Source organism: Muntiacus reevesi, chromosome 19 (genome assembly GCF_963930625.1).
Source record: "Muntiacus reevesi chromosome 19, mMunRee1.1, whole genome shotgun sequence".
Taxonomy (NCBI): Eukaryota; Metazoa; Chordata; class Mammalia; order Artiodactyla; family Cervidae; genus Muntiacus; species Muntiacus reevesi.
The window spans coordinates 57,737,022-57,809,110 of NC_089267.1; the positions used below are offsets into that span (position 1 = coordinate 57,737,022).

Below are 72,089 nucleotides of genomic sequence, written 5' to 3' on the forward strand. Positions count from 1 at the left end.
AACAATAAGATCCTTTCAATTCTTCAATGCTGTTGAAACAATAAAGTCTGAGCTGTTACTGTTTCTTTAACGTGTTTTAGATTCAACAGAAAACGAATCCACAGACTAATCATACACCCCATTGGCTTTCACCAATTCTCATTTTTACTGGCAGCTGCATTTCAAGGAAAAGCTAGTGAACTGCAGGCAATGGCTGATGGGGACTTCTATGCGTATCGGTATATCCAGACTACCGTGTAAGGCAGATAATCTACAGCATCTGTTTAGAATGGGAGCGACAGCAAAGAAGTCACAGCTGAGCCTGAAGAAACCCACCAAATGTGAGCACTTGGTTTATGAATCAGCTGCCTGCCTGCCCTCTGGTTTGAGAATTCAACGCCTCCAGCCATCCTGCGGTCCTCTCCAGACAGTGAATACAAATGCAATACAGTGTAGCAGTAATGGTGAGAGAAAGCAAGACAATTTATTGAGAGCCTCAGTTTCAGGCACCAGGCTGGGAGTTTTATGTTCATTATTTCTGCTAACTTCCATAATCCGAGATAGATGGTCAATTCTATGTCCCCACCTGAAGCTGAAAGAACCATGAAGAATACTGGGAAAAAGGTTTACTTAGAAGGCAGGCCAGATGACTATTTAAGACATATGTATTATTTAGCACTATTTTTCTATTATTTTCCATATTTTGTTGTGATAATACTGTTGCCTGCCCTATTGTTTTAAAGGAAATATTTAGATATGTAATATTTGCAGGCTTTTTAATTATATTTTGCCAAAGTTTAATCAAGGGGGAACAAAAGCCTTATTAACCTGTTTTCTCACTCCCCTTATTTGCACCATGTGCTTATTTATTATCTGTTAGAACATACTTCTCATATGGTTTGAAATGAAAGGATGATCCATCTCCTCATTACTGATGCTTTGCTTGGTGATGAAAAACAAAACAAAACATATGAACAAAGGAAAAATGCCTTCCTGTCATTTCTCAGCCTTCCTTGCTGCTGCTCAGCTGGGATGTTCAAAAGTGGGGTTTAATGAAAGAAGGTGAGAAGGTGAAAATAAAAAAAGCCCTAATGAGCATGTGTTTAGTTATATGGAAAAACCACTGAGAGGCGGCAGGAATTTCCTTTGTGCCTAACATAAGGCAGTGTCCCCCAAGGTCAGAGAAGCCCATCATCTTTCCTTCCTCATCCCATTCATTTCCTACCCTAGCAACCAGCTTCTCCACCTACAACAGACTTCATGAAGTTTAATTTCTGATGGTGGAGTGATATAGAATGCCATTCCCCATCACCAGCTTGTGGCTCTTCAGAAACATGCAGAAGTGGTGCGGGAGGGTATTTAGGTTGCTTGCATCACTGATCGAGCATCTCCTGAACAAGCATTTCAGATCTCAAGCTTGGGATGACAGAGCTTCAGCCCAGTCTGCAGGCTTGCTGTCAATCACCTTTTAGGTTGGGAATGAAGAATAAATTCCCATCTCACAAAGCAAAGCCGCTGAAAAACAAACTGCTTTAATGCTTCAAAGGAGACCCAATAATAACTGTCGAACTCTAAAGCAATGATCCAAATGAGAATGAATTGTGTCGTCATAACATCATTCTGAAAATGTCTTTAATCTGAGAGCGTTCCAGCCCTGTGGTGTGAGCAACACACTGAAAATACCAAAAAAAAAAAAAAAAAAAAAAAAGGCCAAACAAACAAACACGTGAAGCCCAAACTCAGAAAGAACTCCCAAAACTCTAAAAGAAAGCCATGTTTCTGCTTCCAGTCCCCAAGCTGGAAAACCATTACTCATCATTCCCAACAGATCACTCCTTTGGGGAGTGGGAGCGAGGTACCACCAACCAAAACAAGTATAAAAAGAAACTGTGGATTACGGCTCCTTTTGGATCTGCATCTATCTTAGGGAGGCAGAACACGCTTCTCTAATTTTCTGTGTCCAACATAACTATCAATACTTTGGCAGAAATAAATTGAGATCTATCTTTCTTTGAAGTTGAAATATGCAGTCTTCACTGTTCTCTCATCCTCTACATTTCACTGAGTGAATAACCTAAATTACACGGCACGGCAGTAAATTGGCTCATCATAGCCCTGTTCTAATTTTAAAAGGATAAAGAACTAAAAAGCCAGACAGCCTCATATGTAGCAACGCAAGAACGAGTGAAACCCGCTACGGGGCTCTCTGTGTCTTTCCCCAGAAGGGCATAGGTTCAAATTCAACCTAGGTTTGTGATGTCAGAGGATCATTCAATGTCTTAGGTTAAATGTATGTGTGCCTTCAACATAGTCTTCCTGAAAGAGATGCTGACAGCTTGTATTTGGCATTCTTGCTGACTCTCTTATGAGGACAGTGGCTGGCCAACCACATGTGAAAACCAAGTCATTTCCTCCCATATAAAGGTGATCCTGGCCAAATGCGAACTCTGAGGCACGAAGGAGCATCTTGATTTCACACTATCAGCCGTCTGCCCATCTTCCAGCTCCAAGGGAAAAGTATAGCCATTCTTTGACTGACAGTCTAACACCCTGATGAGCTGAAGACAGATTTTAAATTTTAAAGATAGACAAGCATGCCTACAAGAATGGCATTTTCTAAACAACATAATAACTCTCTCAGTTCCAACAAAGCATTCACTCGTGGTGATAAAATGCCAGGTCACAAGTCAAATTTTGACTCCATTATTGAGCATTATCCTTGAGCTCTAAATGGAAAGTGAGTACAATTCACCAGCTGTCAGGCTCCAGCCTTCTCTCCCCCACCTCCCGAGGCCTCATCTTGAACAACAACAGAATAACAGGCTAAACAGTCATAGCTGCTGGAGTCACTACTTGATCAGATTCTTAATGAGTGACTGTCTACAGGTCACTTTGGCCAGTCACTCAACAAATAGACTTCAGGTCGTTTTGGATCCTTGGTTGCTGCTTGGAATTTCAGAATTCAGTGAAGAGATCCACCATCAATCAAGAGAGATTTAGGATGACTTACAGAGAATTATAGTAATTAGATTGCTCTTCTTTAGGAGAAAGCAAAAGTTGGTGTGGCTAAGTTGAGATATAAGATCTCCATGGTATTCCTTCCCTAGGTTTTATAAGTGGTTTCCACCTTTAAATTTTTGAGTTTGACTACCAAGGGGCAGACTGGTAATTGGGAGAATGTCCTATAAGGGGTGCCCAGCAAGTGTCAGTGTCGTATTCCCAAGGGATGCTAAACACCTCAGCCACCCCAAGAGCTACATCATCGTGCTACAGAGAAGCGTGGCAGCTTCCATGTGAAACCCCGCTGCCTAAGAGCCCTCCAGAAGCCCAACTGCCGATCCTTCCCAGTCACCCGAAAGATGACCTCATCATCATCAGAAGAGCTGTCTAGATCCTACTAGCAGACATCTGAACCTACTCCACCAGGAAGAGGCAAACTATTTCTTATCAAGTAGCCAGATCACTTGGGACATTAAAGTCTGTAAGGTCAAAAGGGGGCGAAACTTGGCGAATATATCCTCCCGCCAAGGGTGTAAGGTAAAAGTGAAATAAACAATCATGACCCCTAAAAAGAAAAGAAAAGAAAAAAAGGAACAAATGCTGAAGTGCCTGCCTCCCCGCCCCCCTTTAAACCTCTAGGTAGAGCTGTCTTCGCGTTGCAAGTGGTTAAAGAGGGTTTTTTCAGACGGAAGCGGAGTCTGCCCCAGGCATCAGATTTAATCCCGCATCTGCCCACTCGCCATCGATTGACGGTTCCATCATATCTTTGTTTATAACTTATTCCGTCTACCTACCTAGCAGAAATTAATCATTTCCGCTGTGGACTCTATTGCAAATGGCCATTTCCCTGATAGGGAAATGGGAAATACTTTTTCTAGCCTGAAGCAATTTAGGGGATCTTCAAAGACTTCAGTGGAGCCCTGCGTATTTCTGTGATTTGGATGGAGATTTCCAAAAGGCACTCAACAGCCTCCCCTTACCCGGGACTCTGAACCCACCGTCCACGGGTTTCCTGCGCACCAATTCCCCTCCCTTCCTTGAGAGGCTCGCTTTTTCGGATTCTCATCACGTAGTCCAAATATGGGGCCCAGATCTGTTCCGATCGTTGTTGATCTGGGATTGGGCAAGGCGAGACCAGAGATGGGAACCAGAGGGCGTGCAAGACGAGGACTGAGCAGAAACTGCCGGATCCTAGCGGGGTGTCATAAAACGAACGCTGAGGCAGTCACGGAGAGGAGAGCTTGGGAACCGAACCAAGCGTTTTCCGCCGGGCTGCTGGGGCCGGAGGAGCTGGCTGCATCAGGTGGAAACCAGGCAGTCCTCCCCCGACCCAACTCCGGAGAGATAAAGATGTCTAAATAGCCGGGATCGCCGCCGCCACAGCCCTGCCCTGCCCCGGGGACAGGGGGAGGGCCTTTTCTGCTGAAGCCGCGGCTGGGGCTTGTTTCTGGTTCGCAATTCACCATGATAAATGTAAAGACCAATTAAGGTTTGATCCGTGCACACGGGAGGCAGACAGCGGCTGATAGTGGAACCAATTAACGAGCATGTCCCCTAATTCCTGCCGCGGCAGCCGGGTGCACCACGGATCCCCAGGCGCCTGCCGCGGCTGCCCGCGAGCGCCGGGCGCCCCCCGCCCGGCGTTGGAAGGGGGCGTCCTCTTCCTGCGAGAAGGTGCGAGGCGCGGGGTCCCCCAACCCCGGCTTGGGAGGGGGCGCTCCAGGCAGGAAGGCGCAGAGCCAGCCGCCTACGGAGCCCAGATGTTTGCAGCCGGGGCCGGGCGGGCGGGGCGGCCCGAGTGGTCCGCGCCGGGCGGGGAAGGCGGGGGCTGGAGGAGGCGCCCGGCGCGGAGCCAGGCGGCGCCCGAGGGCGGACAGGTGGCCGCGCGGCCTCTGCCAGGTAGCACGGGGACTCGGGGGCTGCGCGGCGCGGTCCCCGGGCTTCGCCTGACCCCGGGCCCGGCTAGAGGCCGCCTGCCGCGGAGGCGGCCCGGAACTGGGGGTGCCTGGGTGGGGCTCGAGGCCGCACCCCCGGGGCCGGGCTCGCCGCCGCCTCGTCCCCCTCTCCGCTCCCCCTTCCTTCCGGCTCAGCCCGCGGGCCCAGACGTGACCCCCGCGCGAGGTGTTGGCGCCGCGCGCTGGCCGGGCGCGCGTGACTCATGGCCCCGAGGTTGGGGACGGCGCGGGCGCGAGCCCTGTCTTGGCTCGGCCGGAGTGTGAGAGTGTCTGGAAGGAGAGCCAGGTCATGGCAGTGGGGCCCCCGGGGGCCGCGGCGGCCGCAGAGCAGGAGGAAGAGAAGTAGGTGACGTGCCCTCCGGCCGGGGCGGGCGCCCGCGGCGGGCCCCTCGCGCCAGCAAAGTTTGCAGCCGCGGGCGCCGCGCGCCGGTCCCGCCCCGCGCAGCTCCCCGGCGGGGTCCGTGCCGCCGCCGCCGCTGCCAGGGCAGGACAAAGGCTCATTAACACGTGATGGGGCCGCGCTTCATAAATGGGGCCGGAGCGAGCGGGAGCCAGAGCGCGGGCGCAGGAGAGTCGGGGACCGCGCGCGCCGGGCGAGGCGGCCCGGGCTGCGGGAGACGGGCGGCCCCACGCCGGGCCAGGCGGGGCGGGCGCGAGGACCCCGCGAGGGGCCCCGGCCGGGGCGAGGCTCGCGAGCGCAGGGGCGCCAGTCCCGATCGCCGTCGCGGGCGGGCGCTGGAGGCAGGGGACGCCGGCGCGCGGGCTGAGCGGACCGACCGACTTCCCGACCGACCGACGGAGGCACAGCCCGCCCCACCCCGCCCCTCCTCGCCCGCATCCCCGCGCCGGCGCCGCCTCCCTCTCGCGACTCCCTCGGCCACCGCTTCCTTCTCCACTTCTTCTCCGCCCCCGCCTCCCTCTCGGCTCCCGCGGCGCCAGTGCCTCCCCCTGGCCCGGGCGCGGCGCCTCGGCTCCCGGCGGAGCTCTCGGTCGAGGCAGGTGGGGGGACGCTCCGTTCCAGCCGAGCAGCAGCCCCTGCGCTGGGCGAGAGGTGCCGAGGGAGCTTCTCCCGCGAGGACCGGGGGATGCGAAGGGTAAGACCCGGTAGAGTCGCGTTTGTAGACTGCTCCCGCCTCCCGCCCCCTCGGGTGCTGGCCAGCGTGGTTCCCGAGTGCCCTTCGTGGAGTTCTGATTCCGCGTGAGCGCGTTGTGCGCTGGTGTTTACCCAGCCGTAGAGCCCCTGCCTAGCTGTGGTCTGTGCTACTTCTGAGGTTGCTACCGTTTACTAGTTACTGAATGTGTGAGCACCGGGCTGTCTGTATGCACGGATGTCTGTCTGTGGAAAATGTTGTAATAGTGCATGTTTGGAAAAACGGGCGCTTGAGCTGGTGCTTAATGCCTCTAAACCCTATCAGCAGCTGAGTCTTCCTGAAGAAATACATCGATCTCTGCACCAAACCTAGAAGCTGTCCAAAGTCAGATTATTAAATGTCATGTAAAGAAATGTATATCAAGTAATAAACTTTTGCATATAAAGATGTAGCTACAGGAACCACTTTTCTTTGAGGAAAAAGAAATTAGCCTTTAACTGATATCTAAATTTGAATGGTGATGGAAACCGTTGAATTTAGATGAAAAAAAGTTGATGTGGTCTGTTTAAAAGACATTTCTTGCCAAGCTCACAATCACAAATGATCAGCTCCCGTGAAAGAGAATGTTTGCTGTGACAGACATGAGAAACTGTTGTTTGGTCGTTTGAAAGTTTAAAAGCATCATGCCTATTTCTGATTTTAGTTTTCAGTTGAACAGATGAGAAAAAATTGAGTCACCTATTTGTCATCTTGTCTTTTTTATTTTCCTTCAGATAAGTGCTGTTCTTGCCTTTGTCGTTGCTTTCTTCATGTATTAGCATCCTCGGGCATTTAATCCAATAAGAGATTCAAACAGATCTACCTACTGGTTTTAAAGGTGTTGAAATATATCTCAGTGGGTTCCATAACTTCTTCTCATTTGTATTACCAAGTTGATATCTTTTGAACAATGGGGGAGATGCGATTTCTCTGGGGAAGCTCAGTGGACAGTGAGTATCAGTGGGTGACCACTGCCATCCGTGTGTTTTGCAGAATCCTGAGAAGCTCAGAGCAGCCAGCCTTTAAGGTTCCCATAGGACTTCATCTGATTTAAAGTGTTGCTTTTCTAATCCCACCCTGCTGACAGTTTGCAGGAAAAGATACACTGATTGATTTTTTCCTCTGTCCTTTTCCCCCCTGGTACTCCTTGCCCCTCCTCTGTTCTCTAACTCATTTAGGAGCGATGTTCTCAGAAAGGCTAGGTATAGTTTCTTAAGTGACACAGATTATTTTCTGATTATCTATACATGAATAGAATCCATGCATCTCCAGAATTTTAAACATTGCATACTGCAGGCAGTTACTGTAGGTGCAATAACAGTTACCACAGTTAGGCAAGACACTTGGATATGGTTTTTAAAAACTATTTTAGGTTATCAAGAGAACTTACTGTAAACAAACTCTTTATTCTAAAGATGTCTCCTACTCCAGACAAGGAGCAGTCTTGGCTCAGGTAGGTATCAAGTGTTTGACTGGGAAAGGTTTCCTTGTGTTCCTAAGCCTCTCTGGGGTAAAATAATGCCACAAGGGGGGTAATGCTTGGTTCTGACCTTTCAGAAAGAAAATTACTATGCTTTCATACTCATGGTTAAAAGGCACATTATATTCATGTCTCCCCTTTTAATAGCTAGCATCAGTATATATGCATATTAAAAAGAATGTTATGCCCCGTCCCTTGAAAGAAGCTGTAAGTAACATTATTCACTTTGGAGAGTGAAGATGCACCTTCTGGGGAAAACAGAGTCCCGGCTTCCCTTGGAGTGGTGCTCGGCTTTGTTGTCATCCGCTGTTTTCTGTCTTTTTCTGTTACCCTCTTCCCAGGGGACCACGTGCCTCCCTGTCTCGCCTGTGAGATTGTTCTTCTCTAATAAGCCTAGCTGCAGGATCACTGTGTTCTTTTTGGCATTTCAAAATGTTAAAATAGTGAAATTGTTAAATGTTACCAAGACGAAACTGCTGGGGATGAAATTCTCCAGAAGAACCACTATATCTGTGCTTGTCACAGCCTCTTCCAAAAGAAAACTCCTGCAGTCGGGTTACCTCTTTTCTCAGGAAAGCAGCAGTCCCAGCGGTTGGCTGATAGGTGTTTAGTATGCGGTGTCAGCTTATTAAATTACTAAGGCAAAGCCTGAAAAACTCTTTCAATTGTGTGACATACCTCTTGGCTTTAACTCGGAACTAATAATCACCACCAGAAAATTTAGACAGGCTCCGAGGTTGTCTTGCCTATTAGGTGGAATTAGAATTGGAATACTCGGCTTATCAGAATAAACTCTTATGAAATGGAACTTCTCATAGCAGTTTATAGTTCACCAGGCTTACCAAATGTTTCTTCCCAGAACACAGTTGGCCTAATAAGGAAAAGGATTATTTCCCATAATTAGCTCTCCAGGAATGCTGCAACAAAGAGGAATAAATCAAACTTGGAAATACCTAACATCATGTGATGAGTAAAACAAGATTTGGTTGTAGCATCTTGAGCTTAGTGAGGAGGACGGAGCCTGTCTGCTAGTTTACCCCTGTTATTCTCGGGGTAATGATGCTTGCTCAGCTGCGTGAGGCAGGCAGATGAGAGCTTTCATTCCTGCAAAAAGGGGTGCTGTGTCACCACTGGTGTAAACCCGTCCCTTTTATTTTTGTATTCATCGTCTTCTAATTGAACTAACAAATTAGGGCGAAGCCAGTCTTTGGGCTTAAATTATTTATAATTCTGCTTCTGACTCTGGAATCACCTGGACCCAACACTGTTTGAAAAGCTATGCCAAGGCCAGGTTTCTATATTGCATATCTGTATTTTGAGGGGCCGAAAACTCTGCTGAGTTTTTTTTTTTTTTTTTCCCATGGATGAAGGCTGGTGGAAAAGTTAATGAGGAAATCACAACCAGTGGATATATTTTGTATTGGTAAAATTTTAGCCTCCTGTTTTCCCTCTGAGCCTCCAGCTCTTTCCTAATCGTGTGCTCATGATGATGTTAACTTTACAATATAACCACATGCATCCTGTTTTTGAGGGATTGGAAGGTTCAGCACTTGGTAACTAAATTGCTCTTTAATGTTTTGATAACCATTTATCCACCTAATCTATATTCTTAGGTTAGATTGGGTTAACCTCATAATATATTGCAGATCAGCTTAGTTTTCTCCCATATATTTTCTGGACTAAAAGAAACAATAAATATCATCCAGAGTATATGTAGTGTCAAGTTATAGATTGCAGAATTTAAGATGACAGGATGTGTAAATACACCTTTATATGTGTGTATGAATAAACTTTTTTCCTGGATGTGTAATTACAACTAAATTAAAAATTGAGACATGTTGCCTTGATATATTTGAACATATGATTCAGATTTTAAATAAATTCTACAAATTTGGGGAAATGTCCAAATTCAAGGGAACTGTGAAGATGGACATGGACAACTCAAGGCCAAAGGAAGTACCCACCTTGAAGCAAAACAAGACTGTTCTTATTTTCCAGGAGAGTGGAAATCTGTTCCAGTCTCCTGTGTTCTAAGAATCTTGCAAAGATTCCAGGATGGGCAGAACCACATTCCATTACAGTTTTCTCATAAACACTGACTGTTGTGTTTAACACAGTGTTCACTGGTTGTTTATTAGTCTTGGAAAGAAGGTTGGGAGAAGATACACAAGGTTATTATGGGCTTCCCAGGGGGCACAGTGGTAAAGAACCTGCCTGCCAGTGCAGGAGACGTAGAGACAGAGGTTCCATCCCTGGGTTGGGGAGATGCCCTGGAGGAGGGCATGACAACCCACTGCAGTGTTCTTGCCTGGAGATCCCCAGGACAGAGCCTGTGATCCTCTGTCCACAGGATCGCAAAGAGCCGCACACAGCCGAGCATGCACATACGCACACAGAGTTATCACTGTGTCACGAGATTCATATTAATATGGTTATATTTGTTGGATAAAACACATCATAATGCTATTACAAGTAAGTAAAAACTATGGGAAATTTGTGAGGAGCAAAGGGGAAGGCTGTGTTAGTGGTTTTCCAGTGCTTCTCTTGGTACTCCTCAAATGATTTGAGGTTAGATGAACTTCTGTCTCAAACAGGCCTGCATGGATAATAGGTATGTCTATGACATATCCGTAATCAGAGGTCAAAGTCGTTGCCTCAAGTAATCAGTGTGATTACCTCCAGTTCTTACCATAAAATATTTACTAAAAAGCTTTCCCGGGTCATATTTCTTTACTGAACAGGGTGCCTCATGGAAAATAAAGTACATTTCATTGTAACAGTTTTTCTAGGGCAGTTGAGAAGACACATATATTCTTGATCTCATTTTCACGGTTGCTTTCCATGTATTTGAAGTACTTTTCATATACATGATTGGTGAATAACTTTGGAATCTCCTCTAATTTGAAAGTTTCACTGGGACAGGTTAGTTTCATAACTTAGGGAGCATGGAATTCTGAGGTTCAGAGTTGCATTCGTATGTTTTTGAGGAGAGACCTGTTTACTCCCCTAGTCTGAGCAAATGGGTCTGGCAGAGTCATTGCAGTTGTACTGAAATACTATGAGTTCTGTCTTAGCCCCAGCTGGGGAAATGTTCACACCTGCACTTTAGGAACGCTTTCAAAGTTCTGCTTTGCTAGTTTTCTTTTGTTAGTGAACTTGTGAGTTGAGACTGGTCAGATGGGAATTAGTGTTTTGTGGTTTTGGTTTTTTTTTTTGGCCAACTCATTTTTTTTTTTTTTACCCCCTAGTGCTATTATTGCATTATAGTCTGTCATTTCGAATAAGCCTCTCAAAGTAAACTTTGCATTTTTGAATGAAAGGATTTAAGTTTCTTTTTCTTCTAACACAGATGGAAAATCATTTTCCCCTAGGAGTATGATATTTTATTATCTAATGTCTTATTTTTCCACTCTGATTTGGATTTTTGATTGTTTAGAGTTTGGATTCATTGAAAAGAAATTGGATACCTTTGACGTGATTCCTTACCATCATTATCAACTCTGAATAGCATTAAAAATTTTTTTCACTTCAGGAGATAAAGTACAGCATAGTTTCCAAAATTCAACAGTGTAATATCTATTTTTTTATTCCCACTCGCAAATTCTATGCTATTGCTTTTTAAAGAAAAGCAGAAGCGTTTTTCAAAGACGTGCCAGGCAATCTGTTGTGGGAGTTGAATATACTGGCAAATGCTTTCACAAACTGTGTATGTCAGTAGTATATTTAAAGATAATTAAAATAAAATGTAATCGGGAAAGAATGTTTTTCAAAGTTTCTGTTGACATTTGAGGGTTCCCCTCTTTCCTGTATCATTTGTTTATCCATTCTTTAGGCCAGGTATTTACAGGAGATAATTGGAGTCAACATGAGTTCTGTAAATTGAGTTAAAAGGAGTCTGACCTTTAAATTGGTGATAAATTCCAGTATGCTTTAAAAAAATGAAAGCAAATTCCCACTTTCACATTAGACATTTGAATAGGAAATTTTATAACCTTGATTTCTGTTGGTCTTTCCTAGTGACTCAGATAGTAAAGAATCACCTGCAGTGCAGGAGACCCCCGGGTTCGATCCCTGGGCCAGAAAGATCCCCTGGAGGAGGGCATAGCAACCCACTCCAGCTCTTGCCTGGAGAATTCCTTGGACAGAGGAGCCTGGTGGGCTAGAGTCGGTGGGGTCGCAGAGAGTCGGACACGACTGAGCGACTGACGCTAACTCACTCTGTTGGTCAGGCGGCCTAAAGAGGTGTTTTCAATACAGCAAGTGAACCGGTATCATAGGTGGCATGCCTTTGTCACTCTTGTTTGCTTCTAACTCAGTTATATTTAAATCAACTTGATTTATTCCTTTGTAAGGGAAGTTTATTTTAATACCACTGTGATCTGTGTATTTTGGTTTATTCCAGCATTACTTCTTAAATGGACCATATTTTCAACTCATTTCAATGCATGGCTACCAGAATTTCCAAATGTTTTCTCTAGCTTTGTGCAAGTTGTGGGGAACAAGTGATATGCACATGAAGAAAAATGAAACAAGACTTGAAAAAGCTAAACAATTTAACTCATAACCAAAGTAAGGAAATGATTGCCCAAAGAATTCTGTATTTTTGCCTATGTGGGAATATGACTTTAGAAGATATACGACTACTTTTGAAAATTAGATCTAAGTTCATACACATCAGAAAAGGGGGAAATCTTTGAATGATTTTAGTCCTCGGCTAAGGAAACTAATTATGAGTAATCTATGATCCCTTTTTATTGATGAAATAATTATAGAGGAAACAGTCTGCCCAGAGTCATATATTTAAGTGCTTGGGGATATATTTCCATGTATTTATAACTTGTAGGTATTTTTGAAAGATCTCTGCCAGCTATAAGCAGTGCAAATTGCATAATTACCGGGGTAGTTCTGTAAGATAATTTGCAATAGATTTGCATTGGTTGGGCCTACTGCAAAATTTCCATTTTAGTTTGTCATTTTCTGGGTTCATCTCCTGTGATACATTATTTTATGGTTTGGGGGAAAAGAAGAGAAAACAGAAATATTTCCAGCTTAAAAAGAAAATAAGCTAGAGTGTTACTTTTATTTTTTCCTGTTCTTTTATGCTCAGTAATCGTGAGTTCCTTCACAATGGTGTTAAAAGACATGGTTAGCGGTCCTATCAAACTTTGTGTAGGCTTTGTAAATAGAATTAAGAGAAAATGGTATGCAGTTTTTAATTTATGTCTGCAGCTGGGTAAGTACATGTTATGTCTTGAAGCCACTTTTCTTTGCTGGACAAAAGATCTAGCAAATAAGTTTCTTGAAAAAGTGCAGAGAAGCTTGGAGACTGAAAATCCTTGAGAGGTTCTTACCTTACCCTCATTTTCAGGCTAGACTACATTGTTCTATTTCAATCAAATAGAAAAAGCTAGATTTTAAAGATCTTCTGTGGGAGATTATTTTATATTATTTTATGCTTCCTTTGCAATCCATTTCAATGATCTTAAAACCTATACTCGTAGAATATTCTTTCTTCCTGTCTAACCTCAATACTTCTTAAAGGTTAGTTTTATTTTCCTCCTTCATCTGGTCTTTTTCACAGGTCTCCATCTTCTTTAACAATGGTTCTAAAACCTCAGAGTGTCTTCGACTCTCCTGGAGGCCTTGAGAAGACACAGAAGTGCCCCAACTCAGAAACACAGAGTTCTTGATTCTGTAGGTCTGACGTTGGCCCTGAGACTACGCTTCTCCCTAGTTCCCAGGTGACGCTGATGCTGCTGGCTGAAGAGCATCCCTTCAGAGCCATTGACCTGTAAAATTGTTTCCCAGGTTGCTCAGTGGTAAAGAATCTGCCTGCCCATGTAAGAGATGAAGGACATCCTGGGTCGGGAAGATAAGTTGGATGAGGAAATGGTAGCCCACTCCACTATTCTCGCTTAGAAAAGTCCCATGGGCAGAGGAGCCTAGAGGGCTACAGTCCATAGGGGAGCAAAGAGTCGGACATGACTGAGTGAGCTCACATGTGCAACCTATAAAATGACTAATTAGGTGTGCACTTCCAAACCACGCGTGATTTATCGACTATTCTTCAGATGTATGCTGAGATGTCCAACCATCTTATTTCCTAGCTCTTTATCTTCATGTCGTTTTTCTCAATGCTTTTAGTTCCTCAACTCTGTTCAAAATCATATAGCTGTATCACACAAACCTTAATTCAAAATCAAACTCTGAAATAAGTATAATAGAACTACTTCATGGTTTCAATGGCATGAAAATTCTGACCTTGCATACAATTTGTTACATTTCCAAAACATATTTTTACATCATTATTGAAACCAAGTTCTTCTAGTTCTATTTGTACATTATAATTTGCATCTTGAAAGCATATTTTTTTCTGCTTATATCATGTATTGTTCATACACACTGAAACTTTTTTTATTAAAGTAGGTAATTTTCAACTAAAGTAGGTGATATGTAAGTACCTAGTTTTTAAAATCACATTTGAATGGAACCCTGAACTTAACAATAAAAATGTTTAAAATTATTCCAGCAAGAAAATGATAGGAAAGAAATTGAGTTGTTTAGAAAGCTACTGTATCCTTGATTTGTATGAGTATTTGAACAGATACTAACTTCTCGTGAAATATTCCATTTTAGCTTCTGTAAGAATAGAAAATAATTTTCCATTCTTTTTCATCACAGAGTTATGACCTGTGTTGGTGATTTCATAATTGAAAATTGGAAAGCCAAATGTTTCATAAAATAGAAATGAGTTGAGTTTGTTATTAGAATTGATTTTGGGCTCCCAAGATACTCCCTTCTTACTTTTAGCATCTCTTGGCATAAACATGTCATTTGTTTTCAGTATAACTACTTTCCTTTACTCATTCTTAATTACTTTCTTGAGGCAGAATTCCAAATACTCACGATTAATATTTATCAATATATTAAATTTTCTCAATGCCCTTTTGCTTCAGAAAAATAATCAAAAATTTTGTTTTTGTAGGCAATAGTAATAACCCATTTTAACCCTCTCTAACATGTTTTCTTATTTATGTTTAAATTAATTCAATTGTAAAACGCATAAAATGTTGTAGCAGGAGAAGTTGCTCAATCAAAGCAAGAACTATATCCACTGAACAGAGTAACAAATTGATTCCTGAGGGCTTATAAAAGCCACTCCATCTAGTGGTTGAATTTTTCACATAACTTCTCTTGACAAGTTGTTTTGAAAACACACTTGCACATGGAGAAACCACTTGGGAAAAATCAGTGCATAATAGTATGCATTTGAGGAAAGGAAAACGTCCATTATAATCATAGTTTTATGTTTTGTCTTTAAAGGTCTATCAACAGTGTATAATTAGAATTCATTCACAGTTGTGCATCTCACAAAAATCTCCTTATATATCGTTTTTATGTGGCCAAGCATTGAGGTTCATAATACACGAGACTGAACAAGGATCAGAATAAAAAGTAAATACCTGATCTTTGTCCAGAACTTCTGCTTGCCATCAATATAATTTCTGTTTGAAACTGAGATCAAAGATCCTGGGATAAACAGTTGTTGATGTCTTCCATGTAACTTTTACATCTGGGCAGTTCTTTTCAGATGGATGTTTGTATAACCAAGGCTCAGGTTTACTTCCCTGATGATCAACGGACTTTACGCCAAAGAAAACTAGCCACAGTTAAAAGTCATTCTGCTAGGATAGCCCTGCTCTATTGCCAACATTGATTTAGTAAGCAAGCATTCTAAATGCTTGTTTACTAAATGGCGGGCACGAGGCCAGGCAGAGGATATTCAAGACCATATACTCCAAGTCCCTACTTTGCTCTCAAGGTGTTCGTGATCTGAAGGGTTTCGACACAAGAAAGCCTGCTCTAGAATGACTCAGCACTGCCTCTCGTCTCTTCAGGGAGAAAACTTCAGAGCGCGTGTAGGAAGGGCATTTACCCCAGGCAGTACCGTTTGATGACGAAGTACCATCTGCCTGTTACACGTATTCATATCCTACTCACTACTGTCTTCTGTGGGAGGGGAAGGGCAGACGAATGGACTTTATCTGAAAGGTTTGTTGGAGGGAGAGTTGTTTCCCTTGTTTGCTTGACCCACATCCATTATCTAGGTGTGATGCATGGATATATAACACCTGCAGTGTTCAGCGGGATTTCCAGGCGGCACTAGTGGAAAGAACCCGCCGGCCAAGGCAGGAGACTTTAAGAGATACGGGTTCGATCCCTGGGTCGGGAAGATCCCCTGAAGGAGGGCATGGCAGCCCACTCCAGTGTTCTTGCCTGGAGAATCCCATGGACAGGGAAGGCTGGCGGGCTTCGATTCACAGGGTTGCAAAAAGTTAGACACAGCTGAAGTGACTGAGCATGCACACAGTGTCTAGCACAGAGCACATGCCCAACACAGACCTTACACAGAGCGTGTAAAGGGCCTGTGACTTTATATCCATCAGCACCTTGCATTTAACCCAGCTCTGCCTGTGACTGTTTTTTTGCCTGTGACTTATGAGTGCCAGGAGTCAGTCACAGGCTCTCCGTTTCTGGAGTCCTTCTGAGGATTTCTTCTGCCTGGATTCCAGGCGAGATCTTAAGAACTCACCAGAGAAAGGCAGTCTGTCTCTGGGCCTAAGAAAACCACTCTGCTCCCCGTGGAAAGTGGAATGATTTCCACTGAGTCCGAATGTCTCTGTTTGGGCAATGGCTGTTTCAAGCTTTTGTCAGCTGACAACCATCACGTCTCGTTCAGGCATGAAGCAAGTGCCCTCCCCATTCCTTGCAGGTGTTGTGGAAACTGTCATCACTGCCACGGTCCTGTAATTGACGACTGAAGGCAAAAAGGGTCTGTATAAGTTTTTCCTTAAATAATGGAAAAGACAAGTTAGATTTTATTTATTACTTGCTAATAGCCACTGCAAATGAAGTGCTAATCCAGGGCTGAGATTTATAGCTTATAGTTAATTGTTATGCTTTGTCCCTAAAACCTGTGGGATAAGGATGATTTGCAAGTGCTCTGGGCAACCTTTTTTTACTGTCAGCTGATCTTTCTTTCTGATTTTAGTTGTTCATTTTGTAAAATTATTAAGTACAGTATTTATCACCTCATTTCTCAAAGTTAGTTCTTTCCTTTGCCTTAGAAATGGAAAGAAGAATGTCTTTTAAAATGGTTTCTGGACCTCAAAGTTGAGAGCGTGTTGACTTAGGCAGTCCTGGGTTGAACTTCAAATTCCCCCCTTTCTGGTAGGAAACCCTGGGCAGCAGCATTTCACTTCTCTAAGCCACTGTTTTCTCATATGTAGAATGGGAATTGTAATAATACCTAGTTCATGTGGATATTAAACAGAAACAGTGCATAGCCTTAGCATGATGCCTGGCACATAATGTTTCTGCTTGAAAAATATTTGGGAATTGGAATTTTCACTGTCATGCATTTAATCACCCGAGTCACCCAGTCACTTTGAGATTTGAGCCTGGGGAAGCAAGACTTGATTTTTAGTTGGACTTTTTTGTCTGTTAATGGATTATCAAAGAGAAGATACTTTTTTTGTTATTGAAAGATGAGTGAATAAACCAAAAGGTGTGTTGCTCCATTGGATAACATGTTGCACATTTTAAGTTATTGCTGCCCTTGACAATGACCTGTAAAGATAACCTGCCCGCTGGGTTCTGCATATTGCTTTTGGCCTATGTTGATCAAATCTCATATGCCAGATAAAGACAGTCTTATGGAGTACTTTGTATATGGACCACGGCTTCTATTAAATCAAAGAGCTGCAAATTCTATTTTAAGGGATGGCCGCTTCATTATGCTCTTCACAGCTTTTATAGAAAAGGGGTCTCCCCCACCCCCAACCAGGCACCTCTCCCTCCACAAATGCAAAGGCGCTTGGTAGGAGGAGGCATCACAATACCAGAGTAAAAGCAAATGATCAATGGAATTGGTTATAGAAGTCAGCAAGTCTAAGGAATCAGTTCATTTGTATCATTAATTTGCTTTTGTGATAGGCTTTCCTTCTAGCATTGTCACCTCATAGTGCTTATTTTGATGTTGTTTAAAGGCATCATTTCTTGAGCCCTAAAATTCTTTATGTTTTAATAAGACATATAAATAAAGAAACATTTAATAAAGTTAAATAAGTAGGCATATATAAGGTTAAATTTGAACTGAAATGTAGCCTTATAAATATCCTAATGCTATTTAGTTCATATTAATAGATATTTTTTATGAAAAATCTAACTCATATTGTTAGTAAGAATGGACCAGAGAAAAGGGTGCATTTAATAACTTCTGCTGTGTATTACAAAATACAAGAAAATCTAAAGCTTTCAGAACCAACCGAGCATTACCAGCATAATGGAATTTTCTTTTATATTAATATATGAGAAAGAGAACATTAACACAAGGAAGAAGAATTGGGTATTTTTGCCTGAATCATCAGGATAACTAAGTCAGTGTTTGACTTTGCTGTGGAAGATGATGCAATAAGTAACCAAACTACTTTAACAATTCCAAAGCCCCACTGGTTGGGCAAGAGTGAGAAAAGACTCAATTGCCCATTCAGCTGTAACAGAAACATCCTTCATCTAGCTGTGATGTTGGCACGTGAGATCTGCCGTGTATGTGAAGGACATGCCTTAGACACAATGCAGTTAAAATTTTCCCTACTAACTTTAGAGAAATACATGAGCAAGTTATTTTCAAATTAAGATAAACCAGACTTTTTCCCAGAAATGAATGGAACATAACAAATATATCCACTGGCACCTTCCTTCTCTTGAACCATTCACAATGCTTTTTTATGAGGTTAGCCAAGCAGATGAAGAATTGGCCTAGAGCTCCTATGTTTGATATCCTGAATGCCTATCAGTCTAGACACGATGAACTTGGCATTGTTTCCTTAAAGCATTTACAAACTTAGAATCTAGAAAAGGAGCCTAGTGGGCGGATACAGTCTGTAACTACAATGGGAGCAGCAGTGTTTTGATACTTTTAGAGGATTTTCTGCCTTCCTGGATATGACATCATGCAGGAATCTAATACTGTATAGTACCTTCCCACCACCCCCCCCCCCCAAGATGCTACAAGGATTTTGACTCCAGAATCAACAGTGACAAATATCTAAATTACTTATGTATCATTCTAAAACAAAGAAGGTCCTCAGTGTGGCAATGAAGATTAAAATACTCTGTTATTAAATTATATTGATACAGAAAAGACTATTTGAAGTCTTGTTTTAAAGACTTACTTCATGCTCATCCTAAGCAGAACATGGATATTTTATACGCTTCATGGTTATAGAAACAAAAATATGGACTCTGAATAGACTTTAAAAAAAATTCCATGCTGCTAAACCCATGAAAATTTCTTGATGATACTATAGGCTGCTGGTTGATATATAAGTTTGGAGATGGTGGATGGAGAAGTGGGTGTGCATAGAGATGGAAAAAAGAACAGGTGATATTATTCTAAAAAATTGAAACTTTTTAAAAATAATAAGATTCAATGTATTAAAGTGTTTTTATTATTGTTATTATAAAGGACTTTCCAGATGGCTCAGTGGTAAAGAATCCACCTGCCAATGCAGGAGATGCTGGAGACACAAGTTCTATCCCTGGATCCAGAAGATCCCCTAGAGGAGGAAATGGCAGCCCACTCCAGTATTCTTGCCTGGAGAATCCCATGGACAGGGGAGCTGGTGGGCTACAGTCCGTAGGGTCACAAAGAGTTGGACAGGACTGAGCAACTGCACATGCATGCATAAAGGCATGACAGCCTAAATTAGAGTATGTTGCTTATTTTTTAAAAAAGCAAAATTCTAAGAAAATCACCTTAAATGTCATTCAGTCATTCTTTTAGTATAATAGTAATAAAAACCAACTGCTTATTTAATAGGTGCATCTACGCATCTTGCTGAAAATTTGCAATTATGATTTTCCCAGTAGCAAACAAAAGCAAAATTAATGGCAGCTGCATCCCCCACAAAGCCTAAGCTATATTACTAATGAACTCTCAAAGAACACTCTCATTGCAAAAAAATAATCAGGTGGAAATTACTGTAATAATCCAAATGTAGAAATAAAGGAAAAGAATTACCAAAAATGCAGAGAACAGTCTTCCTGCCACGATGCCATTAACTGTTAAAATAGCCTGAGCACAGTGGTATTTTGACATTACTAAGATTCTTGAACTGCACAAAATCCATGTATATTTTAAATTGCATTCTTTAATTATAAAGTTGGCTTACATTGGATGGAAATTACTCTATATTTCATAACCATGCCATGCCCTGCCTCTGATCTTAACAAGCTAGTTTGTTTTCATGAAAGTGCTTGGTCACATTAAAATGGGAAATTGTGATCACATATATGATGATCTTAATATAGAGTAAATCACAGGCGTGCATGTTTTGCATTATTGAAATAAGGTCCATGATTCTTTGTCTTTACTGAGAAAGAATTATAGCTCTTCCAAATGCTAACGTTTTCATCCTTGAGGACATGCCAGTAGGCAGGTTTACCTAGATGGGCTGGGATAGGAAAGACTGATTTAGTAGGAGGTAGTCCTAATTACTGCTGGCAAAATGCCTTAATTGGTGCTTGTAAGGGGCTGGAAGACTTGAATATACTATAAAATGCAAAATGGCTTTATCCTAGTTATTGTTCTTCCTTAAAAAAGAGTATAAAGTCCAAAGGCAGAAACTCTGGAGTCTGAGAAACATAGGTTCAGCTACAAATTCTTCACACCTGGGCAGTTTATTTAAAACATAAGGGCCTCCATTTCCTTATATGCAAAATAGGATTATAAATAAGCAACTGATAGAGTTGTTATGACAGTTTAGTGATAGAATATATGCAAAGTCTCTCAAATGCCTGGAGTATCCTAGACATTCAGTAACGCTTCTGCCTCTCTCACCCATGTGTGTATCTTTTATTTGCTTCATGCTTTAAATGTTGAGAGGAAAATAAAAATGGAATAAGCAGCCTATGAGCTAATTAAGCCAATGAATTATCTGGAAGTATAATTAATAATATATGGCAAAGAGTCATTATACTAAGTAATGATAACAATAATTAATATTTATTACAGGCTTAAATTTTGTGCCAGGCACTATGTTAAATACTTTACATGCATATTTTCTTTCATTTAATTTTTAGAAGAATTCTGTGGTTCTAACTCATATTGTTAGAGTTCCTCTTCCACTTCTTTCTTCCCATTTTACAGATGAGATAATGAGCCTTAGAAGGATTAATTACTTAACCAAATATAGCTCTGATACTAATCTTGGTTTACTAACTCCTAATTCAATGTTCTCTTCATTACTAGTGCTTTGGTTAGTTGGAATCAGTGGGGGAAAGCAGGCAGATGGTAGGTTAGGGAGATGATATAACATAACGATAAAAAGCAACTCCAGACCTGTGAAGTCCAATATGATAGCCACTAGCCACATGCAGCTATTGAGACTTGAAGTATGCTTAGTTCCGCGTGTGTCAGTCGCTCAGTCGTGTCCAGCTCTTTGTGACCCCATGGACTGTAGCCCACCAGGCTCCTCTGTCCATGGAATTCCTAAGACAAGAATACTGGAGTGGGCTGCCATTTCCTTCTCCAGAGGATCTTCCAGACCCAGAGATGGAACCCGCATCTCCTGCATTGCAGGCAGATTCTTTACTGTCTGAACCACCAGAGAAGTCCAAAGCTTCTTATTTAATGTGAGTTCCACATGTTGAAAGGGAAATACTTTGGAGCATCAGGTTAAATAAAATATAGCATTAGAATTAATTTCACATTTTACCTTTTTCTTTTTACTCTTGATCAGTTCATTTCAGTTCAGTTGCTCAGTCATGCCTGACTCTTTGCAACCCCATAGACTGCAGCATGCCAGGTGTTCCTGTCCATCACCAACTCCCGGGGCTTACCCAAACCCATGTCCATCAAGTCGGTGATGCCATCCAGCCATCTCATCCTCTGTCGTCCCCTTCTCCTCCTGCCCCCAATCCCTCCCAGCATCAGGGTCTTTTCCAGTGAGTCAGCTCTGCGCATGAGGTGGCCAAAGTACTGGAGTTTCAGCTTCAGCATCAGTCCTTCCAATGAACACCCAGGACTGATCTTCTTTAGGATGGACTGGTTGGATCTCCTTGCAGTCCAAGGGACTCTCAAGAGTCTTCTCCAACACCACAGTTCAAAAGCATCAAGTCTTTGGCGCTCAGCTTTCTTCACCGTTCAACTCTCACATCCATACATGACCACTGGAAAAACCACAGCCTTGACTAGACAGACCTTTGTTGGCAAAGTAATGTCTCTGCTTTTTAATATTCTGTCTAGGTTGATCATAACTTTCCTTCCAAGGAGTAAGCGTCTTTTAATTTCATGGCTACAATCACCATCTGCAGTGATTTTGGAGCCCAGAAAAATAAAGTCAGCCACTGTTTCCACTGTTTCCCCATCTATTTGCCATGAAGTGATGGGACCGGATGCCATGATCTTAGTTTGCTGAATGTTGAGCTTTAAGCCAACTTTTCACTCTCCTCGGGTGCTCAAGGCAGCTGCTAAATGAGGAGGGAGGTTTTGTGTACTGCTGTGGAATTGTCTTCACGTACACTTTTAAAATCAGCATGCAAAACACTGTATGTAGTGTTGGTTAAAAGGAAAATAAGGAGGGAATAAATGTATATGTATTTGCTTGACTATGCTTGGAATACCTCTGGAAGGAGTACCAAGAAATGTCTTGTCTCTAACGAAGAAAACTGGTTGATTGGAACATTGGAAAGTGAGAGGTTAGACTGATTCTTTGCTGTATATCCATCCCTTTGTACATTTTGAATTATATGAGTGGAATGTGTACATAAAAATAATCCGAATTTCAAAGAAATTAGTTTTTAATTAGGCAGTGTGAAGGGAGAATTAGTTACTTGAGAGAAGATGACTTATCGGATGGAGGTCTTGGACTGGCCCCAAGTAGCTGCTTAAAAATGCTGGGCTCAAGCTTTGGTATTCAGGCCAAGTGTCCGTTGAATTTATTACCTTTCTCTGTTCTAATTTTAAGAAAAGGCAAATATATATTTTTAAATCACGGCTTTCATGCATCAGTAAAATTCAACTGCCACCATATTAGTTTTGTGGGAGGATTTCTAAGGGAGCCCAGCTTCCCCCATCCCCCTCCTTCACCTGCCATCATGTTGTCAAGCTGGTGAGTCACATAAAAAAATAAAAAGACACCAGTCCTGTGTTTGGAAAGCACATTCTAGTTATGGAAATAAATATGTAAACTCATGAGAAAATGGTGTAGTACGGTCTATAATAGAAGGGGAAATTGGGAGAACTACTTTTGCCTGGAGGGAAGGGCAGGTCAAGGAGGTCTCAGAAAGATAAGCTAACAGAGACCTTGGAAATGAGTATTTCAGACAGAGGGAAGGGTAGGAGGAAAGGAGGAAGGTGTGCAGGGCGATTCAAGGGGCAGGGGCCATCTCCTAGGCCAGCGCGCTGTGTGTTTTAAGTACGGGGGGGAGTTGAGAAGCAAAACCTAGATCTGAGGATGTGCCAGGGCCATTAACGGCTCTCACAGATTATAGCATTCTTCTCTGTCCCTCCTGTTCTATGAACACTTTCATACCTGAGTGGAGTTGTTCAGCAAATGTAAATTTGCACAAAGAGCAAAGTTGACTCAAACGTTGGGGCCCAGTGGTGGGCGCATGGAGGGCGTTTTCTGGAGGAGCTGGGGCTGTGAGAAAGGGCATGATGGGCAGGTGGCTGACAGGGAGCCTGAGGACACTTGGGAGTGAGCAGCGGGGGCCGGGCTGAGACGGGAGCTTGAGAGACCTGAGCAGCGGAATCAAGGGGCGGCGGGCGGCCCCTGCGGCTGCTGGACTGCATCTTTATTTCTGCACCCTCTGTAGCCTCCGCAGCTAGCCTGCCTCCCGGGGCCCTTGATCGGGCTTTACCGGACTCGGTGCCCACGGGGCGCCCTGTGCGGTCCACGCCCTCGGGCTCCTGCCTCTGGGCACGCCGTTCCCAGTCCCTCTGCCGGTGCAGAGGGAGTACAGAGCCAGCCCAGAAAAGGAGCTCGCCGAAAGTTCTGCGTGATGCCGGATTAACCGCGGGGGATTCAGGGCCACTGGTCCAGTGATGTCTCCGTACTGCCAGCACAGGTCACACGGGTCATGCAAAGGGCCACAGGACCGGGAAGGGGTGGAGGGAGCCCCCCCCCCGACTTACCTGTTCACCGTCTGATGAAACACTGGTGACATTCTTGCCAACCACTGTCTAGCCAAAGCTTCCCGTGTATATTTAGGCTAGGTAATCATTACACGGGGCTTCCCTTGTGGCTCAGAGGGTAAAGAATCTGCCTGCAATGCGAGGGACCCGGGTTAGATCCCTGGATCAGGAAGATCCCCTGGAGAAGGAAATGGCAACCCACTCTAGTATTCTTGCCTGAGAAATCCCATGGACAGAGGAGCCTGGTGGGCTACAATTCATGGGGTCTCAAAGAGTCAGGTACAGTGGAACAACTAACAGTCATTACACAGGCAGCTTTCATGTAAAATATCCAAGTCACGGTAAGTCGCCTCAGTCGGATCTAACTCTTTGTAACCCTACGAACTGCAGCCCCTCAGGCTCCTCTGTCCACGGGATTCTCCAAGCGAGAATACTGGAAAGGGTTGCCGTGCCCTCCTCCAGGGGATCTTCCCAAGCCAGGGATCGAACCTTGAGTCTCTTATGTCTCCCGCGTTGGCAGGCGGGTTCTTTACCACTAGCGCTAACTGGGAAGCTGTAACATATCAACAACCTCATCTAAATAGAGCGTTTTTCTAGCACATATGGATTGGGTAGCAATTTAGGCAAGATACCTCGATTCAAGCTACATGCTTTATTCCCATCATGATTGGGAGAATCTGTCCCTCACCTTTTCCTCTTTTGAAATAGGCATATCCAATCAACCAACATATACAGGGTCCCCTTCTATATGGTAGGCATTACACTGCATGCTGTGGGTAAACACTAAGATAAAATTCCTTCCCTCAGTGAGCTTGCTGTCTATTGGAGGGGCAAAGCAGGTGCAAACACAGAGAAATGTTAGCCTATTAAGTAAATGCTGCGACAGAACTCTATTTGAATATTCTTGGAGCCCCAGAGAGGGTACTTCCTCTGATCATGGGAGCTATAGGAGGTGATGCATCAAATTGCAGGAAAGGACTTGACCAGATGGAGGAAGGGAAAGGATGTTCGCTCAGAGGAGTATGAAAAGCGGTGGAAACTAATGCACCGAGTTGAAAAGTGGTGGACTTGCTGTGTTCATGGAGCCGTACTGTCTGGTGCAAGTGGCAAGTCCAGGAGTGATGAGAGGACGGTTGAAGAGACAGGCAGGGGTTCGATGACCTTGGGAAAGAAGCCTTTTACTAGACTTTGTCCTGTGGGTAATCGGGATAGTGGTGGAGACCTTTCCTGCTCAGGGGGAAGAGAAGCTGCAGAACTCTGGGCGCAGGGAGTCAGAGTCAGATCTGAACGGCGCTCAGCTGGGCCTACCCAGAGGCAGAGAGGAGAGCCGTGTCGGATGGTCTGGAGATCATGAGCCTGAAAGGGAAACCTTGTGAATGAATTTGAACTTGGTCTTTAGGGCAGAGAGGTTGAAACAGGGGAGTAGCATAATTAACTACCTATTCTGTGAAGATCCCCACAGCAGCTATTTGGGAAGTGGTCCAAAGGGGATCGGCCCAGAGCAAGGCAGGAAAACCAGCCGTGAGGGTGGTGCTCAGGTTCTGGTGAGCTGTGAGGTGGCCTGGACGTAGAATTGGCAGGATGTGGGAGCTGGGCCACATGTCACACATTGTGCCTGTTCCCAGTTACTCAACAAACAGTGAGAAGCATCTCAGGACACTTACCGTGGTCATTAAATGGTTTTCTGTGCCTCCGTGTCCTGTCTACACCCACATTAATTCTACTTACCCTTGGCGTAGACACCCTCTTTTGGGGGAAGACGCCTTCAACCCCTGGATTGCCGCTCCCACAGCATCGTGTGTGGCCTTGACCGCCCCGGCATCATGCTTCCTCACGCTTGCAGGGCCAGCTGCCCGTCTCCTCTGCTGAACTCCGTGCAGTCAGGGGCTCTTCCTGGGCGCTGTTCTGTTCCCAGGGCCTCATACCGTCCCTGGCACACAGCGGGCGCTCCATGATTTGTTGGATGAATGAATAAACGAATTACTAGTTCAGATACAGGTGGGATCTCTGTATTTTACTAGAAGATTCAGAATTTTTTTCAATAGGGAACAATTTTATTATTTAGTTTTAAACACTTTTACATTTTATTGGCATGTAGTTGCTTTACAATGGTATGTTAGTTTCTACTGTGTAGCAAAGTGAATTACGCACGCACATATTATATATTTATTTATTTATATACATATTTTCTCGCCCCCCAACTTTTTGGATTTCCTTCAGCATTTTAATTGGATCCAAGCTAATGACTATCTTTCCCCCTCCTCAATATTGTATTATATATTTGGGAACAAAAAGAAGACAATTAGTAAGTAAAATATTGACTTTTGTGATTTTTAAAATGATTACAGGTATCACTTTGTGTTTCTAATGTTGGTTATTGGTTTCAGTCGCTCGGTTGTGTCTGACTCTTACAACCCCGTGGACTCTAGCCTGCCAGACTCCTCTGTCCATGGGGTTCTCCAGGCAGGAATCCTGGAGTGGGTTGCCGTTTCCTTCTCCAGGGGATCTCCCTGACCCAGGAATTGAACCCAGGTCTCCCGCATTGCAGGCAGATTCTTTACCCACTGGGCTACGAATAGTTCTTTATGTGGAGGCCACTAGCGTTGAACATCATGTTTGTCTCAGGGGGACGACGTCATTGTCTAACTCTCTCGCTGGTCTTGATGTGGCCCCTTTACGGTTTGTTATGAAGTGCCAGTCAGCTGGTTTTCGAGTCTTTTTCAGAGGGAACTGTTCCGTTTGTACCTGTAGACTCGGTGGCCCTGTGGTAGGAGCAGCGTTCAAGAGCTGTCTACACTGCCATCTTGGACGGCCCTCAGTGTTTTCTTTTGAACATTTTTGTTATTGTGTTGAAAGTCGCATAATGTAAGACATGCTCCTTTGCCCATACTTAACTGCAGTTCAGGGCACGGAGTACATTCGCATCGTTGTGCAGCTCTCACCGTCGTTCATCTCCCAGACTCTTCACCTTCCTAAACTGAAACCCTGTCCCCATTTAAAACCAGCTCCCCGTGCCGCTGCCCACCCACTGACCCCTGGCATCTGCCAGTGGACTTTCTGCCTCTCTGACTGACCCTTCTGGGCACCTCAGACAAGCAGATCAGACGGTGTTTGTCTGCACTGGCTGTCTATTGTGGGCTGCCCTCAGTATCTCAGATAATTTTTATAAGCTAAAGAGCTTAAAAGCCACACTTTAAACAAATGTTTATAAATGGTAAAACCAATTCTCTGACCACTTATTTTGAAACAGAACCAAACTGCCCGGCTGAGAACTGAAGAGCCCTGAAAACTGACCCTTCCTCTCGGCCATCCTTGTTTCCAGCGTCGCCCACGCTGGAAGCCTTGGACGGTCAGGCCTGTCTCCGTCCTCCAGGGTGCGCTGGGGTCCCCCCACCGCTGGTGGCGGCCGCCCTCCGGAGGCACAGTGAGCCTCAGCCAAGCTTGCCCTTCATCACGGTTTTCTTGGCTGGTGTAGACCTTCTCGGCGTGCCCCTCCCGCGCAGTTCAAATGTCCTCTGGGTGAGGAAACTTGCCCGATGGAGTCAGAGCCAGCGCGTGGTCCCCCTGTCACGGCCGCATGCTTCCTGTGTCCGCAGCCGTGTCTGCCCCTGCCTCTGCGCTCAGCGCTTGGGCCCCCCGCTCAGTGCCCGACCCCACACTTGCTCTTCAATTGTCTTATATGCTTGGCCTTACCTCTATGACGCGGCAGTCAGTCTCCAAGAGCAGGGCTCGTGTGACGTGAGGTCGCCCCCCACACCGGCATCACGACACTGTGTGTGAGAGAGAAAGGAGAGGCCAGGCGGCAGACCCGCCCTGACACAGCTGAAATGCGGCCGCAGCCCAGATACGCTGCCCTCGCTTGACAGCCGGGCCCTGGGGCCACGCGGGACCCACGCGGGACCCAAGTCTGGAGAGCTTCCAAAGTGAGGGAAGTGGGTGTGCTGGGTGTGCGCTCTACCTCATCAACTTTGGACAGCTCTTCTTGTTTTTCTTTTTAGATTTTAATTATGTGTTTATTTTTATTACTGTATGTTTTTCTGTGCATTAACCAAGTGCATGGCTTTGTTTTTATTTAATTTTTTTCACGGAGCAGTGAGCTTGTGGAAACTCAGCTCCCCAACCAGGGGTCGAACTGGCACCCTTGTCCGTGAAAGCGTGGGGTCCTAACTGCTGGGTCACCAGGGGATTCTCTGGGCAGCTTTTCTTTAACTAAGGACCTGACTCGCTTTGTTGACTGAATTGGATCAAGGATTTTACCCATGTTTGAGACAGGAATGAAATGCTATGAAGGTGCACAGCTGATGTTGACAATCGTTTGCAGGGATTTTTCGTTGGTGGTGGTTGCGCGGCCGCTCAGTCATGTCCGCCTCTGTGGCCCCATGGACCGCAGCGCACCAGGCTTCCCTGAGTTCACTGTCTCCCAGGGAGTGTGCTCAGACTAACGTCTGTTGAGTCAGCGATGACATCCAGCCATCTCATCCTCTGTCACCCCCTTCTGCCCCTGCCCTCAATCTTCCCCAGCATCAGTTGATGGTGTGTTTTAATTCTCCCAGTTCCGTGATTGGCTAAGGATTTTACCTGTGTTTAGAGACAGGAGTAAAATAACGTGAGGGTACATTGCTGGGAAGCTTGCAGTCGTTCGGGGGGATTGTTCTGTGGTTGGTCTGTTTTAATTCTCCCGGTTCTCTCACCGTTCAGCTTCTCTGTTTTCCCTCCCGTCAGGGTCCCCGGCTGCGGGGCTCTTTCTCAGTCGTCGTGCGTGTGGCCTGACTGAAGACGGCGGGGATGAAGTCCATCCTCGACGGCCTGGCAGATACCACCTTCCGAACCATCACCACAGACCTCCTGTACGTGGGTGCCAATGACATTCAGTACGAAGACATCAAGAGCGACATGGCATCCAAATTAGGGTACTTCCCGCAGAAGTTTCCTCTGACTTCCTTCAGGGGCAGTCCCTTCCAGGAAAAGATGACTGCCGGGGACAGCCCCCAGCTGGTCCCCGCAGACCAGGCCAACCTCACGGAATTTTACAACAAGTCCCTGTCCTCCTACAAGGAGAGTGAGGAGAACATCCAGTGCGGGGAGAACTTCATGGACATGGAGTGCTTCATGATCCTGAACCCCAGCCAGCAGCTGGCCATCGCTGTGCTGTCCCTCACGCTGGGCACCTTCACGGTCCTGGAGAACCTGCTGGTGCTCTGCGTCATCCTCCACTCGCGAAGCCTGCGCTGCCGGCCGTCCTACCACTTCATCGGCAGCCTGGCGGTGGCCGACCTCCTGGGCAGCGTCATCTTCGTCTACAGCTTCGTGGACTTCCACGTGTTCCACCGCAAAGACAGCCCCAATGTGTTTCTGTTCAAACTGGGGGGGGTCACGGCCTCGTTCACGGCCTCGGTCGGCAGCCTGTTCCTCACGGCCATCGACAGGTACATATCCATCCACAGGCCCCTGGCCTACAAGAGGATCGTCACGCGGCCCAAGGCCGTGGTGGCCTTTTGCCTGATGTGGACCATCGCGATTGTCATCGCTGTGCTGCCCCTGCTAGGCTGGAACTGCAAGAAGCTGCAGTCCGTGTGCTCAGACATTTTCCCGCTCATCGACGAGACCTACCTGATGTTCTGGATCGGGGTCACCAGCGTGCTGCTGCTGTTCATCGTGTACGCCTACATGTACATCCTCTGGAAGGCGCACAGCCACGCCGTCCGCATGATCCAGCGTGGTACCCAGAAGAGCATCATCATCCACACGTCGGAGGATGGGAAGGTGCAGGTGACTCGGCCCGACCAAGCCCGCATGGACATTCGGCTGGCCAAGACCCTGGTCCTCATCCTGGTGGTTTTGATCATCTGCTGGGGCCCTCTGCTCGCCATCATGGTGTACGATGTCTTTGGGAAGATGAACAAGCTCATTAAGACGGTGTTTGCGTTCTGCAGCATGCTCTGCCTGCTGAATTCCACAGTGAACCCCATCATCTACGCTCTGCGGAGCAAGGACCTGAGACACGCTTTCCGGAGCATGTTCCCCTCCTGCGAAGGCACCGCACAGCCTCTTGATAACAGCATGGGGGACTCAGAGTGCCTGCACAAACACGCCAACAATGCAGCCAGCGTCCACAGGGCCGCGGAGAGCTGCATCAAGAGCACGGTCAAGATCGCCAAGGTGACCATGTCTGTGTCCACAGACACGTCTGCCGAGGCTCTGTGAGCCAGACACTTCCCTGGCTGCACAGAAAAAAAAATTTTCCTCTTTCTCTCTTTTTTTTAAAGCTCAAAACCCAGAAGTGTCTGTCCTCTCATTGGTTATATATTTTTAAGTTGACCACACTCAGTGGAAAGGTGGTTGTCACCATGATCAGTTATCAGTTCTCTAACGTCTCTATAGTGTAGGTCCTCAGACTCAGTTCTCTGGAGGTTTACAGGGAAGAGAGCCTGTGGCTTCAGGGACTCAATGAAATAAGAGAGACACTTTCGGCTGCACAGTTGAAAGCCCAAGTACCCATAGAAAAAGGCCATTAAATGAGTGATGACTTTGTAATCACAACTTTCATTATAATGTGAAATGTACTTGTCCAGAAATACCAGAGATACTTCTGATATCTGAGAGATCTCCATTTTTACAAGTTTTAGGACTAAAGTAGAGCTCTTCTGTGACATGAAGTGTGTCCTGTGAGATGTGTATCAGTGTTTACTATCTGTTATTTATATTTGTCTAGTTCAGCAAAACTGCGAGGTGGGCTTCTATGAGACCAATGGAACCTAAGCAGTGGATATACACCAATGAGACCACTTTTTACAGCATTATTGCCCATGGTCTAACTTTAGAGACCTTAATATTTTTTCAAAAATGTCTATTAAAATTTGACATTGAAATAACCATAAAGTTTTATTTTTCTGTTAATCCAACAAGAAGACTTTCAAGACTGTCCAAAGTCTTGAGCAGAACTCATCGACACTTAAAATTTTCTTAGTCCTGCATTTTCCTACGAGGACTCGTATTATCTCCTGGACTCTTAACTGTTCTGCTGGGTGATGGATTACAGGCAGAACAAAAGAGAGATGACTTATTGACTTCTGGCTGCCATCACTGACTTTCTTTAGTCTTTAGCTCTTACTGGACCTCTTAAGACAGCATGTGTCGATCTAATGTAAGTTGTTAGCACTGTGCAATTGCTGTTTACTTGAAGAGTACTGCATCCTTATATTCCAGGTTTAAGTAGATTTCATGCCTGGGTGGCCAAACAACAGTCTTCATTTTTTCTTAATTGAAAAGAAGTATTGTCTGGATCAGTGAAATTCTACTGTATGTGTGAATATAAATGTGTGTGTGTGTGTGTGATTCTACCCTGTAACTGTTCTAGTAACGTCTTAAAGTGATAAACTGTGACCACGTGTATGCTGTTCCCCTTGCTGCGCTCTCACACATGAATTCAGTTTCTAAAATTGAGTTCTTCCGGAAATCTTGTTGATAAAAACACTGGCCATCAACCTTCAGAACCCTACCCCTTTGAAACTGGATCAAGTATTACTAAACTGACCCTTAGATATTTCATAAGACCAGTGTTTAGCAAGGAAGCATTGATCATGAACACTCAAGTCACCGTCTGTGTAGTGTTCACATCAGGAAATGAGTGTTTTTGTCTCTGATCACCTAATGTTGATCAAGTCCGTGGAGATATAAGTCATTATAAGGGAAGTGGTTCTAAAAGAAAGAAGAGAACCCAGTAGTGACACGGTTTAGTGGTGTGTGTAGGCAGCGAGATCCCAGTGTCTGGAATGAGCTCACCGGAATGAGCCTGCCAGGCCTGGCTCATGTGGTAAGGAGGCCCATCAGAGAGCGAGGGACACGGGGCAGGCAGTGAGGGGCTGACAGCCTTGCGCTGGACGCCTGGACGTCACGTGGCCGCCTCTGTGCTTCAGCAGATGCCCTTGGTGCGAACCCGGCACTGGCTTTGCCTGTATAGGTTTGGGCTGAGGAAGCGGCTCTCCTCCACTCCTGGTCAGCCAGGGGTGCTAAGGCACGAGGATGAACATGGCTTGCTTTCTTCTTACGCTCCAGTTTCGTCCTCAGTGGCGCCATGGGTGCTCCGAATTAGGCCCTTTCACAGTAAACATTCATAGTGCTTAAGAAGCCATTCAACTCTGACAGATTTTGCGTGCAGACTACCTTTTCCCTAAATGGATAAAACGTAGCTTTTGCACAGCCTGCATAGCCTGATGTAAAGTGGAGGGCTAGCCCATCTGGTGATTGCTCGCTATGTGGTACCCAAGCAGCCTAATGGGGCAGTGTTGTTTCTTGCAGTATGAGGCTGAATGTGGCCTGTGGACCGTAAAAACTGAGATGCTTTTAGTTGTCTGAATGTACAGCTTGCCTGCTGGTTCCTTCACTTTACCTCTCTGTCATATGCAGATGAGGGCTCAGGGTGCTAGAGGATTAATAAGATCTCTTTAGAAGGACGAAAGATTATTTATGAAAAAACTCACCAGGATTTCTAGTTTCCATTGAAGAATTTGCCACTCTTTAGTCCCAGATTACCCTGAAGATGAATCCACATATCTCTGAGCTCACCGGGCAATTCCAGTGCTTTTTTCACAGCTACGAAGACCTGGTGACGATGAAATTCTTGTTATTGGTAGAAAAATTTCAGGATTCATTTTTGAAACTGTATTTGTGTGTATGCAAAGTAGACTTTATAGTGTGTTGTGCTTACAAGATCTTAATCATATATAATCAATTAAGGGACAATGGGGCTGACAGCACTAAACTTGGTGCTTATTGATATTCTGAGAAATATCTGTGAAATATCATCCTGTATATGTTATGCCACCTTCATTTTAAAACATTTAAATGAGTTTGATTCACTCTTACACTTTTAATATCATTTCCTAACCCAAGTGACTCAGATGTTCTCCCCAAGGAATATACTCATTAGAATTATTATTCATTAGTATCATTCATTAATTAGTCCCTTAATGAGATCCATTGTTTTAAATATAATTTAGATTTCAGTATGTTTTATAAGGTCTAGCTTCACAGTTATCTTCCCTTCTCTGAGGCTGACATATGAGTCCTGACCATGCATTTCACCATCATATATGTCTTCGGAAAGGGCCAGATTGCCAACCTGCCTGGTTTCTTCAGAGTAATGATGAATCTTTCAATCCCGGACACACAGTTTCATTTAGAAAAAGAGGGCTGTCTGTAAGAACCCCTACTTTTCCATTACATAGGAAATAAGTGTAAAAGAAACATGGATCTGGACGAAGCTACACACATATGCCTACACTTAAGATGATCCCCAAGATTGCCTGTCACTTTGAGTCCAAGTGGCATTAAGCATAATGGAATCGTGGCTGCCTAAACCCACACTGCAGGAAACAGGCCCAACCTCCAGATGAGAATTAGACCCCATCTACGGCCATACCACCCTGAACGCGCCCGATCTCGTCTGATCTCGGAAGCTAAGAAGGGTCGGGCCTGGTTAGTACTTGGATGGGAGAATTAGACCCTTGATGAGTAGCATTCTAGTTACTGTCCTGTTGATTAATTTCTGCCATCTTATGTCTGTAAAAGAGACCACCAATATCATGCGCAAAATTAGATTTCTCACAATCTAACTGTATACTTGTATGATATTTTAAAAATCTCCTAAATGCTGGGCAATGGTTATTAACAATTGTCTTGCACTGGCCTTCTGATGAAACGGTAACAATGCCTACTGTAATATAGACAAAACATTTTGTCTACTGATTTGGGCTGAATGTATGTAAATAGGTTTTCAAAAAGTCAGATGTTTAAGCAGTGGCCTACAAATCAGTAATTTTCAGATAGGAGAGTTTCTTTACACTGTTGTGGCATCTTAAAAACTATCTTCACATCAACTTAGTGTACTAGGCCTGCTGGGGGTGATCGGTGTCCCCAAGGAAGGAAGACTTTCTTGTAATAATATGAATCAAGATACCAGATGATCTGGATTCTTATTTCCTGTGTTTCAAGTGGAAAACATAGCTCTTTATTGTCTGTAAATCAAACATGATTACTTTTCCTCTTAGAGAAATACTGTATTGTTAGATGTTTGTTGAGCTGGTAACATCCTTGCAACCGCTGCAATATCTTTGTTAGTAATAAAACTTTGTACACAGTATTAGTAAGATTGTTATTCAATGTAGCTTCAGTCATTAAATTACTATAGTGAAGTAGTACCTCTGTAATATTTACAATGTATGAAGCCCACACTATATTTTATTTCAGTGGTGTAATTAAATTGTTATTTATTCAAAGAGGAAACATCCCATCATGTCTGTTGTCCAAAGTTACCTGGAATCAAATAAAAATCCTAGATTATCACAAAGAATACACAGTGTCTTTGAATTCTGCCTTATTTCACTGTCTAATGTCAAAACACTTGAGGTTTAAGTTCTGAAAGATTGATTTGTTCCTCAAAAGCAACGAAGAATTTATTTGAGAAATGAGAACAGACTAGATTAATATATTCATTTTCAACAAAGAAAAAAATGCAAAAAGCATCATTTACATAATAAAGGAAAAACCTGCCATACCTTTTAAAATCATTATTTAATTAAAGAGTTTAATGATTTTGCACTAAGTTAAAGCAAATGTACTACTCATAATCTATAAATTAAATTTGAACTTCATATATTTAGTAAAATATATAAATCTAAAGAATTTATAACCTCATACATCCTGAACCATGTGAACAGATAATTACTTTTCAGCTTAACTTATTTATAAAAGCATATTTTTATTTGAACAGTAGGAGAAAATAGAAAATTTTATAATGAAGTAAAAAAGCATTACAATGAAGTTTATACATTATTACTGTCTGAAATAAAGTATGTTTGCAGTCAGTTTTGAAAGAAGTTTTTAAATTTTTCAAATGATAAATTGACAAATGTTTGAAAATAGATCATCTTTATTTTTTTAATAAATGTAATTAAAACTCTTCATTCTTCTCTTAGTAAACATTGTAGCTAACTGCATGAGCTAAATGCTTCTAGCAAAGAGCAAATGACATGTGTTCTTAATTCTTAAATTTTATATTGGGACTTGAAGGGAATAAGATATTAGGTTGGTGCAAAAGTAACTGTGGTTTTTACATTGTTGAAATTTGCCATTTGATATTGGAATACATTCTTAATAAATGTGGTTATGTTACACATCATTTTAATGTGTATTTCTTGATTTATTCTTTTTTTGCTAATGACTTATCACTTGCTGTTTATTTTATAATTACTTTAGACTATGAAAATGATATTAGACAAAAAGCAAATTTGAGTGATTTTCTTATTTGAGTTCAAAATGGGTTTAAAGCAGTGGAGACAACTTGCAGTACCAACAGTGTATCTGCCCAGGAACTGCTAAGGAACAGACAGTGCGGTGGTGGGCCAAGCAGTTTTGCAAGAAAGATGAGAGCCCGAAAGACGAGTGCAGTGGCTGGCCATCGGAGCTTGACAACAGCCGCTGAGAGCAATCATCGAAGATGATCCACTTAAAACCACACGAGAAGTTGCCGAAGAACTCAACATCAGCCACTGTATGGCCATTCAACATTTAAAGCACGTTGGAAAGTCAAAAAAGCATGATAAGTGAGAGTATCAAGAGCTGACCACAAATCAAAAAAAATTTTTGAAGTGTCATCTTCTCTTATTTCCATGCAACAACAATGAACTATTTCTCAATAGGATTGTGACGTGTGACGAAAAGTGGATTGTGTACCACAACCGGCAATGACCAGCTCAGTGGCTGAACTGAGAAGACGCTCCAAAGCACTTCCCAAAGCCAAACTTGCACCAAAAATAGGTCATGGTCGCTGTTTGGTAGTCTGCTATGGGGCTGATCCACTATAGCTTTCTGAATCCCAGTGAAACCATTATATCTGAGAAGTATATTCAGCAAAGTCAGTGAGATGCGCTGAAAACTGCAACGTCTGCAGCTGGCATTGGTCAGCATGGGCCCAATTCTTCTTCACAACACCAGACTGCATGTCACACAACCAGTGCTTCAAAAGTTGAACAAGTTGGGCTATGAAGTTTTGCCTCATCCATCTTATTCACCTGACCTCTCACCTACTGACCTCTCACATCTGGCTACCACTTCTTCAAGCATCTCGACAACTTTTTTGCAGGCAAAATGCTGCCACAACCAGAAGGAGGCAGAAAATGCTTTCCAAGAGTTTGTCAAATGCCAAAGCATGGATTTTATACTACAGAAATAAACAAACTTATTTCTCACTGGTGAAAATGTGTTGATTGTAATGGTTCCTATTTTGATTAATAAAGATGTGTTTGAGCCTAATTACAATGATTTAAAATTCACGGTCCAAAACCATAATTACATTTGCACCAACCTAATACTTATTTCAATATCTTCATATAGCATCTTGAAACTCAAAACTAACCCCAATCAGTAATATGTGTTGCCATCTGTATTGAGATACAAATTAAGAATGATGTAGAAACAGAAAAATTGAGATATGCAAGAAACTCCATAATACGCCCCTAGATGTTTCCAAGTAGAAAAATTTCACCATCTCCTCTAGAATATTCTATGTTAAGTGTGACTCCTTGATAGAAGGTGATAACATGTGAAGTTCTTGGTTCCCTCTTGGAATATGGAAAGTGAGCAATACACATTATCATTGTTCTTCAACTCTGTGTCCCTGGAATGCTGGTAAGGGAAATTTGGAGTGTACATATCTGATTAGCTTAGTAGCCATGAAATATACAGAATGGGTGTGTCTCTGAACCTTTCAGAAATACTTATTGGGCTACTTATGAGCTACTTCACAAGTTTCTGGGTAAGTCTGAGTAATGAATATACAGGATTATAAGGTATATAGTTCCCTATGATCCAATGGGAAAGAGAGTGACAGGAAGGAATGACGAAAGGGATGAGCAATTAAAATATACATTTGCAATCTTATATTAAAAGCCAAATGAAATTTTGGGACTCCCCAGTATTAACTGCATCACCTATTCATTGCTTTGAACATGGGTACTCAAATATTGGTCAAGCAATGGAATAATTTTTCTTTTAACTCTAAGTAATTACATTACTTGGAGCAGGAAATGCAGCGCTTCAGTTGCTTACTCATTTATTTATTTTAGTATTTTTACTCTATTTACTTTTTAAGAGATGTCTTCGTTTGGCCATACCATGGGGCATGTGGGATCCTGTTCCCTGATGAGGGATCAAACCTGCACCCCTGCAGTGAGAGCGCAGAGTCCCAGCCACTGGACACCAGGGAAGTCTTTATTTTAATAATGACAATAACAGAATTCTTAACTTCTTGGGGTAAGTCTGATCCATTTGGAAATCTGCAAGCATTTCCTATCCAGCACGCAACCTTTTTGGCTAAGATCAGAATCATGACGAATGTCAAAGGTATGCGGCTCTGACAGAGGCAGCTGTTGTGCTGTGAGGACGCGGGAGCAGAAATCATTACATCCAGGATGCAGCCCTGGATCAGGCACCATGATTGCTGTTTGGCCGTGGACGTGTTACAACCTCTGACTGGGTTTTCTTATTGGTAAAAATGCCAGCTCTGAAAATATCAGTAGCATCAGACGATGTAAGGTGTTTTGAAAAGCTTTGAAAACTACAAAGAACTATACCACCCCAAGTGTAAATTAACTCATGTTCAAATAATTCATTTTATTTTACTCATTTATTGTCCATACCAGTCCTTTAGCTAATAATCAAGAATAAAGAAGCTACATTTTGTTGTGCCTATGAGGGACAGGCATTGCATCAGCATTTTATATTGACATGATGATATACACTCAGCAACTCTATTATGTTTGCATCACTACCATCATATTACAGTTGTGAGAAGAAAGCTCAGTGAGGTAAAGAACACATAGAACTCAGGCCTTCTTGATTCTAAAGCCCATATTAATTTTATTAAACCACAATGTTTCCACTCATCATCCATTCTTCACTGAAAGCCACATATTCCACAAGTACTCATCGAAAGCTTCCTCTGTGCTAGGAAATGGAAAGATGAAAACTTAACTTTTCCTATCAGGATGCCTAGCATAAATAACGCCCAAAGTTCTTGTGTTTCACAGCACACTTTCACATATGTAGTTGTGGATCTTGCCTAGGGTTACATGGATAGTTAGTAGTGAGTTGAATCTCTGGCACTTCTGGTCCTTGGGCTCTGAACTCGGGATCTTTTCCTCCACCACATTGCAAGGTTATGTGGGGTGTGATCAGGTGCAGGGTTCTAACCAGATACCTGCATTTCCCTTCCTCTGTTCTCCAGACAGCAGCAGTTCAAATCTTTATCAAACCTAGTCTGGATGTCAAAATAAATTAAATTTGTGTTCTTTATCACTTGCCTAGTATGAATCATCACTCACCTTGGGTAGCTGAAACAGTGACTGAGAAGTTTGATTGATTTTATCCCTTGAGCTGGGTGCTACAAATGTGTTTCTGGTCCCTCTTATAGTAGCTTATTTTCCCTAAGCTCTTTGGCCACTTCCTACCACACAGTTTTCATTTTAATTCTTTTAACTTAAAAAGTGCTTTATTTTTAAGTTGTAAGAACAAGGCATCCAGGAAATAATACTGTACCAGTAAATGAAATGTAACTTGCTAAAATACAACTCAACAAATGTTTACTAAGAACTTATGCTGTCCTTGCAATGACAATAATCGTTAGCATTATCTCACCTGTTTGGAGATGCAGCATCTCATTTAAACCTTTTAACTAACCTGTGAAGTTCTACTGGGTTGGCCAAAAAATTCATTTGGGTTTTCCAAAACATCCTACATAAAAACCTGAATGAACTTTTTGGCCAACCCAAGATCATTATTCCCATCAGACAGATAGCAACCTGCCCAAGGGCACATAGCCAGTGAGTGGTAGAGATCAGACTGGCTCTTACCCCTACTGAGGGGCTGAGTTACTAAGTTGATTGCCTTAAGCCAGTCTCCATTTAGCAAACAGTTGCATACATTTCTTCCATTCAAGCAATGTTTATTGACTATCTACCATGACAAGTCCTCAAATTACTCAAGATCTAATGAAAGAAGGTGAACACTTAAACAGATGACCTCAGTGCAACGCAACCAAAGTTAAAAAGAACAAGGCTATGGAAAACCAGGAAAGGCACGGGAAACTGACTTAGGAAGAAGATGTGATACTGCTCTGAACACTGAAGACCAAGAGAGAGCTAGTCAGGAGAAAAGAAAAAGGGAAAAAAAGAGATAAAGGACGCTCTAGGGAGAGAAATAAGGGCGGGGTGGGAGGGACAGGAGAGAGATGTCAGGGAGACGGATGGTGTGTCCAGAGAATGACACACAGTCTGATGTGGCTGGGATGTGGGACCCAGAGGAGTATTGGGGGTGCGGACCAGGGACCAGATCACCAAAGGCCATGGGTGCTAAGGAGATTCGTTGTTCTTGGTGTACCTCACTATGATTTCCAGAGACCTGAGCAGACTCATAATCAGCTGAAAAAGATCAGAACTTAGGTAGCCTTTTCCCTAGTTCTTGGTTTGAAGAGTTTGTTTTTTTGTTTTTACAAAGCACTGTGTATTATTGTGAAAGCGTAACTTTCTGCTTGGCCCAGTAGGGCACCCAGAGATGAGGGTAGGGGCTCTCTACCCTGTTTCCTCATTAACGGGTAACATATTTTCCCTACTGATGACATTACTGTCACTGCTAGAAAGAACATTATTCACTAGGAACTGAGGGACATCAATTTGCTCCCCAAACAGAGCAGTCATCAGTCACAAAGTGTTCCTGGTCATTACTCACCTGGGCTGGCCTGTGATCTCTGGATGACAGGGACGATATTGAACACCATCCCTTGAGGCCACCAACCCTGTGCTCTCTTTGCAAATAAGATTATTACTGCCTGGTTTCCCCTAACAGATACAGGAATCCTTCAGGGAACAAGTAGGTAAGAACTAAAAGGGAGAATCTTTTAAAACTGTCCAAAGCAACCCAACACTACACCTGAGACAAATACAGTTACTTCATTCATACTGAATTACAGAGTATTTTTCAGTTAGGAGTCTGAGTTTTCAAAGGGAAGGAAAAAACTGAAAACATCTTTGAGCTATGCTGTGGGGAGGGGAATAAAGCTTTAAAATATTCTGGCATTAATCCTTTTCCAAATTAATTGCATATTTCGGTTTTTGTCAATATTTCATTTTATTTGTGTTCACAAAATCTACCCAGATATTTTGTGTTTTTTAAGGGAGAGAGGCACTTTGCCACATATTTTAAAATAGGTTTTATTTAGTTGCACTTATAAACCTAACAACAATTTTTCTGATTTCTGCTTTGTTCAAGTCTCGGATTATTCTAGAAAGGGACAGAGACCATTTATTTGTTCAACTCAGCCATTGATTGCATGTCCTATTAAATTCCTATCTTTCTAACACAGGTGGCTATGAATAATTTGTCTTACTTGGCCATCCAATACAAATATTTTCAAATATTAATTCCTTCCCACTGATTGAGGAATAAGAGATAGAGAATGTCCTCCATTTCTTAACAAAGGGGAAAGAAAGTCCTATGTATTTCAGCATTATTCACTGACATTAGATAAGTACAAACATCTCTTTTGAATGATCCAGAATAGGTCACACTTAAGAGAAAATGCCACTGTCTCCTAAGGACAGCCTCCAGGGAAAGATGAGCAAGGCGGAGCATGTGACTGTTACAGCAAAGATGAATCAACAAAAGTCTTGGCACAAGACGTCCCTTTCGAGGCCCCTCCAAGAAACTGGGCGCACGTCTGCTTTCCCGAGAGACCCAGTCCCAAGCCCTCATGCTCTCATAGCCACTGCCAAGTCCATGTGAAAAGTCGACAGCTGAGTTCACATCTGAGAGAAGGACGGCTGGACAGTGTTCCTTTAGCAACAATTCTGATAAGTCCCAAAGCGTGAGAGTTGTTTGTTCTAACCACATTATGTCCAAGTGGAGGGAAATAGGAAAAGAAATACTGATTCCGAGAAACTGATTATGAAAGGAAATTCTTTAACAAGGTGGCTTCGGGAGCTGTCTGCAGTAGAACAGGGAGCTTCTTGAGGTTCTGTGTGCATATTCACAGACCACCCTTGACCGTTTGAAGCTAGAAACATAATCCTATGGTTAAAATGCCATGTCTACCAATGAAATTGGCTTCCATGGCTCTCTTTATGGAGAGCTTGGACTTCTTAAGGTTGAAAGACAACCAAAAGTGCTTCCAGGGCTGCATCTCAGGATGCCTGAGCATGTAACCAACAGATGACCTCTCATCTTAATTGAGAGGAGGAGAATGAATGCCAGTGCCAGGAAACAGTCATGAACGATGGGACTTGGCAACAGAGCTTAATGTTATTACTCTCATTGCTATTGCTCTGACAATCAATGGAACAAACCAATCTAAAAAGCAAGCTCTTTGCTATGTGTCCGGGGCGAGAATATTCAGATGATAGGCAGTGGGCCAAGAGAAATGAAAACGCTGGGGAAAATCGGCTTTACTCTACTTGAAACCCTTACAAATTTTCTGGCTTGTTTTACGTGTCACTATGTGTTTGTATTGGAACTCGGAAGACATTTGCACCGAGGACAGCAAAGATAGCAATTATCTGGAAAACAGGAACTAAAAACACTAGCTTTTTTTTTTCCCCCTATAGCTAACAAAGTAAAAATGAGGTATAAAGAGCCAAAAAGAGTATGCAATTTATGAATAAAAATGAGCTTATATAACCCTTTGAGCCTAATGAAAACTCCATAGGCAAGTGATTAAAGTATTTGCAAAGATATTAGATTCAGAAACCTAAAAACAAATGGGTCTTTCCTACCCAAATATATGTAAACACAATAACCAATAGATTTAACATTACATCAAGCAGAAGCTGCTAAACGTGGCTGTACAAACTGATTCATTTGCTTTTCTCCCATAGGCAGAGAATGAGTGTTCAAAATTGTAGGAACCTAGTCAGGTGTGGCCCATTAAAAGCCTTTTGTCCAATTTACGATAAGCATTTCTCACCTTTGAATGTGAAAATGGCCAGACAACTTCTCACGTTGCCACAAGAAAATACGTTTGTTCATCTACCAGGTAGTCAATGAAAAGCATCTTGGCAGATTTAGCTATACAGGTGTTTTAAGACAGCTTGATAGATTCAAACTCAAATTCATAAAAAAGACAAATGGGGAGGGAATTATTTCCTCACAAAGATACTTTGCACCTGCAAAAGAGCTCCTAGCAGGGTGTGCCTTGGATTGTCAACTCCTCTACTGGATTTCAAATGTAACCAAATGTTCCTAAATCCCATTAAAAAAAAATTATTCCATTGAAGTGTAGTTTATTTACAATGTTGTATTAATTTCTACTCTATAGCAAAGTGATTCAGTTTTACATATATATATATATATATATGCATCCTTCTTCATATTCCTTTTCATTACGGCTTATCACAAGATATTGAATATAATCCCCCATGTCATACAGTAGGACCTTGATGTTTATCCATTCTATATATAATACTTTGCATCTGCTAATCCCAAACTCCCCAACCATCCCTCCCCCGGCAACCACAAATGTGTTCTCTATGTGTCTGAGTCTATTTCTGTCTTGTAGATAAAATCGTTTGTATCACATCTTAGATTCCACATATAAATGATATCATATGATAACTGTCTTTCTCTTTCTGACTTATTTCATGTAGTATGGTGATTTCCAGATCCATTCTCGCTGCTGTAAGTGGCATTTTTCACAGCTGAGTACTGTTCCACTGCATATATGTACCGCATCTGCTTTATTCATTCATCTGTTGATGGACATTCAGGTTCTTTCCATGTCTTGGCTATTGTGAATGGTGCTGCTATGAACGTAGGGGTGCATATATCTTTTTAAATTATAGGTTTGTCTGGATATATGCCCTGGGGCTGTTGGATCATATGGCAACTTTCTTTTTAGCTTTTTGAGAAACCTCCATACCGTTTTCCCTATTTACATTCCTACAGTGTAGGAGGGTTCCCTTTTCTCCAGACCCTCTCTAGCATTTGTTACCTGCAGATAACGTTTTAAATATTTACTTTTATTTGTTTATTTATTTGGCTGTGCTGGGTCTCAGTTGAAGCATTCAGAATCTCTAGTTGTGGCATGTGAACTCTTAGTTTGGGCATGTGGTTTCTGTTTCCCAGACCAGGGATCGAGCCTGGGCCCCTTACATTGGGAACATGGCATTCCAGCCCGTGGACCAGGAAAGTCTTTGTCCATTTTTTAATGATGCCATTCTGACCAGTGTGAGGTGGTACCTCATTGTAGCTTTGCATAAATCCAATTCTGAATAGCTTTTAAGAAATAGCTCTATTATTCAAAGGAAGATATTTATAGTTTAATTTTTTTTTTTACTCCTCCTACCCTCTAATCCTGTACAAGTGTTTCTTGCATTCTTCCGTATTCTGTAACGCAGAATTTTTTGAGTGAATAGATATAATGAACTGAGTACGTTCAGTTCCTTAGGGCATAGGACCCCTCTGCAAACTTGAAATTATGTTAGGGATATAGGCAAACCTCAGCTCTTCACAATAATAGTGAATGGAATAAAGTGAGTAATGAAATCCATAAATAATCCCTCGATGTCCAAATCCTTGAGAGCTAAATATGAAACATTCTGTAAAGATTTTTCTACTGATGCTAACAAGTGGGAGAGGAGGCTGATTAAAGTCTGATGCCTTATCTGGCTGACCTCTATCTACTGACAGAAATAACAGGCAGGCAAATGGTCAGAAAACAGGCAGCTTGAGGTCTGGGAGCAGAGACACTCAGCAGACCGCATAATTAGCTCCGTAGTAGCAGAGAGAAGAACATAAACAAGATGGGAGCAAGCCAGAGGGGACTTTGCATCCATTTAGCAGTGATTTTGTCCATGTCCACCGGGCGCTGAGGCTGAGCGCTCAGTTTTGGCCCTCTCCCAAGGTTCTCCAGGAAGGCCACGGTCACCCAGCAGCAGCCGGCTCCCCAAAGCTGCCCAGACTCTGTGAAGCCCCCGTACTGTCCTGGAAAGGATGCCAGGCCCAGGTTCAAGGCCTGACTTTATATCTAAGTTTGAGCTTGGCCGTACTTCACTCCTGCCCCATCGATGGGGCCCTAGTAATTGTTCTCTGACACTTTGCCAACAAAGGTCTGTATAATCAAAGCTATGGTTTTTCCATTAGTCATGTATGGATGTGAGAGCTGGACCATAAAGATGGCTGAAAGTGAAAGCTGTTCAGTCGTGTCTGACTCTTTGCGACCCCATGGACTACACAGTCCATGGAATTCTCCAGGCCAGAATACTGGAGTGAGTAATCGTTCCCTTCTTCAGGGGAATTTCCCAACCCAGGGATCGAATCCAGGTCTCTGGCATTACAGGTGGATTCTTTACCAGCTGAGCTACCAGGGAAGCCCAAGAATACTGGGGTGGGGAGCCTGTCCCTTCTCCAGTGGATCTTCCTGACCCAGGAATCAAACCAGGGTCTCCTGCACTGCAGGCAGATTCTTTACCAGCTGAGCTACTAGGGAAGCCCACTAAGGATGGCTGAGCCCTGAAGAATCGATGCTTTCAAACTGTGGAGCTGGTGAAGACTCTCGAGAGTCCCTTGGACTGCAAGGAGATCAAACTAGTCAATCCTAAAGGAAATCAACCCTGAATATTCATTGGAAGGACCGACATTGAAGATGATGTTCCAATACTTTGGCCACCTGTTGCAAAGAGCTGACTCATTGGAAAAGACCCTGATGCTGGGAAAGATTGAGGGCAAGAGGAGAAGGGGGCGATAGAGGATGAGATGGTCGGATGGCATCACCGACTCAACGGACATGAGTTTGAGCAAACTCTGGGATATAGCGAAGGATGGGAAAGCCTGACGTGGAGCATTCCATGGTGCCACAGACAGTCTGACTTGACTGAGCAACAGCAATTGTTCTCCTGGTTGCTCTTCAGAACCAATGGGCTAGAACTGTAATGAAATGGGATCGTTTCTGTGACTACATGTTAAGTCTATAAAATGCTACATTCGTGTCACATTATATTTGGGAGCATTTAGAAAATAGGACAGCAGTGCAACTCATGTTGGAGTGACTGGATGTCTTCCCATGAGTCTCCAACAGGTCCCAGTCCTCTTACTCTGTCCCACATGTGGGGTTTGCAGCCAACACTGAGAAGAAAACTGGCAAATCTCCACTGCGTAGCTGCACTGCTGGGAAAATTCTTTTAGAAATATGATTCTGTCTTCTATGATCAAATTCAGGGCCACGTAGCTCTCCCCAGAGCCTCCCGGTGACTCAGCGGCAGTCAGTCTCTGTGCACAGAATTCATATATAAAGTCAAACTCTTTGCAGTAGATATTACTTTTTCCCCAAAGGTCATGCATATGCAAAAAATTGAAGACACTGAAAATAAATAGATGATTCTCAGTGGACTTAGGGTTATACTTGAAACTTTGTGTAATTGATAACACTATTTCAGTGCCAATTTGAGATTTAATATGGGGAATTAATTTTGAGAATACAGATCAAAAAACTTAGCTCGTCCGTTTGACTTTCAAAAACAGGATCAAATCATGATTCCTACTTCTCAACCATCTTGTTATGGTATTTTAGAATAATTGTTTATTGCTACGCTGTTCTTGAGGTTTTAGGGAAACTAAAGCACTGTGCAAAGACCAGACTGTTTTACTCTGTTCCATAATGATAGTTGACATGAATCAACAAAATCCGATTATTTGCTGATTTATATGTTATTCATTTAACAAACACTTGTGCAGATCTCTTACCTACACTGGGAAAACAGCTCAAAGCTCTTTAGAGGTTATAGGGTTCTATGATAATTTATAGTATATAAGTCATTCTCTGTAGTCATTTTGGATTTCTTAGATTTTGAGTTTTTATTTGGTTTATGCTGACATTCACTTCTGCCTCCAAAACTGGCTATCTTTACCAAGTCCCATGAGATACAAAGACACTTATAAAGGTGTTAGGATAGAGAAGTCTAGGTGACAGGAGACTTCCAGCTAAGAAACAGCATTGATTCTCTGCATTTTACACCTTATGGGTGTAGTTTGCAAGGCAGCAAAAGGTGGAGGATGTTGACCTCACAGATGAGATGAGGCAAGTGAGTGACTGCTAGGGAAAGAGAAGTGGTGATTTCTCCAATTAGAAAGGAATTCAGATTAACAAGCTCCTGTATTAGACTGCAAATGTCCTCATGATACATTGAACTTACCATCATTTATACCTTAATGTAAATGTTCTAAAATAATGCTGTCAACTATATATATATATATATATATTTTTTTTTTTTTTTAATAATCACTTTTGCTTCACTTACCCTGGGCTAGTCACTATTCTAAATGATAAGAGTAAATATGATATTATACTATTAAGCCTAGGTTTTCAATAATATATGTCAACTATGTAGGTTCTGATCTTCTGCTGTCAATTTCCCCTTCAGATTAGACCTCAGCACTTCTGGTAATTCTCCTGGGCACACCTTACTCTCTTTGTAAGAAGGCCAGTAGGCTGCTTTCACCACTCCATGTAATAAAGCCTTTCAAACTTCCAGAGTTCCAACAATGAATAAGTGCTTATTCCGCACGACTGGGAATTTTAGTTTCTAATAAGCATTGTAGTAGGTCAATGTTTCTGAATAAAGATGCTTGAAAGATGACTTTGGTAGGCTGCAATGTGAGACATTCTCTTCCTTTCTAGAGTTAATAATAATGTTGTTGTTTATATTTATGACATTTTCTTCTTTTAGAAAAATGTTTTCCAATAATTTATTAGTTTCACTCAATTAATGCATTTGCCCTTTGAGCTTCATGGTTTTTCCTGTAGGGACATTCTTCTACTTCTCTGGAATAATTGGTGTTGTTATGTCAGAATCTTTCTGCTTTAATTGATATAATTCTTTGACTCAAAGAAGCCAGAAATCATTTACAAACACACTGCCTTTTAAAAACCCATCAGGCAAAAGCCATTATCTTCCATTTACACATGAAGATACTGCCATTTACAAATGTTTATAGGAAACTCACTGGAGAATTCCTTCCCTTTAAAGTCGTGTGCAAATACATGGTAGATCTGGGAATTAAAGTGTTTTAGCCACTGTGATTTTTTTTTTTTTTTAATGATGCAGAAATGGTGAGATGGGGAAAGTGAGTGGAGGCTACTGGGGAGAGAAATAGCCTAATGGAATTTTTCCAATTAAACCAAAATATTGAAAATTCCCTCGATCTCACTACATGCATATCTGAACTTGCAGAATAACTAAGGTTAAATGCAAATTTTCATAGACCTGTCCATTTGCTCCAGGCTGACCTAGATGTGGGGTAGTCCTGGGAAGCTGAACCATTCAGCAACCCTTGGAATGAAATCTCATTAAACATTCCTTCAACATATGTCCAAGATAAAGGGTGAGCATTATTTACAGGAGAAAAGTTAAAAAGAAGCCCACAGGTAGTATTGTCTCAGCTTATATTCCCAGCACAAACGAAAAGTCTTGTCATTGACTGAACTTACTCTCTTCAGAAGATACTTCATGACCGACCCCTTAGGGACTTCAGGAAGCTTACAAGAGGCCGGACAGTGGGCAGGACCCACAGAATAAGTTCTCCTGGGCAGTCAGCCCGCGTGTGGGGGTCCCCGGGCCCGATCCTGGGTAGGGAGCCTCTCCTTGTTCCTTGGGCTGACTGTGGAGCCCCGCGCTGCAGACGAGAGAGCCACACTCTAGCTCCCTGGAGGTCCTAAAGAGGGAACATCAAATGGGCTCTAATTAGTTATTGATTCCTTTCTTACGATTTTTACCAAGATTCAATTTGAAAACACAAGGCCTTCTACACCTAAATTAGTTCTCAGAACAGCCCATGAAAAACTGAAGGCCCAAGAAGAGAAGCCGGGATTCTCGGTGGCTCCATTCCAGTCGCTGTTAACGCTGTTCCCAACTGCGGTGAAGACCTCCTGACAGAACCTTAAAGACACGGAAAGAAGCCTGGGGCAGTCACTCTCAAAGCTCGTGTCAGCATCAGAGCCTTTGTTAAAACACAGATGGCTGGGCCCTGCTCACAGCTTTCAGTTCAGTAGGTCTGGGGTAGAATCTGAGAAACGGCATTAACAACATCTTCAACTTAATGCATTTTGTTTTTTTCAAAAATATTTCGTTATTTATTTGGCTGCACCAGATCTTAGTTGCAGCATGTGGGATCTAGTTCCCTGACCAGGCATTGAACCCGGGGCCTCCTGCTTTGGGAGCACAGAGTCTTAGCCATCGGGCCACCAGGGAAGTCCCAACACAATGCATTTTCTCTACCTCCTCTTGACATTTTAACATTCTCTGTCTCCTTTTGATAGTTGTCCTCCCTTCTAGAATGTAAGTTTCTTGAGGGAAGGAACTGGGTCTGTGTTTTCATTCCACTGACCCTAGACACCTTACACAGGGTCTTAAGTTTTCTGGTTTTTTTTTTTTTTTTGGCTGAATAAATACTGTGATAGTTTGACTTAGCTGTTTGCATTCATCTCTCTCAAAATCCTCTCTGTTTTAAAAAGATTAGCAATTAATATACCAAGGGCTAGGGTTCACTAAGCGTTTAAAATGTATTAGAAACTGTGCCAGGTGTTGACCCTCATCATCTCATTTAATGATCACAACAGTCTTCTTAAGATTTTGCATTGTCCTTATCTCTTTTATAGTTGAAGACATTGAGACATAGAGAGGTTAAGTAACTTGAGCTAAGTTACATTACCAGTAAATTGCAGACCCAAGATTTAAACCAGGAAGACTGACTCCTGGCTCCTAACAATGTGACTGTGCTTTTCTTCCATCTCTCTGTGAAAATCACCATTTGCTATTTACAACTGATCTCTGTCTCCTTCTCTACCCTTTCCTTCACCCTCACACTTAGTGACACAGACTTGCCTTTTTTTTTTTTTTTAAACCACACACCTTCTACTTTTAATGGCTTTCTCTCTTTATGGATCTGGAAAATACCCTCCCATCTTTCAAGCCTCAACTCAAGTATCTACAAAGCTTTTACTGACTGCCCTCCACCCAACCCCAATAGATTTGATCACTCCCTGCTTTAGGCCCTCACTGTAGCCTATTCATCTGTGATATTTTATCATTCTTTTTGTGCTATTATTCTTTTTGTCCTAGAATATGAGCACCCCAAGGTCAGGGACTGCATCTTAACTGGTTTTGATATTGTAAGAACTTAATATAGACTTTCATAGTGGACATGAATAAATATGACATAAAATTGCCTTTAGGTCAGTTGCTCAGTCATGTCCGACTCTTTGTGACCCCATGGACTGCAGCATGCTAGGCTTTCCTGTCCATCACCAACTCCCGGAGCTTACTCAAACTCATGTCCATCGAGTTGGTGATGCCATCCAACCATCTCATTCTCTGTTGTCCCCTTCTCCTCCTGCCTTCGATCCTTCCCAGCATCAGGGTCTTTTTAAATAAGTCAGTTCTTCACATCAGGTGGTCAAAGTATTAGAGTTTCAGCTTCAGCATCAGTCCTTCCAATGAATATTCAGGACTGATTTCCTTTGCCATATTCTCATCATATTAATCATTATTGTATAAAACAAAAACATCTATTTCTGATGCACAACCTTCTCATCATACTAATACTTATCCTTTCAGCATTTAAAAACCTTAATCTCTATTGTTTTCATTTCCAGAAGTTCTATTTAATCCTTCCAAAATCTACAGAGCCTCAGATCTATTAAGTTCACATTTGGGAAGCTAGGTTTCATTTGTTTTTATGCCTGACTCTCCTTCATGGTGATTCATTTCCTCTTGTGGTTTGTAATTTTTTAATTTGTGAGCTCATCTTCTGCAGAGCCTATTTTTCCCTGAAAGTCTTGATTGCTCTGAATGTGGGAGAAAAAATAAAACATTTTTGGGCCATTTTAGATGTGTTGTCACTGGGGATTTCAAGTCATTAGATGGTCCAAAATCAGCTCCTAATGCTAATTTCATGGTTTAAGTTTTCTGCACCATCCTAGTAGAATAAATTCAGACCACATCTACATTTGGCATGACCCACATGTGGTTTTAGACTTCACATAAACAACTCTTCCCCTTTCCCCCAAAGCCTTAGACAAATAATAATTTTTATTTCTGTTCTTCTGAGCTGGTAGGAAAGGTTTTTCTATATCTTTTTCAACAAAAAGGGCAGATTTTTAAGACTCTAGTTTCTATGCACGAAGTTCTTTTTCAGCTGCCCAACCTCACATGGATCCAACACCATTTCTCTAGTCCCCAACCTCTGGACTCTAGAGACATACCTCATCTGAAAGCCACGTGGGCAAATGGTATCAGCTCCTACCTACTGCTTTGGTTCTGGTTTCTCTCTGAATTTCTGCCCCAGAATTTCTGTTTCATTTTTTGAGCTTAGCTATGTACTGAATAATTGGTGGGAAAATATTTTTCCAGGACTTGAATTGTATCTTTGCTCTCTCCATCTTCCATGTTATTGAAAGTCCTCATTTAGATCTGTAGAACATGTTCATATGCCTTCTCATATAATCCACTAATGACGCTTAAGAAAGACTGAAAGTGAAAGTGAAAGTCACTCAGTCGTGTCTGACTCTGTGACCCCAGGGACTGTGTAGTCCCTGGAATTCTCCAAGCCAGAATACTGGAGTGGGTAGCCTTTCCCTTCTCTAGGGGATCTTCCCAACCCAGGGATTGAACCCAGGTCTCCTGCATTGCAGGTGGATTCTTTACCAGCTGAGCCACAAGGGAAGCCCAAGAATACTGGAGTGGGTAGCCTATCCCTTCTCTAGTGGATCTTCCCGACCCAGGAATTGAACCAGGGTCTCCTGCATTGCAGATGGATTCTTTACCAACTAAGCTAGACTAGCCAGGCAGTAGACCTTCTTACTCTAGGCATCTCTGTCGATTGAAATAGTTTGAGACTTACCTAACTGCTTATGGATTATAAATTGCCTCACCAGTTTGAAAAACTCCAGGCTTCTAATTTTAACCTGATGCTATACAAACTGAGGTCCAAAGATTCAGTCAAAATCGAGTGAGGGCAAAGATGGCCTTTTGGCAGGTAAGTCCTGAAAATATCACCAACTTGCTTTTTCATGGACTCTAGACCTAAGTTTATTCCCCTAGATCTTACCTTGCTCCTCACCTCTCTCCTGCGTCTCTGTCCTTTCTCCTGAGCATGTTGATGAATATCTGCCATCTCAAATTTACTAGGTGATCTTTGCCACCCAGTTATCTTCTGAGATGTCTCAAATTTCATGAACTTACCCAAAGTCTTCTTTCTTGCCCAATCACAAGGAAGATGGTCACTTCCACCCTACCTCTTCCTGCATCAGCTTCATCATTTTGTACTCACACATCATTCCCTGACCCAGTGAAGAAGGAAATTAGGAAGATATGTTAAATTTAAACTGCAAGAGAATGACTGAAAGATCTGAGTTTACCAAAAGATTACACTCCCATTATAAAAATTATGTACATTTTCCATCTTTGTTGACCATATTATGACACTCCAGGCTTTCCATGGCGTGAAAACTGTCTCCAAAGGTAGTGTGCTCTGAGATGTCTGGATCCCATGTAAAAATATCAAAGCCCACATATGGAAGATGGTCATGCTGTCCTCTTGGAATCAGCCCCTTCCAACACAACTAGTCCAGGACTTAAAAAGCAAGTCTGAGCATCAAAACCCTGAATCAGGGAATTCACTGACTCACTTCATACCTTCCCTCTAACTGAATCCTCTTGGTTCCTGAAATGTTTGCCTTTGCATCTTGCTTTTTTTTTTTTTTTCATTTAGATGTGTTTAGATTAATGAGTTGCTTCCAAATGTTTTCCTTTGTCCTGACTGCTATCCCTTTGGGAACACATTCTGAAAAGTTCCCATCACTTTGAGGACCTTAAGGAAGAATAAGAAACACATAGTTAGCTGGACCTCAAAGGGCCTCATCCCCATCTTCCACACAAGAAGGGAGATCAACCCCTTTGGATCTTTGAACAGCAATGAAATGTTGATAGAATTGTTAGTGCAAATGGCTGTGTGCATCCAACACCAAACATTTTATTACATGTTCTGAATAAACTAAGAGCAAATGTCAGATTCACACCCAGATTGAGAAAAATTCTGCCCCCTCAAAAACCTCCTAAAGCCAAGAAGAAGTCCTACTAGCTTCAAATTTTGTTACAAGCAGAGGAAAAAGAAAATATTTACAAATGGGAATCAGAAGGCTAGGCACTCCTGAGTATTAGCTTCAAAACATCTTGTTAATTAGTCCGCCTTCACTGTCTCCTTACCTGGGGTCAGTGTATGCAAGGCAAATCTATGTAGAAGCACTTGTTTTTCTGAAATGACTCATTGCTAGGAAAAGATGTTTGTGCCCAAACTGAATGTTTAAGGTTCTCCTCTTGTTGAAGATGACACTTGTCACAAGAGGACTGCCAGCAGCCAGGGAGAGTTCAGGCAAACAGCTTCACGTGACCGTGGAGAGATGATTTCCGTTACCGTCACAGTGTGTTGGGCTAAGTACATCTTCTAGCAATGTTATATCTTTATTGCCCCTTCATGCTCATGGGCCATTGTGCCAAAAAGAATGAAAGGATTACTCTGCTGGAGTCTGAAGACATGTTAGCATAGGAAGTTTTTTTTTTTTTTTTTTACCCTAGTATCCTCATTATTATCTTTACCAGTGAAAAGCACTCAAAAAGCTTAGATGAAGCAGCTGAGAACGCGACTGTTGACAACGCACAGTGTCTGGGGGCAAAGATGACCTAGCTGTCTCTCCTCTGGTGCCATCATCTCCCAGTGGTCTCATGTGCGCAATTCCTGCAGACAGAGGTGTTAAGGAAACCAGTGTGGGGACATAAGGCTGTCCTCCTTCTCCTTTGACTCCTACCTGGAGAGGTCACCCTCTGATAATTTGATTCGTTTGGGGGCTCTCTGGTTGTGGTCAGTGAACGCAAGAATCAGACAACCTGATACTTGTGTGGAAAGGGAGCTGGAGGTCACAGAAAATGACGGTCTCCTCCTGCAGGAGGCCACTTAGGCGCATCTACTGGGCTGTGTGGGATGGGGCTGATGAGTGTTAGCGCAGTCAAATGCTTTCTCTGGGACATAATATTGCTTTATTCTGAGGCTCTGCAGGGTTTCTGTGGCATTGGGCTTTGTTTGAAAATTCAAAGAATTCTCCAATGGCAAGCTTGGCTGTGCTAAAGAAAACAATCAAATAAAACACCAAGTGTGTGAGACACTCTGAAAGCAAGTCACAAACATCCCTGGTTTGCATCTGAAAAAAAAAGCAGAGATTGAATGTTACTTTAGTATCAAGGACAGCTGTCACCTAACAGGAAGAATTCTTTCCACAAAGAAGCTAGAAGCAATGGAAAATGCCAAGGTCTAGCATTGTGTTAGCAGGTTAAACTGAATAATATGTTGAAATATTTTATTGTGTAATCAGTTTGAATTTATTGCTTTTTAGGGACTTCGGAGATGAGGCGAGAGATGGCCTTTCATCAGGCACTGTGGTTCCATCACTTATGTTAGTATTTCCACCACTTGGACCCAATGATTTCCCAGAAAGATTTTTCCCAAGTGTCACATGCTTTGTTCTTACTTATGCATTGGATATATTATCCTCATCTCACTGTCTCATTCACCACCACACCAGCTTTATCAATATCTGAAAATAATATTACCCACATAGCACAGTCATATGTCTATGGTCTGCTCTGGATGTAAATGGTCAGAAATAGTTTCCTGGTAAATTTCCTCAGCAAATAAGCTTGGAATGTATCACCTTTGCCCAGAGATGAAAGCGAGGGATAAAAGCTCTGAGCTGTACCTTTGAATCAAGAACCACTTCTGCCGAAAGAGGTGAGGAGGATGGTCTGACACCCTGACAGGATGACAGACCTTGCTTGGGGCAGGCAGTGTGGCCCCAGAGCTCCAGAAAGCACAGCCTCAATAGACCCTTTGCACAGTCCAGCTCTGCCTCCTCCCAAGGCAGAGAGAAAAGTCAGCCACAGTAATGACTGCTGACAGTTATTGAGTGCTTAGCCATTGTAAGTGCTTTATGTCTATTAACCCATCTAATCCTCAGCACATCCTGTCTCTAGATGAAGCAACTGAGGCGTAGAGAAGTGTAGACATGCATCTAAGGCTACAGAGCCAGCCACAGCGAGACCAGAGTTGGACTCCCAGCAGTGCGCCTCACGCTCCTGACTCTTCACATCTGATTGAATCTGCATTGAATGCCATTGTTCCCAGTGCAGCACACAGCAGTGCCTTGAAAAACAGATACAGTTCCTGATCCCTAGGAGCAGCTGTCTAACAGAACGAGCCAGGTGGGAAAAAATAGCATAGTCATGGCGTGGTGGTGGTGTAGTGTGCGTGTGTTTAGGAGAAAGGGGCAGTCCAGTCCCTGTGAGCTTTGCTTTCCAGCAGAGCCCAGCCTTCCCTCCACAATGGGCCTTGAAGAAACAGGTGACACTTGACCTTTCAATCAGTTTATCCTCACAAGGGGCTTCCCTGGCGGCTCAGTTGGCAAAGACTCCGCCTGCAATGTAGGAGACCCAGGTTCCACTCCTAGGTTGGGAAGATCCCCTGGGGAAGGAAATGGCAACCCACGCCAGTATTCCTGCCCGGGAAATCCTGTGGACAGAGGAGGCTGGTGGGCTCCAGTCCGTGGGGTCAGAAGAGTCAGACATGACTTAGCGAGTAAACCACCACACTCAGAAGACCCCGGCCCTGCCCTCTCTCCCGTCATGCGCACACTTGTGTGCACATGTCTTCACGAGGGATGGACACAAGCCTCTTCCTTAGACCCGGTCATTGCTTTGCTGCCTGCTGACTCTCTAGCCATTCTCCAGCCCTTTCCTTCAAAGCTCATGTCCTTCTTTTCACCCCAGTCCACCTCTTGCTGGTTGTTACTTCTTGGCTACATTTCAGTCACTGTCTGAAAAGCCTTTTTCTGAGTATTTGAGCTCAGATTTCAGGTCCTGAGGTGCTCAGGTACCAGGTTCAATGTCTTTGCCATTGGAGGGCTGAGTTGCGTCAGCTCCCATCGCCTGATACAAATGAGTCACCCGAAGGTGGACGAGAGGGAAACAGAGGTCAGGTGATGAATCTTCTGAAGGGAAGCACTGAGGTCTCGGCCTGGGGGGAGGAATGTGTGGGGGAAGAGTCACCAAGTGATCCAGGACACTCAGAGGAGACTCTCCCAGTGGGGGCGAGCAGAGTGGTGGAGAGCTCCTCCTAGTGAGAGCCCTCTTGCACTTTCTTCCTTGGTGATAATGCACACCAGCGGGCCAGTCTGACCTCTCTGACTTTACATGGGTTCCTGTGCGTGTGTGCGAAGTCGCTCAGTCACGTGCAACTCTTTGTGACCCTGTGGACCATAGCCTGCCAGGCTCCTCTGTCCATGGGATTCTCCAGGCAAGAGCACTGGAGTGGATTACTTTGCCCTCCTCCAGGGGATCTTCCTGACCCAGGGGTCGAACCCTCACCTCTTAGGTGTCCTGCATTGGCAGGCAGGTTCTTTACCACTATCACCACCTGGTGAGCCCACATGGGGTCCTAGGACCTGCGAAAAGAAGGAGGAAGTGGGACTTCCGTGGTGGTCCTGTGGCTAAGACTCCACACTCCCAAGGGAGGGGGCCCAGGTTCCATCCCTGGTCAGAAAACTAGATTCCCACGTGCCACAACTGAAGACCCCAAATTCCATAACTAAGACCCTGAGTAGCTAAATAAGTAGATAATTTTAAAAAACATTAAAAAAAAAAAAAGTAAGGAAGCAAATACTACAGAGGAAGTAGGACTGACATCATAACTGTGGTGTCTGGTGCAAAATGAAAACGCATGTTCCTTGTTATAGAGTTGTTAGGAATATCAAGACCTTGACTACAGAGCATCCAGCGAGGGGTCCTTCTAAGCACGAGACCTAGCACAACTTCACAAGTCGCGTGAAGACGGCCCTGCCAGGGGTGGAGGGAAGGGGCGGGCAGGGGAGGTCCTGCGAAAGGAGATAGAGTCTCCTGCAGCTGGAAAGCTGTCTATTTTATAATTAACCATTGAAGTTTTGCCAGTGGGCCCAATAAAGGCAAAGATGTGTGATAATGATGGGAATGCAGTTGGAGAACTTCAGGAAAAGTACAGTTCTCGCAAGCGACTGTCAGACACACACACAAAAATCTGTGATAAAGTCGTATGAGCAGTTAATAATCTTACCAGCAGCAGAAAGCCATCATCCTACTGTCTGCGTGTGTATTTGGAGATAACTCCAAATTGAAAGATCTCACCCTTGAGGCCACTGAGTGAAATTCAAAGGTAGTGAAAAAGAAGAGAGAAAAAGAAAGGCGTAATTTTGAGAGAGTAGATGAGACAGGAGTTGCTAGAGAGATGAAGCTGCGACGCTGTGTCTGTGTCTGTCTCACGCGCTGCGGGTTTTGTGGGAGAGGAAGGAAAGGAACAGAGAAATATGAAAACGCAGATGTATAAGCAAATGGAAAATCAGTACAGGTTAAGGGATCAAGACAAACACTTCACCACAAACGATATCCTTTGGAAGAGAAATGGCTGATCAGTTGAGCGCATAGAAGGGGAGGTGGGCTGGAAGAACTCTGATTAATCAGCTTGGAAAGCCTTAAATTAGAAACTAATGAAAATCAAATTTGCTTTTTTCTCTCCTCATTAATTTGTATTATGTGAAGGAAATCACATTGACAATAAACAGTAAAGAACCGAACATTTTGTTTAAACAGAAGATACAACTGTATCATTAAATAAATCCACAGCAGTCCCTCTCCAATTAGTTGCTGTTTATAAAGTGCAGTGAGATTCCTGGGTGAAGACTGCTAAGAAATTATATATTATTATAGTTCTGATGACTAATAAAAATGGCCACAAACGGTACACATGCTCCACAGGAATGCATGTAAGAGAAAACAACCATGTAAAGGAAAAAAAAATGATACAGATGACTGCTTTCTGCTTCAAAGGGTCTGAAAATCTCCTCTGGGAGAAAGACAAAAGCACAGGCTAATTCTGAAGGCTGTGTCTCTGCGGACTGTGTTCTGGGGTCAGTGAGGGCCGAAAGGGGTCAGAGAGGACTGGTTGACAGCTATTTTTCTACCTCTTACCCAGTCTGCGAAGGGGACTGACAGGGACTCTAAAAAGGGCACCAGGAGGGTAGGCAGTCTTGCCAGGGACACGGGGCTGCCGGTCACCCGCAGAAGCTCAAAGGGTAACCTCTGTAGATTCCTGGAGTCAGGGCTTCGAAGGACTTTGGAAAGAATCTGGTGCTTGGAAAGACCTTGCGTCTTCCTGGACAGGCTCTACGAGTGGATCTCCAAAAATCATGCGGGAAGGAGTGAGGGCAGTGGGGTACAGAGAACAGGCACAACAGGCAGAGCCAAGCGACTCCAGGAGCAAGCGTACGCAAAGGCGTTTTTGCTTTTGAAGAAAGGTGTGATTTGGGGACGAGTGTGTCTGTCTGTGTGTGTGTGTGAGTGTACGCCTATAGTGGGATCTTGGCAGGAACTTGCCTTCCTTGGAAATTTGGCATAAGAAGGACATGAGAGGAGATTTGGCCCCGTTATTTTCTTTAAAAGATGGAAACAAAGAGATGAAAGCATAAAGGTGAATGTACACGAGGTGCCAGCTTGGAGTATTTGGAGCGCAGAGAGTTCAGCAGTTGTCAACAATGATGACAAGGAATTAATCATCAGGGCTTTTTAACAGACAAAATGATTTTTCACCTGCCGCTTCAGGGCAGGACTGCGAAGCAGCTTAAAGCTGTTGGCTCACGTGGTGACCTCCGCTTCCCGACTCTTCTGCTCTGCAGTCCGGGTAAATGGCCAGCGTTGGCTGGCCTGAGCCCCTGAGGTTTCTGCATCAGTGAGAGTGGCAGCAGTGATCAAGAATTGTTTGGTTTTGGATTCACACTGGCAGGGCTCTGAGCTTGGCGGTCACACGCCCATAGGGCTGGAATCCGCTCCACGCTGCCGGGTGAGCAGGCGGGCCTCCTCGGGCGGTGGTGTCCGGGGTTGGCACCTCTCAGCGGGCTGGACTTCGGGTGCGCTGGGTAACAAGAGACAGGAAGGCTGCGGAAGGCGGATGGACCACGATCGTCATCAGTCTAGAGATCATCATACGAGGTGAGGTAAGTGGAAAGAGGAAGAAATACCAAATGGTATCACTTGTGTGTGGGATCTAAACCATGACGCAAAGCCTTGTTTAGGAACTAGGAGAAGACTCACAGTCATAAACAGACTTAGGGCTACCAAAGAGGGGAGGGGTGTGGTGGGGGAGGAGAATAAATTAGGGATTTAGGATTAGCAGATGCAAGTCACTATTTATAAAGTAGATAATCAACAAGTACCTACTACAGCACAGAAAGCTATACACAGAGTCCTGTGATAAACCATAAGGAAAAGGAATATGAAAAAGAATATTTGAGTGTGTGTGTGTGTGCACACGCACGTGTGCGCTGTCACGTCTGACCCTCTGAGACTCCACGGACTTGGCCCGCCGAGTTCCTCTGTCCATGGATTTCCCAGGCAAGGATACTGGAGTGGGCAGCCGTCTCCTACTCCAGGGGACCTGCCTGACCCGGGGAGCGAACCCACATCTCTCGAGTTGACCGCGCTGGCAGGCGGATTCTTTACCTCTGGCAGCATTCACACGTGCATGAAGGGTCACTTTGCTCTACCCTGAAACTAACGCAGCATTGTAAACCAACCATGCTTCAATTTGAGAAAAAGAGATGAACGAACAGTAATTAAACAGAAATGCATTCCTTGGAGCAATCTGATGCTCACGCTGACACTGTCAAGGAGGAGGCTACAAAAATGTGGTCAGAAGGGGGACTAGCAAGGTTAAAAGGGGCTGAAGAGACAGCTAACAACGGAGACGGGCTGCGTAACCGGCTCTCCCTTTGCTCTGAGGCCCCGTGAGACACAGTTTCCTGGGCAATAGTGAGAAAAGGGCAAAGATGGAGTGGGAAATAGAAAAAGCAAAGAAAAACCTAAAATGTTAAACAGCTAATATTTAATTTACACATTCTCTGAACCAAACACCTGGCTAAGAACTCTCTATGATTTCTCTTCTTGAATTCCTACCACAACCCCATAGGAGTGAATGTCCAAGATAAGATACATATGAGATAGCTGCTAACCTTTTCTTCTTTTTACAGATGGTAAAACTGGTGCTAAAAGAAAGTCAGCCAGTCACCCTAGGATGTAAACCTGGACCGAAAAACCTGAATCTGTCCAACTCTGGGATCTTCACTCCGACCACAAGGCAACCCCGTGTCCCCTGAGTGGGACTGGGGAAAATAATTGAAGATTCATGCAAGTTAAAAGATCCACAGTGAAAAGGATCAGGAGGTGAAAACTCTCAGTTCCTGAGAGTTTGAGGAAAAACTGCAGATAGGAGAGAAAGTAAGATGATATTCATTAGTGAGAAAGGATCCCATAATTGCTCAAAACAAACTCACAGGGAAAATATTTTCCAAATCAATAACCTGGTGTCAGTAAACTGGCTTTGCTGCACAGAGGGCAGAGGACCCAGGGCCAGTTTGGTAACAGCTTGCCCCCTTTCTTCTTGGCAGGCATATCACCCACGAGCACTCCCAATTAACCTCTGAATGCAACTTTCTACCTCAAAGCCTGTTTCTAGTGAATCCAATCTAACACAACCCTCAGGTATATTTAGCAATGAATACTGCATGCAAATGCTGAATACATGAACACTGTTAAATATTATTTCACTGTAAAGCAGTCACAAAATAGAAATTTAAAATAAATATAAGTTGAAGTTCTAGTATTTTCTTTCCACATCTCGGTGAGCTGTCTTTTGCAACCTCTCCCTCTAGCCTCATACTTATGAATTGAGCTTGGGTCCACTCCCCCAGTGCTCAGCAAAGCCAATCTGCAGACACCAGTTTGTGAAGAAAAGTGTGGCATTTATTGCAGGTGCCAAGTAGGGAGCACAGGCAGCTGATACTCAAAAGACCCGGACTCCTCAGTGGCTTTCAGGGAGGGGATTTTAAAGACAGTGTGACGGAGAGGGCCGGGGGGTGTGCGTCACTCAGCTCAGGCTCAGGTCTCTAACTAGCTGATGGTAAGGTAGCAGCGTGGTGACAGAGTCCGCATTATCTACCCTCAGGCTCCAGCCAGGCTGGGAGTTATGTGCTCATGATCATCATGGAGTCAGCTTCCTCCACTTGGTGGGGGTTTTAGCATCTGCAAAACAACTCAGCAATGTCCACCAGACCTAGCTTTACCGGGGGGCAGAACTGAGAGCCCTCGTGACGGATTCGTTGTTTAACTTCAGACCACGCTCCTGCTCGACTGTCCTGTCTTGTTTCTGCATTCTTTCATTCCCCAAATGTTAGCTGCCAGGGCCTGTTCTTTGTTCTGCATGGAGGGCCCAAGAGGCAAAGGTATTTCCATAGCCTTTCCTCCACATCAACAATAAGCAGGAAAACAGAGGGGTCATCACCGGGAAGGCTCCTAAATGGACCTGCTCAATTTTGCACGCACACACACACAGGAGACCATTTTATGCAATAAATAAGTAAGAGATTTTATCTTAGTGTCATGGAGAATGTAAACATTACTCCTACAGTGTAACTGGGAAGAAATAAATAACCAACGGACAGGACCATGGAGAGAGGAATCTAGGAACATGTGTGGCCACATGTAAGAGGGAGAGACCCCAAGTACCCAGGGATGTCCATGGGGCTGATGCCACTCCATGGGGGAGTTGTGGAAGGATTCCTGAAGGAAATTAGACAAAAGGGGGTAGGAGCATTTCTAAAGGAAGAATGAGGATGAAAGGTAGGCATGAAGGTGGGAAAGCAGATAGGAGAGGAGGGCCCACCAGAGACTTGGGAAGTGAAGTGCCGTGAGCCACCAGCTGTATAGGTCTACATAGGAAAGAAGTGGAACGAGGGTGAACGTTCAGCCTGAAAGAGGGTGGAGACAGCCTCCAACTAGTAGCGATAGTCCTAGTGTGAGACTGCAGAGTGTGGCAAAGCCAGAAAAAGATTTGGAGATGAGTGGGAGTCTTTCAGGAAGATGAGTTTGGTAGTGACATGCAAGAAACTGGATAGAAACTGTACCCAAGGTACAGAGAATTTAGTACTAGAAGGAAAATAGATTAGAGACAGTTCACTGAAGAACTAGGGGACATGAATAAGAACAGAAAGAAAAGTATTTGTAGAAAATACTTTCCAGGATGGAAAGTCTGTGCCACAGAGGAAAATCTAGATCATCTGGAGAATAAGGAAAAATACTCAGGGACTGGGAAGAGACTGGGTTCCCTGTTATAGTAATGTATAGGATTATGGTATCTCCCAATATGAGGACACCAGGAAGGATTAACTCTGGAGAAAACAATGAGGTCTTTGTTCTGACATTTTGACTTTAGGGCGATAATGGAACCCTAATAGGGTGGAAATGTTTAATAGGTACACACATAAGGCTGGAATCTAGAGGAAAGTTAGGCCAGAAATAGATGTATGATACATTTCAAAGCCATCTGAATAGCCATCCTATTTGAGTTCTTGATAGGGGATGAGTTTCTTGGAGTAAGATTCACATGGAGCTAGAGGCTCAGGGAATGAAAGAGGGAGACACACAGATCTGAACTGGGGGAGGGAGGGTTAGAAGGTGAGGAGGAAGAGACTCGCAAAGCAAGCACAAGAACATTGTTAAGGTACGGAAAGCTGCAGAAAGCCCTGGAAGAATGAGCAGAAGCCACCAGGTGGATGACTAGGAAATTATAATTATTTTTAAGAGAACACTTTCAGTCAATTTAGGGGGAGGAAGCAGAGAGGTACAGTGAGTTGTATATAGCTTTCTTTACTTTTAAAAAAAATTTTCATTTTATATTGGAGTATAATTCATTTATGATGTGTTAGCTTCAGATGTAGAGGAAAGTGATTTAAGTACATATATCCATTCTTTTTCAGATTCTTTCCCCATATAGATTATTACAGAGTATTGAGTAGAGTTTCCTGTGCCACAGAGTATGTCCCTGTTGATTATCTGTTTTATATATTTTGTTTAGTCCCTAGGTCCTATCTGACTCTTTGCAACCCCATGGACTGTAGCCTGCCAGGCTCCTCTTTCCAGGGGATTTCCCAGGCAACAATACTGAAGTGGATTTACACTTCATTCTCCAATTTTATATATAGTGGTGTGTATACATTAATCCCAACCTTCTAATTTATCCATTCCCCTACCTTTCCCCTTTGGCAACATATATTCAGAGAAAACCATACTTGGAAAAGACACATACACCTCAATGTTCATTGAAGCACAATTTGCAATAGTCAAGACATGGAAGGAACCTAGTCATCCACTGACAGATGAATGGATAAAGAAGAAGTGGTCCATATATATAATGGAGTGTTATTCAGCCTTAAAAAGAATGAAATAATGCCATCCGCAGCAACATGGAAGGACCTAGAGATTATTACACTAAGTAAGGCAGACAGAGAAAGACAAATATCATATGAAACCACTTATATGTGAAATCTAAAAAAAACAAAAATGATACGAATGAACTTATTTACAAAGCGGGGACAGCTTTCAAGTTTGGTTATGAATACAGTGAGAAAGAATGTGGTATGAGGGAGTGACAGAGACACAGATAAAAGCATTTTCAAGACTGGGAGGATATGTCCAAGGAAGAGGGAGGATATGAAGGTCCTAGAGACAGAAAGAGTGGTGGTGGGTTGATCAGTTGGAGGCAGAGTCAGCCAGAGCATGGAGGAAGGAAGGGTGCCTTGAAGATGAGGCTCTCCATCATCTGAATCAATTGAAGATGAAGAACGTGGATGGAGAGGTGGGCCCTGAAGATCTGCTCTGAGTTTCCCCAATATTTGTTGGATTTGCACAAATTCCACTCTCTGGGCAAGAGAGCTACTGCTACGGACATACATGCATGCTACAGAGACCAGCTCCCACTGAAACCTAAGTAAGTCATTTTCAAAGGGGGAACCAGTTTTGGCAGCTGGTTGTAGATGGGAAATTAGATTTCTGGCTCCCTGAGTCTCGTTCATTTAAAAACATTGCTGTCAACCTCCCACTGGTATAAACGCCACCCTCTCTCGCTCTTGTCCATTAGCAAGACTAGAGCCCTATGACCTTGGCTTAGGAAGGAGAGGAAGCCTTGTCTTTCTCTTGCCCTCTAGGGAGAACACAGCCAACCTGTCCTGATGTGAAGGAGAAAATCCAGTTCTTGAGACCTGGCTGGGTTCCATGCTCTCTCTAGCGAGCACTTCCTGCAAAGCCACATCAAGATGTTCCAGAAGAGTTACTAGAGGGAGTTGATTGATGCTGCATCTGTCAGACTGTTTAAGCGCACTTCTCCTTTATTCCATTCACAGATATGTTGGGATGGGCTAGAGCTGACTCAGGTAGAATCGAGTCTAGGGATCTAGACAGAGCAAATGGAAACAGCCTGTGGACATAGGATAGAGGATGTTCTGAGACCAAGATACCATCTGGCAGAAAAGGCAAGATGAGGAATGAAATTGGACTATAGAGCAGAAGATCCAGAATCAAATCCTGCCTTTTGCCTCGGTAGTTGTGTGACCTTGAGCCAGTAAGCTGCCTGTTTGATGCATCAGTGTCCTCATTGTCAAGGAAAGGTTGCTAATACCTACCCTGAAGGCACGTTCTGAGGCCTGGAAGGGAGATCCCCTAGTAAACAGTCATTACTGTTGGTGGAGGGGAAGAAGCAGCCAAGGAAAAGATGAAGAAGCTGCCGTAGGAGAGTGGAATCTTGCTGGATGGAACAGGAAAGCTAGAGGAAAGAAAGAAAAGAAAGACCTTCTTTTCCCCAAAGTTTAGGGTAGGCAAGTATACATTTGATGTGGAGGAAACAGTAGGAAAATCCAATGAAGTGCCCAGAAGTGTGGAAAAATATGCCCAAAGATGGTCATGGCAACAGATAATAAAACACAACTCGAGGTTCTGAGAACTCTGGCTTCATTGCTTTTAAATAATTTGTAGGTTGTTAAATTATTTGTAAATGGCTGAGACAACAAAAGCATTCATGCGTATTTGGCAGACTGTGCCGCACCTTCCTGAAGGCGGGCAGGATGCAGGCAGGGAGGCCTAAGAGGAGGAGTCAGCTTTCCAGGTGTGCGGCCCCCAGGCCACGAAAGTGTAGCCGTGAGGAGCAAGGAGAGACAGGGAACAGAAGCACCTTGATTCAAGCGAGGAATCTGTCTTGTTTATGAACCTCAGAGAACTTGAGAGACAATGAGTCACCACATCCTGTTTAATATGCGCAGAAAACTGGGCACAAAATCAATTCAGCAGTGGGAACTGGCCGGTTACCTGGAGAATCATGAAGCGAGAAATGCTTCTTATTCAAAAGGCAGCTGATGTTATTCTCCAAAAGCCAGGCACAGGCAAAAAAGAGGCAATTAAAGTTTCCTTTGCCCTCTGGAGACTCCTGTGAACTCTTTGGCTAACTTATTCCCATAATTTGCTGAAACCACTGCTAATATATTTCACTTACAACGGACCATGGACAGCTCCAACAGTGGGCATGGCTTAATACTCAGACAGGGCATACACTCACCAGGTTACACACATATGTGCAACCCACACACCCGTAGGTTTGCTAAGACTATGCTTTGGAAAGATTGGGGGGAATTTGGAATACACCGAAAGCAGACAGAACAAAGGGCTCTCTTCCAATTTCTTACACCATATCCTGTCTTCCCCATTTTTGTGAATGTTTGATTCCTACCCTAATGGGGTTTGATAAAGTGGCTTAGGGACGTGTGGAACTGTCTAGAGGATCTTCCTCCTTGAATTACAGCTAACCACAGAACTGTCCTACTCTCAGCAGTAGAGAAGAGCTTCTGAAGAGTGATCAGTTCAGCCAGCATCTACCACCACCGCCTCCTCTTCCCTGCATCAGTAATGACAGCGTCCTGGGACACATATTCACATAGGCCATATTAGATCCAGTCCACCTTGACTGGGCAAACAACCCGTGACTCTCATCCTTGGCAGTCTGGCAAGTCCTGGCACCTTGAAGGGAGCCACGGCCAGTCTCAGAACACTATTCACTGACTGTCACCTGAATACAAAGGGCCTGAGACGGAAATACTTCAAGTAGCATCTTCTGCAAAAATGTCTTACCTTGGAAAGAGTTCAACAGCGGCAATAATTTTATGCAAAACCAAAGTCTTCACAATGGGCTACGATGCCTTACAAGACCTGACTCCTTCACCCGTGCTGATCCAATCCCTCACACACTCTGCCCCAAACACATTGGACTCCTGCTGTTCTTCAGGACGAGTACTGGATCAAACCCAGTACGTCTGACCCAGCTGTTTCTACTTCCTGAAACACTCCTCCCCCAGGCAACCACTCGCTAAGTCCCTTGCGCGTGTGCTTAGTCATTCAGGCATGCCCAGCTCTTTGCAACCCCGTGGACTGTAGCCCACCAGGCTCCTCTGTCCTTGAGATTTCCAAGGCAAGAATACTGGAGTGGGTTTCCGTTTCCTCCTCCAGGGGATCTTCCTGACCCAGGGATCACACCTGCACCTCCTGTGTCTCCTGCTTGGCAGCCGAATTATTCACCACTGTACCATCTGGGAAGCCCAGCTAAGCTCCCTCGCCTCTGCTCATACCTGCCTCAAGCTTTTGCTCAAATTTCAACTTCTCAGTGAGGCCTGGTATGCAAACCTCCCTTATCCCACTCTGCATATGCCCTTTCCCAGAGCCCCCATCATCTTCTATCACACTGCTGGGTTGGCCAAAAGTCTAGTTCAAGTTTTTTCTAACATCTTATGGAAAAAGCTGAATGAACTTTTTTGCCAGCCCGATATTATACTTGACCTTAACCTTATTTATTATGTTTATTGTTTGTCTCCTTGGCTAGAATATAGGTGAACTGCACTGGAGCATAATGGTTTTTTTTTTTTTTTTTTTTTTGGCCATGCTGCACAGCTTGCAGGATTCTAGTTCCCTGACCAGGAAGCAAACCCGGGCCCCCATCAGTGACAGTGCTGAGTCACAAACCCTGGACCTCCCGAGAATTTCTAGAAATCTTTGTTTCATTTACTGATATACCCAAGTACCTAGATAGTCCCTGACACAAAGTAGATGCTCAATAAATATTAGGTGAACAAATGAAAGCACCTACGTTTATGCCAGGCATAGTTCAAAGAGCATAGCATTTATTTAAGTCTCACTAAAATTTGTATTGCTATTATTCTGAGTTTACAGAGAGGAAGCTGAGGCCCAGAGAGGTTAATAACTGCCCACAGTGAAAGTGAAAGCCGCATTTGACTCTGTGACCCCACGGACTGTAGCCTGCCAGACTCCTCTGTCTGTGAAATTCTCCAGGCCAGAATACTGGAGTGGGTAGCCATTCCCTTCTCCAGGGAATCTTCCCAACCCAGGTATCGAACTGGGGTCTCCTGCATTGCAAGCAGATTCTTCACCAGCTGAGCTAAGAGGGAACCCCTGGCCAAAGGCCACCCTATTACTAAGTAATATATCCAGAATTCAAAACCATGCAATATGATTCACAACCCATGTGGAACTGGCTGTCAGAAAGCCCACACAGGAGGCCATGCTTAAAATGAAAAGCTTCTATCCAAAGGAGAGATTGTATTTTTCTGTTTGCTCTATAGCAGAATGATCTTAAATACTCACAGCGATTCTGTTAATGCAATAGGATTTTAATAATGCTTTCAGAGTCTTGTAGCTAGGATGAAGATTGAATATGATAATAACTGTAAATAGCAATTCCATTTACTAAGCATATTAGTGTATCTCTAGATTCAACAGGTATTAAAATATGCTAATATGGTTACTGAAGAAATTGTTGACCCCAAAGGGTTCAATTTGGAGCAGCAAACCAATTATCTCAACCAAAAGTTACCTGCAATTGACCTGGTTGCTTTTTGATATGTTGATGACTTAAAATGTGAACCATCCATTTATTAATTTCAGCTTGTTAAACTTGAAAAATCTGTGTCATATTATTTTTAATTGCATCAATTAAAATGAGAGTCACATACATAGCTTGAATGTCATTGTGTGCATGTAATTAATCAGATGTTGTGAAAAAGAGGCCACTAAAACATTAACATTGTAAAGTACATCAATGAATACAGGAATATTCTGGATTTTTAAGCCTCATACTATCAAATAATGAATATCCTCACATAAGTGATCACCTACCAACTTACATCATTTTTAAGGAGATGAAAGCTCAAATGAACTGGTTTCTTAGTTTTTCAAATTATAGTACAAAATATTTCATTTTCCATTTCATTATTTTGTTTATACTCTGGGTTGCATGTTACTGCACCCTACACCAATATGATGGCATCGTCAACTCAATGGCCATGAGTCAGAGCAAACCCTGGAACACAGTGAAGGACAGGGAGGCCTGGCGTGCTGCCGTTCACGGGGCTGCGGAGTCAGACATGACTGAATGACTTAACAACAATAACAATGCCAGTACAATACGGATACTATGATGGAGGAATCCAATGAATTAAGCAGGGTGTGTATTTTTGTGTCTGACTTCTTAAACTTAACATTATCTTTGCAAGATTCATTTATGTTGTTATATTTGGGTACAGTCTATCCAATCACTTTGATGTGTAGTATTCCGTTTTTTTAATATACCACCATCTGTTTATCCATGCTATGGTTGGTGAGCAGTTGTGTTCAACTTGGAGCATAGTGAATATACATCTATAGATGTTTTTGTGCATGTTATTTGACATACAGTTTTCATATTTCCATTGTATATACACTCAGGATAAGAATTGCTGGGCCACATTATTGACTTTAGTTGATAGCGTCTGTGCCCAGAAAAAATATGAGTGCCAGTAGTGTAGGCAGTAATCCCAGGAAGCACTCGTAGTGAAAATGGAGACACTGGAAATGAAAGAAAGGCTTAAAGAGAGAGTCTTAAACAAGTTCCCACTGAGAGCAGCCAGAGCTTGATGGAAAATGTCAGTGCTGCCCCGGCTGAGGGGTGAGGGAACTAGGGCATTGTATCTGCCAAACCTTTGTCATTGGTTGAGAGGTGTTAATGAGGGGCACTAATTTCTGCATTTTTAGCTTGCGTTGCCTGCACTCCGAGTGTGCTCACAGAAAACCTCCCAAGCAGAAAGGGTGAGGAACCCATGCTGAGAAGACATGGGTCAACAGCATCTTCCATAAGAACTGAACTCAAAAGAAAGGAAAATCCCTAAGTGGCAAAATAGAGGAGTTGAAGCCAAAGCTTTAATTTTTAGTTTGAGCAGGTCCTTCCTGTTTACTTTTAGCTGCCCGTAGATGCCTAGGTTTACTTCTGGGCTCTTGACTGCGTTTCACTGGGTGACGTGTCTGTGGATACACTTGTTCCGCGCTGTTTTGATGGCCACTCTTCTGTAGTAAATACCCTGAAATCAAGGAGTGTGGTGCCTCCTGCTTTGCTCTTCTTTTTCAGGATTTCCTTGGCTATTCTGGGTCTTTTGTGATTCCATATAAATTTTAGGGCTGTGTTTTTCTTTTCTAAAGCATTATTTATATGTTCACTTTTTATTGCGTTGGGTCTTTACTGCTGCACGCGGGCTTTCTCTGGTTGCTGTGAGTTGGCGCTGTTCTTTGCCGTGGGGCGCAGGCTTCCTCTGTGATGGCCTCTCTGGGTGCGGGGTGCAGGCACGTGGGTCACAGCGCACAGCGGTCAGCAGCTGCCACCCCCAGACTCTAGGGCTTGGGCTCAAGAGTGGGGCACAGGATTAGCTGCCTCACAGCACGTGGGGTCTTCCTGGGCTGGGGATTGAATCCATACCCTCGTATGGCAGGTTAATTCTTAGCCACTGTACCACCAGGTAAGTCCAAGAATGTGTTTTTCTATTTCTGCAAAAAAAATAATAATAATAATAATGCCATTGCAATCTTGATAGGGATTGTATAAAATCGGTAGGTAGGTTTTGGTAGTATTGATATTTTAATGATATTAATTCTTCCAATCCGTGAACACAGGATACATTTCATTTATTTGTGTTTTCTTTGATTTCTTTCATCAGTGTCTTACTTACATCAGAATAGAGATCTTTCACCTTGTTAGTTAAATTTATTGCTATGTGTTTTATTGTTTTTGATATTATTATAAGTGAAGTTGATTTATTTCTCCTTCAGAAAATTTATTGTTAGTGTATAAAAATTCTACTGATTTTATATGTTAATTTTGTATCCTACAACTTTACTAAATTCATGGATTACATCACAGATGTTTTTTTTTTTGATTGAATTTTTAGGATTTTCTTTATATAAAATCATGTCATCTGCAAGTAAGGACAATTTTACTTCTTTCTCTCCAATTCTCTGCAATTTATTTCTTTTTCTTGCCCAGTTACTCTGACTAGGACTTCCAGAAATATATTGAATAAGAGTGGTGACAGTGAGTACGCTTGTCTTGTTTTTGATCTTAGAGAAAATGCTCTCAACCTTTCACCATTGAGTCTGCTAGCTGTGGGCTTGTCATATATGGCCTTTACTATGTTAAGATATATTCTTACTATGCCTAATATAAGAGGTGTTTTTTTTTTTATCATGAATGGGTATTGAGTTTTGTCAAATGCTTTTTCTGTGTCTATTGAGATGGTTATATGATTCTTCTATTCTAATATGATGTGTCACATTGACTGATTTGCCTATGTTAAGCCATCTTTGCATCAGTCAGTCAGTTCAGTTGCTCAGTCGTGTCCGACTCTTTGCGACCCCAAGGACTACAGCACTCCAGGCCTCCCTGTCCATCACCAACTCCCGGAGCTTGCTCAAATTCATGTCCATCAAGTCGGTGATGCCATCCAGCCATCTCATCCTCTGTCGTCCCCTTCTCCTCCTGCCTTCAATCTTTCCCAGCATCAGGGTCTTTTCCAATGAGTCAGCTCTTCACATCAGGTGGCCAAAGTATTGGAGTTTCGGCTTCAACATCAGTCCTTCCATCCTAGGGATAAATTCCACTTAATTGCAGTGAACGATCTTTTTGATGTGCTGTTGAAGTTGGCTTGCTGGTATTTTACTGAGAATTTCTGCATCTATATTCATCAGAGACGCTGGCCTGTACTATCTTTTTTTAATGTTATCGCTGTCTTTGGTTTTCAGCAGTCTTATTGTGATGTGCTTGATTGCAGTTTTCCTTACGTTTACTTTATATTGATACTGCAAACTTAGATGAGGTTATACACATGAGGGGAGGATTTTTTTAACTTTGTTGTAGACAGAATAAGAGACTATCACCTTAATCCAATTGAGGACAGAGTTAATTGAGGCTAGGTTCTACTCTTGATAAGGCCTGATCTATCTCCATTTTGGCTGTAGTCACAGACTTCCTCCTTCAGGGTCAATTGAAGGACTGGGTGTTTTCCAAGGCTCCTCTCTTCTGACTAGTCTCGAACACCAATTTTTATCTACTTGTGTAAAAGCTCTACTCGTATTCTCTGACCCTTAGCAGCTACTTTATATTTATCTTTTCATTCTCCACCAATGCCACTTACGAATTAGCCAATTCCTGGAGGGAAAAACAATATAGTGTTGAATTCACCTCAAATTTTCCTATTCTCCATGACCTTCAACCCTAAATCCTAGCTGCCTTTGTAACTTTCTGGTGACTTTCAAATAGGTCTTTAAAAACATTTTAATCAACTTTTTACTTGCACATAATGGAAGAATTGACCTACTGCAAGTCAGTTCCTTGTGGCCAGAAGCAAAATTGTTAGTGGTAAATTACACGGCAAAATTTGTTAACAGACACCTTAAAGCAGCATTGTCATGCAGTTTCAATATAATAGCTGAGGTTCATAACAGCAGCCTGGTGCCGTTATGATGCTAATATGTCTTCTGAATCATCAAAGAGTAAATTAAAATCAAAATAACTTTAGTGTTTGAGATATTTAATGAGCTTTCATTCATTTCACAGGTAATCCATGAACACTGAATATGAGAATTTGCCTTCAAAATATCTCTGTCAAATTCTTCTCTTCTTTGTCTTATGTACCACAACTCTGAAGCATCAATTCTGCCATATGAACCTTTGAGTAAGTCTAAAGTTGCTTCTTAAATGTCTTGGTCTTTCTCTGTGCACTCCAGAACTTTTATGCAGAAGAGGGACACTTTCCATCTGGTTAAACAAGAACTCATGGCAGAAATTTAATTTTTATGCAAAAATATCATCTTTGCTAATAAGATGCTGGAATCTAAAGTGTATGACTCACCTAGTCTTGAATTGTTTGCTTTAGAGCTCCTGTCTAAAGCCCTGCTGAGACAACTGATATTCAGGAGAAATTATCTAAAGACACCATTTGTTGTTGTTGTTGTTGAGTTGCTAGGTCCTGTCTGACTCTTCTCGACCCCCTGGACTGCAGCAGGCTCCTCTGTCCCTCTATCTCCCCGAGTCTGCTCAAACTCATATCCATCGAGTCACTGATGCCATCGAGCCATCTTTTCTGCCTCTCCCTTTTCCTTCTGCCTTCAGTCTTTTCCAGCATCAGGGTCTTTTCCAATGAGTTGACTCTTCACATCAGGTGACCAAAGTATTGGAACTTCAGCTTCAGCTTCAGTCTTTCCAATGAGTATTCAGGGTTGATTTCCTTAGAATTGGCTGGTTTGATCTCCTTGCAGTTCAAGGGACTCTCAAGAGGCTTCTCCAGCAGTTCAAAAGCATCAGTTCTTTGGTGAACAGCCTTCTCTATGGTCCAGTTCTCACATCTGTACTACTGGAAACACCCTAACTTTGACTATATAGACTGGTCGGTAAAGTGACATTTCTGCTTTTTAATACACTGTCTAGCTTTGTTATAGGTTCCCTTTCAATAAGCAAGCATCTTTTAATTTCATGGCTGCAGTCACTGTCTGCAGTGACTTTGGAGCTCCCCCAGAATAAAATCTGTCACTGCTTTCACTTTTCCCCCTTGGCAAAACTGTTAGGGGAAGCACACTGATTGAAACCGCCCACCCTGGCCAGGCACCATAGTAACCATTTGCATGAGTTGTTTTATGACAGGAGATCCTGATAAGGAATACGGAACTAATAAGCCACCACCAGCCGGAAGAGTTCAGGAAAGATTGAAAGGAGACACTACCTGTCCGTCCACTTCCCAGAATCCCTCTTGCTAGCATCCACCTTGGCTGAGCGATGCGTGCGCCACCAGGAAAGACTCTGAATTAAAATGATTGGCCAAAGACTACCCGGAAATGAATCCCATCACCATAAAACCCAAGACTGCGAGCCACGCGGCAGAGCAGTTCTCCTGGGTTCCCTTACCCTCCTGCTCTCCACCCGGGTGCCCT

General features: G+C 43.2%; 1 protein-coding gene across 1 annotated transcript; it reads left to right on the forward strand.

Annotated features, from left to right (window-relative positions):
- The first annotated feature begins 5,144 nt into the window (after nucleotides 1–5,144).
- CNR1 (cannabinoid receptor 1) lies at nucleotides 5,145–30,032 on the forward strand. Its single transcript, XM_065911633.1, has 2 exons — nucleotides 5,145–5,276; nucleotides 28,468–30,032. Exon 2 carries the CDS (start codon nucleotides 28,531–28,533, stop codon nucleotides 29,947–29,949), a length of 1,419 nt encoding a protein of 472 aa, XP_065767705.1. The 5' UTR covers nucleotides 5,145–5,276; nucleotides 28,468–28,530; the 3' UTR covers nucleotides 29,950–30,032.
- The last annotated feature ends 42,057 nt before the right edge of the window (nucleotides 30,033–72,089 follow it).

Excerpts from the sequence above, each read along its gene's own strand:
- CNR1 (XM_065911633.1), top strand. The coding sequence starts at position 28,531 with ATGAAGTCCATCCTCGACGGCCTGGCAGATACCACCTTCCGAACCATC.